Source organism: Pelmatolapia mariae, linkage group LG5 (assembly GCF_036321145.2).
Source record: "Pelmatolapia mariae isolate MD_Pm_ZW linkage group LG5, Pm_UMD_F_2, whole genome shotgun sequence".
Taxonomy (NCBI): domain Eukaryota; kingdom Metazoa; phylum Chordata; class Actinopteri; order Cichliformes; family Cichlidae; genus Pelmatolapia; species Pelmatolapia mariae.
This window is the reverse complement of record NC_086231.1, coordinates 10,927,744-10,997,799: the sequence shown is the minus strand read 5'-3', so window position 1 is coordinate 10,997,799 and position 70,056 is coordinate 10,927,744. Positions and strand designations below refer to the sequence as shown.

Sequence of the window (70,056 nt, the reverse complement as noted above, 5' to 3'; positions counted from 1 at the left end):
TGGTGTTTAAAGGCCAGGTTCAGGTCAGGGATGCCAAACATGCGGCATGCAGACCACAACCTGTTCTCAAGATGGGTCCAATCCGTCCAACTGCCTGGCTTTGCAAAGAGAGAAACCTTTAGGAAAAGGAACCTTTGAGTGTATTTTAGAATATTGGAGTTTTATATTGGAGTTAATATTTTTATTATCTGTTTTGGTTTACTTCTTTACATACCATGAAACAAAAACACATTTAGTTTTTATGTAATGGTCTTACTCATCTGGCTACCTTGCCATCAAAATGGGATGCACATAGCCCATAAACTAAGATTTGACAACCCCAATTAAGTAATTTTTCCTCCTTACATTCGCTGGGAAAGTATTAGGAATCTTGTCCCAGGTAGCCATTAATTAAAAGATAAAGTTTGTCTACAGGATAGAGAAATGCTGCTGTAGTCAGTGAAAGAAATCTGTCAGAGTATTTCATAATTAATAAATCATACATAGAAAATATTCAGTCTTTATCAGTGGGAGAACCTGTAAAACCTGTGAAACAGTTAGAAGTCCAAAATCTCTGCCCTCCTTCACATTGTCCAAAACACTCCGGTGGGCTGGATTTGAGTCTTTTTGTCAGGCCAATTCTCATCCTTGTGCCTTATGTTTAACACCCTGTGCTTTAGATAAAGTCAACAGACAGACCTGGATATCACTCAGTCCTCTATCATTACACACTATAAAGACCATAAATTTGAATTTTGTGTGTGTGTGTGTGTGTGTGTGTGTGTGTGTGTGTGTGTGTGTGTGTGTGTACAGGTAAATGTGAACATCCTCGAGGCCCAGAAGCTGGTTGGAGTGAACATCAACCCTGCAGTTTTCATCAGCGTAGGAAACCAGAAAAGACACACAGCAACGCAGAAATCCACCAACTGTCCGTTCTACAACGAGGTACAGTGGAGTGGAGATAAGAACAGAACACAGTAGACTGCAGTAGAGTCCATCACAGTTTTTTTTCTGTTCTTTCAGAACTTCCAGTTTGACTTTCAGGAGGCTCCACAGACTTTCCTTGATAAAGTCATAGAGATAAAGGTCAGCTCTATTAATTTTCCAATTGTTTCTCATGATGTTGCCATGGTGACATACTTGAGGGTATGGCCTAAGTGAACACCTGTGATGTTTCTTCCTCTCAGGTGTTCCACAGGCGGACTTTGGCCTTCCTGTTGACCCACATTGGAACCTTCAAGATTGACATATCTACCGTGTACAACCAGCCGGGTATAAGTACTTTTCACAGTGTGGTACTCTGATCTGACTACTGCAGTACTCACTGACCTCTTTTCTCTCTGCCTCTCCAGACCACCGCTTCTACCAGAAGTGGGCTCCTCTCACTGATCCTGCAGATACAAGGTCAGGGATCAAAGGTTATGTCAAGGCCAGCCTCAATGTGCTAATGAAGGGGGATACTCTGAGCATGCCCAGTCTGCCACCGTCCTCCTCGTCTGGAGCCACCGAAGACATTGAAAAGTCAGTTCTAATGCCGTATTGGAATCATTATTAGTCCTTATGTCTTATTCACCTTTATTTCAGACAAGATTAGTCCCTATCATTGTAAAAACAATCAGTAATAATCATTACCAATAACATAAAAAACAGAAGATGTAAAGAGAACCTGTCATTTCTAGTTTGATACTTTTATTATTATGCAGCAATTTGTTTTTGTCTGAAACAAGCAGTTTTAGTTCCCTTCACACTCAACCTCCCTTTATACATGGCCTTGTTGTTGCCCCTCATAAGCAAACGGTTTGAACAGCAGGTGCGTTGGGCTTCTGTATTCACAGGAAATGATTGTATTGGCTGCACTCTGCTGCTTTCTCTGGCATCATGTCGAGCCAAGACAAGGAACCGACAAGTCATCTCGCTCATCTATCTCTTGATCCATCACAATTCAGTGATAAATTGAAAAATGTGGCAATGAGGACCTCAAGTCATTCTGTGTTTGAGTAATTCTGAGCAGTGCTGCGGGAGGAGCAGTGATTTTTGTGAATTTTAGCTTGCCATGGTATAGCAGTCCTTGGGCCAACTGAGCTAAAAACTGCCTGAAACTGAGTGTTTAGAGCAGTCTAAAGCCTGTTTTTCCCTAAATGGAATTATTTCCACATTTGCTGACCTCATGTTTAAAACAAAATTATACACCCCCTAATTTGAGTATGAATTGCTGTAAAGTGACAGAAATGAAAGAAAAATACAATAGCTTCCTTGTTTAACAAAATAACACAGTCGTGAATGAAGAGATTATGACTCAACAAGGTCACCTCAGTCCTAGCAGACCCCTAAAATCAAGTGTGGGCACAAATAAATCAGCACCACTTCTTATTGTTCTGGATAATTTACCTAATGGAAGCACTTAAGTATTATTAAATTCCGTTCTTTTGAATTCTTTTGGCGACAGAGAAAGACTGGACTCAGAGTGGTCAAGCTCAAAAAATGATCTTTATTTTACATTTCCAGAAATGGAGACCTGAACACACAAACACACAAGCTCAGGTCTGAAAGCATTAGAAGCCAGCATGGTTATGTAGTTCTGCTGCATGTCACACAAACATAGTTTCGATATAAACAACTCCTTATGTGTTACTAGTTCCGCTTTTTCTGTCTGGTTTCCTGTGATTTATTAATATGTCTCTGCACTAAACTTCCCCTTTCTTTACTTCCCCTTAACTGAAGTCTCTGTTGCCAAGGCGACCTGTCACCCTCTGACCTAGTTGTTTCTTATGCCTCTATTACAAAGCACAAAAGACAATATAATCAGAAAATAAGCATTAAGAATACAAATTTATATCGTAACAGTATGAAATAAAAGAGGTTCTAGGATTGAGCCCTGGTGAACTCCCTGTAAAATAATGTGTTTCAGTATGTTGCCCAAGGATATCTGAACATACAGAAGGGAATAAACCACGTTATTTCTTTCTAAACTTCACTATTCACTGTGTTTAGATGACGTTATGAGATGGGGTCGTCTGTCTTACTAGTAATTTTGCTCTTTATTCTAAAGGTTCCAGTTTACTAACTTTTGTCATGAGTTCAACCACTAAACTTATGGGTGCATCAAATCTCAGCAAAACAAAAACGCAGATCTCGTTTTTGTGAAGTACCTATTGAATCTGAGATTGATAAAAACATACAGCACACATCATCAGTGGGTTTTGATGTTGGGTTTTTCCTGCAGGAACTTGCTGCTTCCTCGTGGTATGCCTTCTGAGCGCCCCTGGGCTCGGTTCCGTGTCCGGATCTACAGGGCCGAGGGTTTGCCCACCATGGAGGCGGGGCTAATGGCCTTTGTGTCTGTCACTGACAGGACTGTATTCATTGACCCCTATGTGAAGGTGACCTTCGCTGGCCAACAGGTACTCAGATATATAAATATACAAATGTTGTTTGTGGTCTGAGTGCTGGTTCAGAAGCATTGCTGAAACAAATTTTCCTGCATTTCAACTTGTGTAGCAAACTTTGGTTTCTGCTATTGTCACATCTGCAAGAAAAACACAAACAGGATGTTCACAGCTTTATAATATTCGTAGGTCAGTTCTAGAATTGCAGTAAATTTTTTGTTCTCATTTTCAACTCTGTTTAGTTTTGTATTTTGCTAGAGTAGCTTTAGAGATTAAAATCATCCTTACCTACATTTTACTGGGCTTGCTTAGCTCCTCCCCCTTCAACCCAACTTTTTTCTAATTAGTTCACCTCCACAAACAGAAGGTCTGGACAGCCTGCAGGTTGGGCTTTCATACTGACAGCCTAATCTTGACCACATTAGGGATGTTCCTTCTGACTGAATAAATACAGAACCAGGAGTAGAAAGAACTGTCTGATATTGAATGTTTACAGCAGTCTAAGGCCTCCTTTCAGCTTGAAGGGTTTACTTGTACATACACTGACATCACTATCTGAATTGTTGGCCATGTATCATATATCACAGAAAATAACGGAAAGCAGAATAGGCTGTTTTTAAGTTGTTTTGTTTTTGATAACAATGTTTGGAGTTGCCACATTTTATAACCTTTCTGTGTGTCTGCTTTCAGGGGGAAACATCTGTCGCCACTGCCACCAACTGTCCAGTTTGGAACGAGGAGATCTCCTTCATTGAACAGTTTCCTCCTCTGGCTCAGCGAATCAAAGTTCAGATTCTCGATGACTCTAAGATGGGCGACATCGCTTTGGCAACTCACTTTCTTGACTTGCAGCAGATCTCTGACCCCACCAGGAATGGTGTGACCCCAGATTTACACTATCCTAATAAAACAATGCATAATGTTTTTTTCTCCTTAATTCTATAAAAATTGATGAAAAACTTGAAAATCAAATCTTAATCTGCAAAGATAACCGAGTATTTATCACTTTAACACTTCCTGCTCACTTGTGGTAGGAACAAAGCTTCAAGGAAGCTGTGATCAGTGATTAAAAATTGTATTATTGGTAAACTGAAAAGTTTTAAGCAAAGCAATAAGTATTGACAAAATTTTGTTTTTGTCCCTTTTAAATACAGCCAACGCTACATGTTTGGCATACCGACATTATTTGAAAAATGTTATTTTGAAAAATGTATTATACTAAAATGTATTATACCATTAATTGAAACAGCAGAATTTCTGTCCCTCCTTTGTCTGCAGGATTTAACCCCACCTTTGGCCCAAGCTGGGTTAACCTTTATGGATCTCCTCAGAACTCCACCCTTGGAGATGTCCACCAGGTAATATACACCCAGCAAACCAGCATTAAGAAAGGCAGTATTTTGCTCTCTATCTGAAAATAGGATGGAGATGAATATTTGTCTTTTGCCTCATTCAGCAAGTTTAGTTTAGCACAAAGACTAAAAAAGATGGTAAGAGTTCTTCTGGCTTTATCTAAATATATAAAAAAAATCTCCTCTACCATCCAAAGTCCCCCCAGAACTAACAATTGTGTTGTCCTTAGACAGAATAATATTGGCTACTTTCAACTACTGACAGTTTGTATGCTAAGCTAATGTAACCTAATCAGCTGCTGGTTGCAGTTTTATGCACAACATACAGAAAAAAGGCTGAAGTTAGTTTTCTTACCTACCCCTGAGGGAAGAAAGCAGATAAATCTCATCTCTAAATTTCAATTTTTAAAAAACCTCCAGGCATCTTGTGGAGTCATCCGCAGCAATAATATGTAGCCTTTGCAGGATTAAAATAATCGTAACTAGAGGACTTCACGCTAATTTGTAACATAAAAACATCACTGCTTTCACAATGCTACTTGGAAGGAGAAGAATATTACTATATTGGGAATCTAAAAACCTGCCAAATGTGTCCCTGTGGTTTGGCAACCTCAATTCATTCAATTACAAATTATAAAATACAATCTCTGAGGGTTTAGGGACAAATCCAGTGCTAACATACGTACATTGCTTAAGACTTCAAAACTTGCCCACCTAGCAGCACTTTCACATTAACATTTGTGTGTTTTATGTGTACATGTGAACTATAGCATGCAGGTCACGGCTTCAGCAGTAGTAAACCTATGCGAATACTCGGTTTTCTTTATGGACTGGTGTCCTACCATGTGTTCTGGGTGGGTGTTTGGTATTACTTTCCAAAGGGAATGGTGGAGGGGGAAAATGACAATATGTATACTGATATATTTTTTGCTCACTTCTTCAGGCTTTGAATGAGGGTCTGGGTGAAGGACTCTTCTACCGTGGCCGAATCCTCCTCGCTCTCTCCATGGAAGTCTATTCTTCCCCCTCAGCTATCGCTACAGACACAGGCTCTGCTGCCTTGGGAAAGGTACCTGAACAGCTGAAACTTCAGTAACAGTCAAAACAATTAGCAAACACTATAGTTTATCAGCAGCATTTTCTACATGATGTTTCGGTCTAATCAGGATTTTGGATCTCAACAACAACAACATGTAATACAATGTTATTTAATTTTATTGCTGGCCTGATTTCTGCATTAATGACGTTACCAATTCATTTGTAAATCTATATTTTGCCCTTAAAGGTGAAAGGAGCCCTGAGTAAGCTGGGATCGAGGAAGAAAAGGAGCAGTAAAAAAGATAAGAAGGAAGGTGAGTCTGCTGAAACTGAGAGAAAATAAACTAAAGTAATGTCTAAGCTGCCAAAGTGCATTTTTTTCAAGAAAAATTAGATCACTGGAGATGAAGGGACCTTTTCCAGTCATTTTTAGCTCTGTGCTTTTGTGCTTTGACTTACTTTGTGTGAGACTTCTTTGAAAGCTGAGCTGAAACAGAATGTTTTATCTTTTAACACAATATGTTTTCCTTTATTTACTCTGGATAATCGAAGCCAATGACAAAAAGTATAGTTAGGATAAAAATAAATATAGGCTAACTGTTAAAGAAGTACAGAATAAAGGAATCCACTTGTTTTGCTTCCTTCTTGTAGCAGCAGCGTCTCAGGCTGCTAGTGGACCTGATGAGTCAGGGGAGGCGAGTGTTGAGGTACCAGAGGCTGCGACTGTGGATGTCGAGGAGATCCACCCTCTCCCAGAGGTGAGTACCATTTATACTGTGATAGCTGAGAATATTTAAAAAATATATATGTACATATTTTTTATTCCGTTTTCAACACTGAGATCAAATTTGATCTTTCCTCATTGTTTTGTTTCTGCTCTTCCCTTCTCTGCATATGTCTGTCTACATATGTAGAGAAATGAATGACACACTATACAAGATTTTTTTTTAATTTCTAAATTGTTGGGAATTTTCTGCTCATCACTTAATGGAAGTTATATAAAATCTTAGACTTATAATCATTATGCTGAGACAGTAAAGTTATTTAAAACGTTGTATCACTTGCCTGAGGTGAAGATAGCACAGACCTCAGAGTTTCTTCATATTTTCCTCTTCAGGGTCTCCTGGGACAGAAGGAGGAGTTTCTGCTGTTTGCATCTCTGTTTGAAGTCACAATGATGGAACCATCTGTAGGAACCAAACCAATAACCTTTGAACTCTCCATAGGTAAATGTGGTGGTCAGTTTGCAGGATATGGGAACTGCTGGTTTAGCCACTGTGGGTCAACAGTTAGATATTATCTTCACTGATAGTTTATCTGATTATTATTTTCTTAGTAAATTGTTGATATCAGAGATTGAGTCAAATCCTGTAAATTGATAGCTAGACAAACCTTCTGTGGTTGTGAGGAAGAAACCACAGGTTGCAGTGCCCGCTCTAGTTTTCGCTGCCTGGGGCTCAAATTTCACATTTTATTTGCAACGGTGAACCCTTGAACTCCAGGTACTGATGTGTTTTTCACAGGGAATTATGGGAAAGCAGTACAGGTTAGGAAGTCAAAGAAGAAGCAGAGCAAGGAGGATCTGAGAAGGAGCAGGGAAGAGCTGAGGAGCAGCAGAGAGGATCTGAGCGAGGAGACTCGGAATCTGCTGGATTCAGAGGACGAGCTGGACCGAGAGGAGGTTCAAAGTCCTGAACCTGAGAACAGATCTGTGTCTGCTGCCATGAGGCCCCAACCCACCGAGTACAGCAGGTAACCTCTGCCCCCTTTAGATTACTAGGACACGGTTCATCACAATTTTCTAACCTTAACTTAAGGTAACTTAAGAACATCAAAGATGATTTCTGTTTGGAAAAAGTCTTCCCATCGTTTGTCCATCCCTGGTCAGAAGCTCTGCATTAGACAACTTTCTGCAGAAATAAATTCATCACATTGTGATGACACTTCTGATAAATATTGTAGAGTTCATTCTTCACATACTATAACCCATGGAGCACATTAACTGAATTAACCAATGAACAGTGTTGATAGAAGATGCATGCGACCTATGTAATTCTCTGTCATCTCACGTCTTCAAATGATAACCCCGTGTCTTTTCCAATACTTAGATTGCCTGTATAAGGAGATTTTTTATATGTGACCCTAACATGACTTTCATTATGTCTTTTGGCCTCTAAGGTCTTTCCAGTGTCTCCAACTTCATCCCCCATTAGTGAAATCGAAGCCTTGTTTGTTTGTCTGGAGTCAGTTTGAAGACCACAGCTTTCGTCTCTATCAGGCTAACTGGCTGAGCAAGATGGCAGACAGGCTGGTGAGACTCGATGGATTTCCAATTTCAAAAATGAAATTATGTATGTTAAGTTATGCATACAGTGCCATCCGCGCTCTCTCTACTTTTAGGAGATTGGTCTTGATGAGGTGGAAAAACTTTTGAGGAGGCCGAGGAGTAAAGCGAAGCAGCGACTGGACGAGGTGCTGCTGGAGCTCGTGGTCTCCTGCAAGTCAGTGTCCTCCTTCTGAAAGCTGTATTAGAAATGATTCAGTTTAGTTTGTTCTGATCTGATTTTATTTGTCTTTTGGTCTTTTCACTTTTCTAATGTTCTCCCTTCTTTCTCTCTGCAGACAGTTCAGTGCTTTCTCTGAAAAGAGATCTCAGTCGCGTCCCAACAACCTCGATAAATGCAGAAGGAACTTCATCAAGAAGAATTTGGTGAGTCTGTTCTCATGTCCTTCCTTTACCCATCACCATCTACCTGCCTGTTTCTCTCTGGCTGATTGAATGTCTTACTTTGTCCAGATCCTGCTGGCCAGGCAAGCAGTCAGGGCCAGGCGAAGGATTACAAGACGGACTGCCAAACAGCGGCTAATGGAGAGCAAGAGACTCCTCAAGAAGCTCCGCCTACTGGCTGTAGAGGTCAGAGTTCAAAGAGTGTCACTGATAGTCACCAAAAAGATGTTAAAAATCGCTTTATGTACAATATGTTGCAAGTCTGACATCTACTGCCCACGCTGTGCTCTCTTCAGCCCCAGAGTACCATCCCAGATGCTTTCATATGGCTACTGAGTGGAAATAAGCGACTAGCTTACGTCAGGATCCCGGCCTACTCCATCCTGTTCTCATTGGTGGAGGAGCAGAGAGGGCGGGACTGTGGCAAAGTCAGCACTCTTTACATGAAGGTAACCATTTAGTCTCTAGTCATCAGTGAAACCCATGATAATTGGCTTTAGTTAAATCCAGCACTGGTAATACCACTAGGGGCAGTTTGTTTTGAAATAAATTCATAAATCAATGAAACCACACAAATCTGTCAAAACTTATAATATTAACAATATAGGTGTGCTAAAAAATAAAATAGCAATGATAATATGATAGTAATAATTATGACAAGTCAAAGAACTTTTGTAGAGGTCCATTTTCACAACGGATGAATAAAGTTTGTTTTTACAAACAGGTAAAGCACAACAGTGATCTGATAACAACACAGATAATTCACCTCCTCTCACGGTCACGCTCTAAAGTCACTGATGTTTCCCATTTCATCCCATTTATCTGTCTGTCCTTTTAGTCTCCGGGAGGTCCAGCAAGTGAGATCTTTGTGAAACTTGAGGTCTACCTGTGGCTTGGTCTTACCAAGTACAGCAAAGAGGTCATCAGTTGCCTGCCTGAGGACTTTGTGCCAGTTTATGCGGAGGACATAGGAGAGGGGGAGGAGCAGAGGGGGCTTGTTGATACGGGTGGAAGGAGGAAGCTTCCTCTTGGACTGTCCTGCCAAGGTGAGTCAGCTGAAACGTCTGTGTGTTGGTGGAAGCTTAGCATCCAGGTGAAAAAAAATAATCTTATTAGAGAACTAGAGTTTGCAAACATTTAAAGTTCCCTACAATAAATGGATAAATTTGTACTTCTACATAAAAGCCTTGTAGTTTCTTTTATTTTGACTTGTTGATCGTACAGTTTCAGCTGTTTGGTTCATGTTGGTTTTGTTCTTTCTCTACAGACCGCAGGTACTACCAGCTACGATGTCACCTGTACCAGGGGCGTGGCTTGATGGCTGCAGATGATGATGGCCTGTCAGACCCCTTTGCCAGGGTGGTCTTCACCACTCACTGCCAGGTCACAAGGGTAGGTACAACAGGTTTAATAGTTTAAGTGCAATGTTTCAAACGTTACACATTTGAAACATTGAATCAGCAAAATAAAGTAATCATTGATTCTAAAATGAGCTAAAGTGAGAGTTAAGGGTGACAAAAAAAGATAATCATTATTGGGTCTCCCTTTACGTTTACCTGCCACTAAAGTCATCTGTTTCTTTTTTACCATACTATCATGGGATCTTTTATTAGAGCTCGTAAACTTTGCACCTGCCGTTTGTCATCCTGAAGCCCACAGAAATGGTGACACACTGTTTTTGTTATGTACAGATGTTGCCAGACACACTCTCTCCTGCCTGGTGTGAGTGCTTGGTGTTCGACAGAGTCCTCCTTGAGGGAACGAGAGAGGATCTCCAACAGGATCCACCCCTCATCATCATCAACATCTACGACTATGATGCTGTGGTAATGTTATTTTTTTCATTATTATATATTATATATATGGCTGTAGCTCAGGTGGCAGAGCAGGTCAGCCACTAATCAGAAGGTCGGTGGTTCGATCCCAGGCTGCTCATCTGCTGTCTGACACAAATCTTCCCTCTCACTTAAAGCCACTTTTATACTGCTTGTCTCATAAACAGAAGAGTGATAGCTTTTGTCCAAGAGTAGACAAAACTGTTTGACATTAGGCACTTATAGTAGTTTAGCTCACAGGGATTAAGTTCTAAAAACCTTGGCTGTCTGTAACTGGAACTTCCAACACTGTGTCAGTATTTAAAATAAGGACAGACATAACAGATATCCTTTAGCAATCTAGCAGGTGAGAGCTAAACGTGTTTCTGCAGTTGTAATCAGAACTGAACAGCTTTCATAAGTGTTTTTTTTAATGAATGGAATCAACAAATCTTCCCTATTTAGACTCTAAGTGGCTCATTGTCATTTTTGCACAGTGAATACCATTTGATTTATCCAGAGGAAGAAGGTGGAAGAGGACCTGTTAGGGTGGAGGTATACAGTGCAGAAGAAACGTGAAAGACAGTAGAAGCAAGACAGAATATATGTGGAAAGGTGAAGATGGAATGAGTAAAGGTAGTGAAGATGAATGGCTTTAAAAGGAGTCAATGATCCAAAACAATGAACAGAGCGCAAGCACAGTGGGGTGGGTCGAGTAAGTGTCAGGGGTGATTTGTCACACAAGGACAGCAGCAAGAGTGAAAGGAAAGGTTTACAAGATGGTAGTGAGAACTGTGCTATCATGTTGGAAATGATAGCACCGGCTGGTAGAGAGAGGAAGACGCTACGGATAGGGTGAGATGGAGGAAGATGTTCGGCTATGTCGACCTCTTATGGGAGCAGGGTTTTTTTTAATGAAATGTTTTAGTATTTGCCACATCGTCGATTTATTATTAAGTGATGTCATAATAGCTAATGTGTGTGTGTGTGTGTGTGTGTGTGTGTGTGTGTGCGTGTGTGCGCGCAGGGTGGTCCGAAGCCTTTGGGTCGAGCTTTTGCTGAGCCTGAGTTTAAAACCGTGGAGCAGTTGTATGAAAAGCCCCGCCTCCGTTTCTTTGATGTTAACATGGGGAGGGTCTCCGCTGGAGAGCTGCTGGCTGCCTTTGAACTCATCGAGTTGGACTACTCTGGGTTTGGAGAGGTAACGACTGTCAGCCAGTTACAATCTTAAAAAAAGTAAAGTTCATATTTAAAGCGAGGAATCTGGAGTAACAGTCTTTTTTGTTTCTAATCTGATAGAAGATCTGATGACAAATCTCAATGAATTTGGTTAATAAAATTAAACAGGAAAAAAGAAAACATGGTCGCAGCAACTAAGTTTAGTTTTCTTTTAAATCAGAAACGTCCTTTTACATAGAGACACAGGTGGTGTGTCTGAACTGATCAAACATAGTGAATACCAAAATAATTTCCACCTGCAGCCCACTCTCCCCAGCCACGTGGACCCGCAGGAACTGAACTACGATGAAGAGCACAATTTTTACCTGATCCCTGAAGGAGTGCGACCTGTGCTGAAGACTTTCAGGATTGAGGTCAGGCACACATGGACACACATAGTTTGTTGATGTGACGCAGATGGATAATGTGGACTTTTGGCTTATAGGGCGAGATCTGTGTCTTTGTTTGTGTGCGTTCAGGTGCTGTTCTGGGGTCTGCGGGACCTGAAGCGAGTGCACCTCTTTGAGGTGGAGCACCCTCAGGTGAAGATCGAGTGTGCAGGACGACAACTGGAGTCTGAGGAGATTGAAAGCTACAAGACTAACCCAAACTTCAAAGAGGTGGTCCACTACATGGATGTGGTGAGTTACTAGTTAAGGATGCTAAAGAGAATAATTCTGGTATAAAGAAAAGCAGAATTGTACGAATTCAGAACAGGTGCAAAAATGTAAAATTTCATTTCTTGTGCTGTTTCCTCTTCCTGCTTGTGGTCTGATTAGGAGCTGCCGGAGGAGTCGTACCTGCATCCTCCTCTCACAGTGTTTGTGGTAGAGCATCGAGCGTTTGGCCACCTTGCTCTGGTCGGGTCCCATGTGGTTCAGAACCTCATGGACTACGGCCCGCGTGAGGTTGCTGGGGAGCCAGAGGAGGAAGAGGAGCCCAAGCCAAAGGGTAAGACCTGCAAAATTAGTCTAATGTTGCTCTCTGAAGCTGTTTCCTGAGAATGCAAGCGAGTAACTCGTACTATCATTTGTTTCCACAAGGTTTCAATAGACAGTTTCCTCAGCATCCTCCAAAAGTTTTTGTGTGTCTTTTCAGCGAAGAAGAGTTCAATGAAGATGGACCCTCTGATGTCAGTGAGGAGTATGGGACTCAGCAACCTTTCAGTCAAACAGTCCAAGATTCCCATAAACCCCTTAAAGCTGGTTAATGTATGTGTGTTAATCTCCCACTCACTTTGCGCTGGGTGTTAAAAACTAGGAACTAAAAAGGTTCAGACATATTTCAAATCAAATTTCAACCATCCACATTTTAAAAGTATGTTTAATGTCTTTAGGCACCCCTGAAAAAAATTAGAAATAAGGAGGAGGAGCTAGAGGAGGAGGTGCCTGAGAAGGAGGAGTTAGACTGGTGGTCGAAATACTACGCCTCACTGGAGGAGCTCGAGAAGCAGGTGAGACACTAATTTACCTGTGTACCTGTTCATTTTCCTCATGGACAAAAAGGTTTAATGTTGATATAAATTTCAAACAGAGCCATGGATACATGTGAGGCTTCAATAATATAATAACTTAAGAATCAATAAAATTCTGCTTAATTAAGACTTTCAACAAGAGACCATATGTTTAAATAATTTCTTTACACTGAACATGTGTAAATATATGTGCTTAAGCTTATAAGAAATAAATAATCTCACTAATTAGGACATTTTTCAGTCGTCCTAATGTTCTGATCCCATCTGCAGGCTGCTGAGATTCTGGAGATGGAGGAACAAGCCGAAACCGGTACAGTTAAACTGCTAAATTTAGTTCAACATTTTACATTTTCCACCCACTAATAATATTAAATAGTCTGTATTATTTTATATTATTAAATATCGACAACACATCATTATTTTTACTTTCTAAATATAAAATGTTGATAGATATATAACAGAAAAAGCACGTGTGTGTGCCCATGTGTGTGTGTTTAATAAAATGTTCTTCTTTGCACAGAGGGAGTAAATCTAACCATGGCGAACATTGAAGAGGAAGAGGAGGAAGCCGTGCTTGTGGAGGCTGAGCCTCCCAAACGCAAAAAGATTGCAACACTAAAGGTGTGACTTCACAATGAATCGATCCCCGACCTGAAGCAGCTGATCCATAATCATAATCTTATGGCCACATTACTAAAAGGAGTCTTTAGGATTCTGTCAGAAAAACAATTACAAACTGTTTTGGTCCCACACTAATATGTTAACCGTAAAGTTGTGAACTTGGAAACCTCCGTTCACTTGGATCCATCCATCCATCCATCCATCCATTCATTCTCTTCCACTTATCCAGTTCAGGGTTGCAGCGGGCTGGAGCCTATCCGAGCTGTCTTAGGGCAAGGCAACCTGTCCAGGATGTCGCCAGTCTGTCACAGGGCTAACACATATTCAGTCAATTTCATAAAATCAAAAACTCATCATAAACATCTTTTTTGCTTTAACTGTTAGTAAGGTGTCTAAACTCAAGCCCACATATTATATTTTGGCTATATTGGCTTTTAGAAAAACACATCTGTGCATTTAAACGCTCACAACAAATACAAAATCCAGAGAACTCACTGTAAGCTTCTAGAAAAATAAAAACAGAGGAACATTTGCAAAGCTTTTAGGGTTCCCCAGTTGCCAACCTTTTCAATCAATCAATCAATCAATCAATCAATTAATCAATCAATCAATCAATCCTTTATTTGTCACATGCAAAGTTTGCTCCTGAAGTGAAATTTGGGTAGAAATGTTAAATCAGTTGAAAGTACTAGAAGTTGTGAGTCAATCCACATAGACGTCATTGTTAAAATACTGTTAGCATAAAAAATTACGTGTTTACAGGCAGTTTAAAAGGATTAGGATTCAACTTTATTGTCATTACACAAGTATAAATAGAGGGTAACAAAATACAGTCAAACAAAAAAACAAAAAAGTACAGTATCTTGGTATAATCTGGCCCTTTAAAATAACTGCAAATACAACAAAAGGATTGCATTATATTAATATTTAAAGCAATGCATTATTACAGAAAAGGCCCCTTTGAGTGATTCATGCGCAGCTGTAGCTGGTATCATTCTGCAAGGCTTCACCTCTTCTTCACTGACCACTAAACTCTGGTCTGGATCAAATTTGTGGTGGTGGTGATTGCCTTACAGAGAATTTTTAATGAATTTACCTTACAAGTGATGTGACTTGTTGTGTGATTCAGTCCATCCAAGCAGACTGACCTCAAGTTTTGGTGAGATAAATTTTGCTTTTCTTAGTCTAGCACTAGTTGGAAGATACCCGTCTGTTGTACCTGCAGATTTTATGGGTGCAGCTTACCAGAATCATCTGATAACTTGGTACACCAGCTTTTTAAATTTGGCCACTTCTGCCGTCCCTACCAAAACAAGATGTGGATGGCTATTTTTCTCAGGAGCACTGTAGCTTCAGTTGTTTTGGGTGCGACTATTTTCTGAGTCGAGTTTTTTCCGCAGCCTTGATGCCGATGAGTGACAACAGAGCAGATTTGGAGCTGGGGTAGACTTTCAGACATTTTTCTCTCTGTGTTGTGTGTTTGTGTGTGTTCAGCTGTATGGAGGCGATCTGGAGTCAGAATTCAGTCAATTTCAGGACTGGCTGCGGGTTTTCCCTGTGTATAAAGGTCGAGCAAGCGGTGAGGATGATGAGGAGGATGAAGAGGCGAGGCTGATGGGAAAATACAAGGTAATGTATACAGAGCCGTCTGTGTATTATTCTGGTAAATAGTGTTTATTATGTACTTCTCTCTCTCCCTAGGGTTCCTTCCTGGTTTATCCGATTGAACCAGAAGACACTGAAGACACCAGCTGTCAGATCATCAAAGGAATCCCCAGAAACTCACCAGTTAAAGTCTTAGTCCGAGTCTACATTGTCAAGGTCCTTCTTGCTTACACAAACAGCTTTGTGCATTAGATAACCAAATTCACATTCTTGCCTGCAGCTGCATTGCACTGGGTTGATATCTGTTTGGACCCAATTGATTTTTATTTCCTGCTGTCTGTTTGGTGCCTGCAGGCCACCAGCCTGGCTCCCACAGACCCAAATGGTAAAGCAGACCCTTACCTCGTGATCCAAGTGGGAGAGCAGAATATGGACACCAAAGATCGATATATCCCCAAACAGCTCAATCCAATATTTGGAGAGTTAGTACCATAGTTATTATGGTTTTATTTGTTATTTTTTGCTTTTTTTGTGGAACTGCTTGTTTTATTACTGTTAGTGTTAGTATTGGTTATTCTTTTTACTATAATGTGTAACATTGTCTAATTGAACTTGTCTGAAGTTCTTGAATCTTAAAAAAGCCTGAAACTGACATCCCATAATCCTTTGCACCAAAGCCTCCTCAGACCAGTTGTGTTGGGAAATTTAAGTTAAAGAATAAAATTGTACAATTTCGAGTTGTTTTTATTTAACTCTAGTTGTTTGATGCGTGTCAGTCTAGCTGTATTTGATTCTTTGTTTACCTGCCTATATGTCTCACTGTCTGTCTGTCTGTCTGTCTGACTGACTCTGTATCTCAGGGTATTTGAACTCACAGTGTCTTTCCCGGTGGAGACAGAGCTGGTTATCACAGTCATGGACCACGATCTTGTGGGGGCCGATGACCGTATCGGAGAGACACGGATTGACTTGGAGAACCGGTTCTACAGCAGCCACAGAGCCTCCTGCGGTCTCGCTCTTTACTACGACACGTTAGTACCGCAAGTCATTCAAGGCTCTGGACAATGACACTTAACATTTAATTCTACAACTTGGATACATAAAAAAAAGATTTTGCTTCTTACTGTATATAAACTATATCTTATTGTATCTTACTCATTGTCATTTAAACATAATAACTTCAGTACTCAAATGGCCTCCACAGTCCAAATGAGCACCTTTGGCATAAGATGGAACAGACGATTTACATCATGGATGAGCAGCTGACATATCTGCAGTAACTGAGTGACACTGTCATATCAATATGGGCCAAACTCCCTTAGGAACAATTCCAGTACCTTGTTGAAACTTTGCTATAAACTTTTCAAAGGGTTTAATGAATCAAAAAATATATCTTTTTATTGCAATGTTTTATTTGCTCAGGGTTTAACGTGTTAATATAATTCTGACAGTAGGGTCAAAACTGGTACTAGCAATGTCTACTTGATGAAGTGGCTGGTGAGTGTATATGCTTTGTCTTTGAGTATTCATAAATGTTTCTCTGCCTGTTTCTCACTCCAGTGATGGTTACAATATGTGGCGGGATGCAAAGAAGCCGTCGACTATCTTAAATGAGCTCTGCAGGAAGTACGGCATCCCGTCTCCTGAGTACAGGCCATCTGAAGTCAAAGTCCTCAACAAGATCTTCAAAGTACCACCAGACGCGATACCTGAAGGTAAGACAGAAAGAAAAGGAGAGACAGGTAGGTAGCGATTCAGCTAGATCTAAATAGACTTTAGTACTAAGTGAAGCAGTGCTTACTCTGAAACCAAAGTAAACAGTGCATAATTGTACATCTGTAAATGAATCATAATATCACATACAGTACAACATCATATTGTTCCATCTAGCAGCTCTGAAACTGCACCATAATCATTTTTCATACTTTATTTCTGCTGCTCGTCTCATACAGCAGCCTCCAGCTCTCATAATACTAATAACAGTAATGGTAATAACAGCTCTAACAACACTGCTGCTGCTGTTATTGTTATTAGACCTGCTGAAGAAGAACCAGCGGTCTCCAGAGGAGGAGGCAGAGATACAGGAGCATGCAGCCCTGAGTGTGCTGCACCGCTGGGGTGAAATGAACGAATTCATTGCTGGAGTTGTTCCTCTGGTACCTGAGCACGTGGAAATCCGGTCTCTGATGAACCAGGACAATCCTGGACTGCCACAGGTAACCATACCACAGCATTAAGGACAACACACTGCTACAGGTGCAAATAAATATATTCAACTCTGCGTGCGTGTGTGTGTGTGTGTGTGTTGCAGGGCTATCTTCATATGTGGGTGGACATGTTTCCCACTGACATCCCAGCTCCGCCCCCCATTGACATAAAGCCCCGCCTACCTGAACAATACGAGCTGCGTGTGATCATCTGGAACACTGATGATGTGTTTCTGGATGACGTGAACCCGTTCACAGGCGACCCGTCCTCTGACATCTATGTGAAAGGGTTAGAGACACACACACACACACACACACACACACACACACACACACACACACACACACACACACACACACACACACACACACACACACACACACACACTCTCTCTCTAACTTGGTCTGCTCAGTCATCTTGATGGGCTTACCTCTGTGTTCCTGCTTAGCCTTTAGGGATCATTGTTGTGTTGTATTCTCTGTGCAGCTGGATAAAAGGACTGGAAGGAGACAAGCAGGAGACTGATGTTCACTTCAACTCTCTGACTGGAGAAGGAAACTTTAACTGGAGATTTGTTTTCCGCTTTGACTACCTTCCTACTGAGGTACACACACATTTTGATGATGTCTGGACCTTTTGATGTCAATTAACCTTTGCTCTTATGTCTCCAGGGCTACAACCAGATAACTAATAAGTCTATAAAAATGTTAAAAATATCATCCTTGAATCTTTACAGAAAGTAGAAACGCAGAAAACTCCTTTTTCAGAATTAGCAAACATAAGTAAATGCGTTCTTTCTCAGAAGATGAATCATCTTGACTCTTATGTTTTTTCCTTGGGTGCTGCCCAGAAAAGGCATTTTAGTTTAAAAAAATTATTAAAGTACAACTTCAGTTATTTATAAAGCATGAAATCACAAAAATTGCTAGGATATTTGTTTTGTACGGTAAAGATCCTAGAAGATGACATAACCAAACCTCAGTGATCCAAGTATCCAAATGTATGAGGAAGGACCTGGCAAGAGTGGGGAGGAAAAACTCCCTTCTAACAAGAAGAAATCCCAGGGGATGGAGAGAAGGCTGTCATCTGCTACGATGAGTTGGAGTGAGGGTAAAAAAAAGAGATCAAAGAAGAGAAAAAACTACTAGACGGAGATGCTGATCTTCTTGTGGCTCTAGTGGATGCTAGCATGTCTCATAGTGAGCCTCAGTACTTAGTAGTATACTGTGCACCTTATGTACTTAGCTGTCTACCATGTAAATTTCAGGGGATAGTGCCTCAGCCTGAGCACAGCATGTTGGCTATTTACAAAACTGTTTGCTGTGATTGCTTTTGTAAACATTTGAGCTTCTGACCAGAAATACTACTGAGTTTCTCTATAGTTAAGACAGCAATTAAACAAACAAATAACCAACAGTGTCACAATACATGAAATATGTGTTTCTATCTGTTAGTTATTTCACATAGTTATGTAGAGGTACTAGAAAATGACTGGAGACGTATCATGTTTGTTAAAAATGCATCTTCTCCTTCTGTAGAAAGAGGTGGTGTACAAGAAGAAAGAGTCCATCTTCTCTCTGGAGGAGTCAGAGTTTCGTCAGCCGGCTGTTCTGGCTCTGCAGGTCTGGGACTACGATCGCATCGCTGCCAATGACTTCCTGGGTGAGGCACACAGGCTTATCAACACTGTCAATTAGGAAATGCTTAATAGCCCTTAAAAGAATTATTAGACCACCACCCAATGTATGGTTTATACCACAGCTGCCCTAAAGTAACAATCTTGGCAATTAACAAATGAATGTTTTTATGTTTCTGTAATAGTTATTTCAGCTTTATTCAACTCACGGCTGAGCTGTTATTTTTCCATCCACTGTTTAGAATGTGTCACAAGATTAAAGAGTCATTACCCCAGACTTTTCCACCCAGTCATTCCTCTTTTATGCTTCATCTGTTAGGTGCAATAGAGTTGCGCCTCAGCGACATGGTGCGACCGGCAAAGTCATCCGGTAAGTGTACGATTTCGATGGCAAAGGATCGGGCCAGCCCTCGATTCTCGATCTTTCGTGCCAAGAAGATGAAGGGCTGGTGGCCCCTGACTCGTCCAAAGACTGCAGAGGACTTTGAGAGGGAGGAGAAGGAGAAGGAGGAAGCCAAAAAGAAGGGACGCAAAAAGAAAAAGAAGAACAAAGACAAGAGGAGCAAGTTGAGAGAGGAGGACATCCAGTACACTGACAGCATGGGCAACACTTTCCTGTTAATGGTACAAAAATACATCTGAATCACTTGTTAGTGTAGAATGAAGTTCAAGAAGCAGTGACTACATATTTAGTTAAATTACAGAACATCTGTGTCTGTTGGCACAAGAAGAGAAATTTAAACAGGGTTTTTAATTCTGCAGCAACAAAAGCTTTTTTTCCACTTTTGGCCTTCTGGTGTTTGAGTTTGTAAGGGCAAATGGAGAAAATGAATTTTATTTAACACAAACTTGTCTCTACGAAGGGAAAAGTGGAGGCGGAGCTTCAGCTGGTGACATTGGAGCAGGCGGAGGCCAACCCTGTGGGTCGGGCACGCAAGGAGCCAGAGCCTCTGGACAAACCAAAGTACTGCATGCACTACCACATACACACTACAACTCTTTTCTTTTCTTTTTTCCAAGTTAATATATTTATACACTTGAATACTCTCTTATAACTGTCTTTTTGTTTCATCTATAAATTTCCCTGATTAATGTAACTAAAACCATTTTCTTTTTTTTTTTTTGACTGATCTCTTTAGTGGTTGCTACAGCGGCTCATTTGCCTCCATCCCCAGCATCTTCCTCTTTCCAGCTAATCCTCTGCATGTCTTCTTTTACTACTCCAAGAACCTTCTCTGTAGTCTTCCTCTTTTCCTCCTGCTTGGCAGCTCCATATTGAGTATGCTTTATCAAGTATATCCACTCTCCCTCCTTTGCACATGTCCAAACCATCTCAGTCTTGTCTCTCTAACTTTGTCTCCAAACTGCTCAGCCTGACCTCTTTCTTTGATGTACTAATTTTGTAATCCTGTCGTTTCTGGTCACTAGCAGGGAAAGTTTATTTTGTGGTAAAACACTGATGTTTTGAATTTGGTGTGACCCGGCCTGTAGCCTTCCACAGCCCAGGTGTGAACACATAAACTGTCTTCTGTTGTCTCTCCAGTCGTCCCACCACCAGCTTCGCCTGGTTCGTCAACCCGATGAAGACCTTCGTCTTCCTCATCTGGAAGAAATACAAGAAGTATATCATTGCTCTGGTTATCATCACCATCCTCACGCTTTTCATCGTCCTCATAGTCTACACAATGCCACAGCAAATCAGCTCTCTCATCATCAAGGGGTAAAGAAATGGATGGCTGGTTGTTGACCTGACCTGGCCCAGCGTCCTTTTTATTCCTCGCTTTTGTGTACCTAATCTGTATAACAGGTGATTTAATGTATTTATCCTGACTGCACTACATAATCAAAGAGATGTTTTACGTTTGGATGAATCCATCCTCAGAGGAAATTAAATCTCTTTCCTCAGTTTGAAACCACACTGATCTTATTTCCATGTATTTTATGAACTGTAAAACTTGCGGCAACCTGATGTAACAAATAAGTATGTATGTTAAAATAAAACACTTTTCTATTCATTGTAATACGTCTAATATTGTGTATTATGCATAGTTAGGTTTATATTGGTGTTTTTATTTGAAGGCAAGTCAAATAAGTACATAACCTTACTTGTGAAGTCACAGACTGCAGACAGATGCAATGATCCTACTCCATGAAATAGAGCCCATTCTTGCTGTGGGGCATATTTGAAGCCAATAAAGCTGCAAAAGTTCTTATTTTCCAGGGATTATATACTAATTAAAATAAATTATGAATACTAAGTTATTTTTGCAAATAGATCTGCCTGGACACTGGGTCCTTAAATCTAAATATAGTGAAAGTTACTCCCATTTTCAAAGTACTGTCACTGAATTCTCGATCAGAGTATTTTCTCCATTGTCATTTTAGCTTTGATCATGAATGCAGATGGACCTGACTAAGAAACCGATAGAAGCCGTATGTAGCAACCTGTCATTCATATGGTGGTACCGCCCTTAAAGATACCCTGCATTATTGTCATGCTGGACACTGATAGGAACCCTCTTCTACAAAATGAACATGCATTCAATGAGACAACAAACTGATCAAGAAAGGATTTAATAGCAGCATGCATCCATGACACCAAGGATCTTTTTACATTTACTTCTATGTAACTCCTGCTTGCTGTCAGAATAAACAACAGGTTTAAGGTCAGACCTGAAAGTTCCACCAAATGATCAAACCAAACCTGCAGAGCAAATTGATTAAAGTTAATCAACTTTAATTTGCTTTTAATTCTATTCAATTTGGCAGTTTTTTCTGACTTCTTTTATGCACAAATTTTCAAAAAAAAAACAAAAACGGTGTGCTAATTGTAGTGGGATCAGTGCCACAGCAGCACTGAGAGCTATACGATTTCTCAGTAACTGAAAGACAAAGCAATTTGCACCAAAAAAATCTGAATTGAATATCAGCTACAACAGATTCCTTACATAACGGATGGTTCTATTTCTGTGCTGCATTAAACAATCTGTTTATGTCAAAGACAATGGCCCAGAACAGGAGTATAATTGCTGCTACATCAGCATCCAGCATCTACTATACAACTAATATATGCAATGTAGTCCTATACACACAGAACATATAGCACACTATGTAATAGTGGTCTCATGCATTAGGCCTTCTACATAATGTAATAGAAGAAAGAGATTTAAAGCTGCAATAATGCTGAAGGAAATCACCAACAGGAAAGTTAATTTTGTGAATGTTAGTGTATTTGGGTTGAGCTGTAAACTTTTGACTTTGATAAATTTTTAAGTGTATCTGCCACTTCCTGTTTTTGCTCCTGGCAGATCACCCAAATAAGGTAAAAAACAAACAAACATAAAAGCTGAATCTGCAGTTCAGGAATTTAATGCTTGGTTATCCAGATATTTTTCCAAAATATTTGATTCTATAGACAGCTAAGACAACATGGTAAGGATTTGTCAGTACTTGCCCAGTGCTGATTTCTGATCTCTGCTTAAGCAATTTCTCTATGTTCTGTCATTGTGCCTATTAACAGCTATCACAGCAGAAAATTCCAGTTTTTTATTCTGTAGAAAGGTGAGAAACCACATGATTAGGAAGTGAGATGCCACGTCTCTCCTCACTGTGGTTATGCAGAATTAAAACCACAGTTTCTTCCCTTCGTAAATAAGTTGTGAAATTAGATTAACTCATTCAAAATTAATTGGCTGGGATTTGAACTGCAGGGACAGAAATAAGACTGCCTCTGTGTAGAAGTTCTTGCACTGAAATTATAGAGCACACATTATTTCTATCATAATGACGAATTTAGTCTGGTGTAGGAGAACTTTGCTACATCTTCATTTAAAAAGACGTACTGTTTTCGAGCTTGACTATCATATTTTCTTGGAAAAGGGCTCAATATCACACCTAACTTTAACAGTGGGACATTTTATTATCCCATATCTAAAACAGGCATCAAAGAACTTTGGCTGTTTCCTCGTTTGTTAGGGGTATTTAAGTAATACGCTGCACTCAGCTGTCAGACTTCATTCTTATCTTCTGTCAGAACAACAGGAAGTTGGAAGTAGCTTGTTTATAGCGGTTTGCTCTGATTGTTTCCCCTAAAACTATGATAATGATGGTTGATGCCAAGACAAACTTTGGCTTTTTGCCTCAGACACTACAAAGGAAATTATGTCAGAAGACGAATAAGAAGCTCAGTCAATACGAATAATTGGTGCATTGCTGTCGGCTGGTTTTCTTCATATTAGTAATTCTCCAGGGTGATGCCACACAGTCGAGTGATCACTTTGGTGCTAAATAAAACATCTTAGTTATTCGATAAAGTACCAAAAGAGTACCAAAGAGGATATTCAAGTTTCCTAGACAAAATCTAGTGACTCTGATAATCCTGACTTTATCTGTAGCGCCATCACGACATGTTCAGTCCTCTGAAAAACTAAGTACACCCTGACTGCTTCCATATGAATTAAAAGGATAAGTAGCAAGCAAGTGCTGCTAATTAAAATGCACTTGATTAATTGATCATTAGGAATTTTGCCAACCTCTGTAAAAGCAGACGTTTGCTGGTCTGAAGCATTCAGCTCCGTCTCAACACAAAACCACAAACTTTCCAGAAGTGGACGTCCCAGCAAACCCACCCAAGTTCAGACCATGTAACACATGTAACACATCTCAGACTCTACAGGCTATTAAATCTTAAAGTTCACGGCAGTACAGTTAGAGAAAGTATAAGTTGTTTGAAAGGCTTACTAGCAAAAAGCTTCCTCTCTGTAAAAAGAACATGGTGGCATCTGAAAAAACCACATGAGCTCTTGAACATTATCCTTGGACAGACAGGACCAAACAAGACATGTTTGACGACAATAAACCCCTGCACACCAACAAATCTACAACAGAATGACTGAATAAATAAATAAATAAGTGAAGGCGTTGTAATAGTCAAGTCAAAGTCCATTCCGGCAGGACCTTTAGAGAAGTGTGAATTGCAAAGGTCAGTGAACTGAGGCGACCGTGTAAAGAAGAGTGGACCAAAGTTCCTGCACAACAAGAAAGACCGATAAAGTCATACAGAAAACTTCAAGTTATTGCTGCTAAATTATGGGTCGTACTTAGTTTTTCACAGAACTGGAGCGAGTCCAATGGCCCTTAACTTTTAACATGCCTGTATATACACTATGGATCCACTGGTGCAACAGATCCAGTATCAGCAGATACCAATATCTGTCTGATAACATTATATCAGCGAATAAGATGGCATTTACTTACGTCATTAGACAATAGCTGAACCGTGGTATCGCATCGGTTTTTCACTGGCTAAATGCTTTTTTTTTAAATTATTTTTATAAAGATTTTTTGGGTTGGTTTGCTAAAGAAGAAAATAAAAATAAAACTATCAACCCAAAATTAAAAATATATATATATGCATGAAGTCTTTGGATAGATATTAGCCGCTAAACACCAGACAGCATTTATTGTTGAGTTTGTTTACATGCTGGTCCTAATTAAGCCTGCCGGCTGAAACCAATTAAATTTATTTGTTTTGTTCACTGAAAACGAGTCGAAAAAAGCACAAACGGGGATTTTCAGATTGTGGAGTCTTTGAGTAGCTAATCCTGTTTTCATGGTTCCTTTTCTTTTGGAACTAACTTTAAAAAAATGGCCGTTTATGGAAATGTAACTCCGGTTCAGTGAATTAAGCGAACAACTGCAGGACGCAGGTGTAACGAGCTGAGGTTTATTTGGAGGAGCATGCGTTTCACACTCCTCACGGTCAGCAGTGCGCGCGGCCGAGACAGAGGGCTCCACCGCTGTACACCGTGAACGCGCCTCTCCATGCGGTTTTAATAAAGGAGCAAAAGCAGGAAAAGAAATATCTGTGACGAGAAGACATGAAGCTGCGGCTAAAGCCGAGAGCAGAAGCCGCTTTTATTGTCTCATCTGAGCCCGGAACCGGTGCCCGGCGGGTCCGGTTCTCCTCTCCTCTCCTCCGCTCTTTGTCAGCGGGTTCACACACTGACCACACACGGGCGGGTTTGCTGGTTTTCTCTCAATGAAGACGCTCTATCGGAGACCGACTCGATCTTAGGACGTCAGTGAACCGGCGGCGTTTTAATCTTTTGGTTGTTTCGTGCAGAGAGGCTGGTGGGCTTTCATCTGCTGCTGGGTTTAACCACCTTTGTTTGGAGAAAAGAAGCTGATGCTGCGGTTCACTCACACTGACGGAGGAGGAATCACCCAGCAGGTCTTTAATTACCCATTTCTGTTTTTTTAATCAGCCAGTTGATGCTCGTTTTCTCTTACCGGGACTGTGGGAGTCTGGACGTACCACTGATGGGATCGTTTCAGCTTTTCACGCTGTATTTTTAAAGCTGTATTTTTAATTTTTGTGTGTTGTTGGTGACTCTACGTTGCGCTTGGTGTCCTCGGTCTTTTGTGTGGAACTGGTCTGTCAGTTCCGGACTGTCCTGGTTCTCTCCCGGTCCTTACCGGCCTAAGGAGCACAATGCCGGAGTGTGTGTCGGTATCAGAGTTCGTCCAGGAGGTTCAGGAGGACTGGAACTCTCCCACTACCTCCTCTTTCACCTCCAAGATGATCAGCTGCAGGAACACAGTCTACCTGCTGGAGGAGGTCAGTACTGACAGAGGAGGGGTAGCAGGTAGTGGTAGCAGTCTGAAGATGCTTATCGTGCAGATTCAACAGGACGGGTGTAGGCTACCTGATGAATGAGATTATCCGTACACGTAAATTGATTATTTGGCTTCTAGCCTACATTCATGGCCGGACTTAAGTGCTCAGGGTCCCCCGGGAAAATGAGCAGCTGTGGCCCCCAATCAATCCCTCATACCAACCCCTCTTTGTGTGAAATGTACAGTTTTTCCTTTTAACCCTGTCTCTTACAAATTACAACATTTTTATATTATTTGCATGCGATTAACAAATCATAAAGGCCTTTGCACATTAATTGTTTATACACACTTACTGTAGATGATAAACGCCTGCAAGCATGAAACAGTTTATTCCTTTTAAAATTCTTCTTGGTACAAAAAAAAAAAAATGTAACCGATTTAAATTTGTCTCCTTGTGAAGCACAGCACAGCCTTTCTGCTGTGTTTAGATGGTTCCCTGGTAGTCCTGCTTTGACTAATGCATTTTAAAACCTCAAACTTGAAAAGAGAGCAAGTATCAACTTGTGTGTCAAAGTGTAACAGCCTTTATGTCGACGATCATCGCTGTGAAGAGAGTTGGGTCAAAGAACTACGATACAAAGTGTGCGACCAGGAGTGTGCAGGTCAATTTCTTCGTGATTCATGGGGTTATGCACTATGAATTTATTGCCATTGACGGGTTTCCATTAACTAATGATGACCCCTGGTGCTTAGCGTTGTTGGCTTTTCAGCTTGCTATTCACAATTTCATTGTAAATGTCTGTGCTACTTATCCCAAGCTTTTGACACAAACAGACTCACCACGACTCTTGTTACACAGACTAATCCACATTATAACACACAGTTCTGATGGTTGGACATGGACTGCTTTACCTCGATATGTCTTTTAACATTTGTTTAGTCACAGGTCTGACAACATTACGGTTTGCAAAATATTATCCGTTGAGCGGCTCCAGAACTCTCGCTGCTGTGCAGATGTTTCATTATTTTCACTAAATGTCAGGGCCATTTATGAAAGAAGTTGCAGAAAATTTTACCTCTATATAATGCTATTGCAAGAAGCTTTTGACTGTCATGACCACCAGCTCAACACTTGGTTCTATAGGAGTACAATGCAGGCCTCATACAGTTTGTTAAAATTGTAATATTTCTGTCATATTTTTTAATACACATGACACAAAACATTGATCTGGGATACAGTATATGAGCTAAGCATGAATGTCATCCATCCATTTTCTACTTCTTATCTGGGTCTGGGTTGTGTGTTGCCCACACCTCCTTCACTACAGCCACTGCCTCCAGCTGTTTTCAAGGATCATACTGAAGCATTCCCAAGCCAAATGAGATGCACAAATCTCCAGGAAGGCATCCTAGTCAGATTGCCCAAACCCCTTCAGCTGTTTTATCTTAACAGCAGTGATTGAGCTTGTCATCATTATATTGAGATCAAACCCACTGTAGACAAATGCTGTGTAAACTGGGCAGCGTTTTGACAGGTGGCAATCTTATTCTTATTTTATTTTATTCTAATTTTTGCTTCATAACTTTTGCACTGTCCACTTCCTGCTGTGACAAAACAAATTTCCCACGTGTGGGACTAATAAAGGTTATCTTATCTTATCTTATCATTTTTACTAGTTCAGATACATTCTTAGTTACTGCGTACAGAAAAAGTAATGCATTCGTGTATTACTGTACTTTGAGGAAAGTATCAGATTCCTAATAAAAAAGCAATCCACTCAACTGTTTGCTAAATTCGCGCATTGTTTTTAGTGACTATACTAGAGCTACATATTCCATGTTTTACTTGGTGTTTCACAGCAATAAGGTTGCCTATTAATGAAAAACATGAATCTTCTTATTTACTGTCCAATCGCCCTTTGAGCTAACATGCTTATTGGTGAAGAAATGTGATCATTTCTGTTAGACAAATGCTTCAGTCACTGAAGTAAGTCCAGCTTTTGTACTTCATTCACAATCAAAGTGTTGCTGTCACTTTGAGTTTTTGGAGGAAGACACAGAATCATGTTATGCAAAATTTGTCAAAACACAAGGGGTGCAAATGGTTCTTCAGATCAGCAGATTGGTAGCATGGCTAATTAGCACAAAGCTGTTCCTTAACTACTACTACTCTTATATTGTAGAACATCCTTGAATTAAAACAAAAAACAGACTGTATCTCACTACGAAGTTTGACTAAAATACCATTCTGCAGTAACAGCAGTTTCTTTTCCATTTGTCTGCCACGACTTTCATATCACCCTTATAGTTTGCAGTGTGCTTGCAGGATTTCAGAAGGAAACGCGGCACAAAATCATGAAATGTTTACATCCGAGTTTTGTCTAAACCCCCCCTTTGCATGCATATTTGCAAACATTTTGGACCCTTCATCCGTAGACTCAATGGACTGAAGCTCCTTAAATATTTACATATACAGAAGTAATTTCTTGATGTTAAAGTGATTATAAAATGTTCTAACTTTAGACCTAATCTACTAAAGGTCTTAACCCTGGAGAACCCATGGGGTCAGAGCCGACCCCATTGGTTTTCTAGGGAAACCATGGAGTCAAATTTGACCCCATGGTTTCTCCAGGGTTAAACAGTTTGTAAATTTGCTCTGCTGCTGTGTGAGGTCTGAGAGTTTGAATGGGGATGCCCTCAAGCCAGCAGGCAGCGCAATTCCCTCAACAGTGGAGCTACTGACCCTGAGCCTGGCCTCAAACACGCTGCCTTTCTGCTCCAAACATGTACCCCCAACAGTGTCGGCATATGTTACCATGGCAACAGATTAATCATTGTTCGTATTCACAGCTATCGTTATTTGATGATAACGAGAAGGGGCCAGAGGGATAATTATTTAAAGGATGTTCTAGCTTGCACACTGGTGCTGCATTCAAAGGAGGCTGAAAAACTGTAAATTACAGATTTAATTTTATAATTTGTAATTATTTATCTATTTTTCTTAGAATAAACACCCATATGGTGGCATACCACCTGTTTATAGTGACATTTATTTTATGTGTGCAAAGTTTTAAAGCCATGAATAATAAGCAACATATAGACAGTCCAAGCTTGTCCAAAGATAAATTCCCAACATAGTCATAGATAAATGTTATTTCACTGTTTGACAATAAAGTAGAGCATATTAATAATGCTATGAATACCCAAAAATCTGCTGCAGATAGGGTCATTTGTTTAATCCCTGTCATATTTGTTTGCATAATTATCACTTTTCTTCAATTTTAATGGCCTTTATGTCAACATCTAGGTCATAAGTACATCTTTGAAAGTTGAATGGGAAAAAAATCAAGCAAACCCTGAAGCTGTTTAAATGTAATTAAATGATAAAATTTGAAATTTGTGGTGGTTTATTGACATAACACAGTATTTTCAACCCTAACATTTCCAACTGCAATAATAACAAACATCAATCATCATTTCCACACTCAAGTTATAGTGTCCAAAAAAAGTACTTAATAATCAATAGAATCAGAATCAGAAAGGGTTTTATTGCCAAATGTTCAGCAGGTTTACAACATTAGGAAATTGCTGCGGTACTTAGTGCAAACATACTGTCAGAAGCAGCAGCAGCAATAAGAACCAGCAATAAGAAGCAGCAGCGCATGAAAACTGGCAGCCTCCATCTTTCTCTTCCAAGTGACATTAGAGTCCTACGCATGGTCGCCTTCCCTTTGCAGTAATGTGGATTTAATATATGGTCTGACACATTCAGAAATAATCATGTAGAAATCATTGTATAAACTATTAACCTATTAATAACTGCTGAAGGTAAAAATTCAAAATCTTCTCAGAATGGGGAGAAGAGCTTCACTGTGGAGAATTTTAGTGATCAGACGATGGTTCTCACACAGGAATGTTGCTGTCATCAAGCGATGTCATCAGGCTTGTCCTCTGTGTATATGTTGAGTCAGCAGGTGAATTACTACCACCTCCCCTACATGCACATGTACACACACATGCACACACTGCAGGTCCACACACTCTTTATTAATGTGTGTATTTTTTTTTTTTTCAGGCTCTGGACAGCGACAGGTTGGTGCTACAGAAGATGAAGAAAGCTGCAAAAGCCAAATACACATCAGGTCAAGGTACACACCCCAAAATATATACACACACACATGCACATCCCCGTATTGTTCCCTTTACTAACAGCATTTCTGTGTCAGAACACGTGTCTCATTTGGAGCAGTACATTAACGCGATGGAGAAGCTGTCGGTCAACTGTCACTCAAACGGAGAGACGGAGGTTGGCTCCGCCTTTTGCCGCCTGGCAGACTTTTCCAAAGAGCTCCTCTCTCCCATGAAAAACCTGGTGAGTGATAGCAACAAAACACCTCCAGCTGATGAGTTTCTACTTAAAAATCTGTAACTTCAGTTTGAAAAAACCCTTAAAATGAGTCTTTGCTCTAGTTTGAAAATATCTGCCTCCTTCCTTTACAGAAAGCCCTATGTAGAGGAGCGCATAATGACTTCATTTGCAAAATGACTGACTGACCAGCATCAGCTACATGATTAAATACAGACTTTTTGGTTATATGTTATGGCGAGTGTATTTTATTATCCATCCATTTTTTTCAGAATAAAATAAAAGAATATTTTCCTATTAAAAATCTTTGGACAGATGAAACCAAGGCTATTTTTTAACTGATAGGAATTAAATCCATATATTTTTTTTTTGTAAGTTTGTCCAGTTATTCTGGGGTTTGAAAATGAGATACTCATATTTTGATTGCTTTATTTAAATCCACTGTGTTGGTGTACAGAAGCAACATTACTGTCAATGTCCGATTAAGGACCTAACTTAAGACCAAACTGTAGTTCTAATTACTATACATCTGGACAGCAGTAGACCGTAGTGAGCTCGTGACACAACCCTTGTGTCATATGGTTTTGTGCTCTCTGTCAAAGTCATAATCACCTAAACTGTCTTAATGTTTTTCATGTTAAGCAGTTCATAGTTTTACCCATGATGGCTTTGAGCAGTATGTGTTTTTCCCTTTATATAACTTATGTTTCTGTGTGTTCAGCTAAAGAGCATGCTCCACAACATCAACTTCTTCTTGGACTCTCTGGTTAAAGGAGACCTGAGGGAGGTGAAGGGGGTGAGGACATTCATTTTTGCTTGGTGCATTCATACCACCTAAATAACTTGTATGACCTATAACAGTCACAAGCCTCTGGCCAGTGTTTCTGTCAACATTTCACCAGAGTTCAGTCAAAAAAATGAATCTTTGTAGTCTTTTTTACGGTTTAGCCTCAGAACGCTGCTGCTTGTGTTCAGTAAGGTTAATAATTCTAATTCCAGTTTCCTTCTGTGTCTCCTAGGATCTGAAAAAGCCTTTTGAAAGAGCGTGGAGGGATTATGAGAGCAGATTGTGAGTGACACTGAATTAACTTATGTTTATTTGCTAGTATCTAAGACTGGAAACTTTAATACGTTTGTATTAGGGGCAGGGAGATTTTTAAATTAAAGTCTTCAAACTGTGTGTGCAGTAAACAGGTGGAGAAGGAGAAGAGGGAGTTAGCTCGGCAGTATGGGATGGTGAGGAGTGAGGTGAGCGGAGGAGAGATCGCGGAGGAGCTGGAGAAGGAGAGACGCTCCTTCCAACTGAGCATGTGTGAGGTCAGTGACTCTTCCCCTTCATTTCCATTCTTATTTATTTATTTTTTTAAATGTGCAGCTTTCCTTCAATCGCTTCTTGTCTTTTTTCCTCAGTATCTAATTAGGGTCAATGAGATAAAGACGAAGCGAGGAGTCGACCTTCTGCAGAACCTCATCAAACACTACCATAGCCACAACAAGTAGGAGCTCACACAAACACAGCTTTGGCAAAGCTACATACAGTAAACTGGAATGGTTCGATTTACTACATCTTTATGTTTGTGTTCAGTTTCCTGCAGGAGTGTGTTTCCACCACTCAGAGGCTGAAGCAGTACATGGATGAGCTCAACGGAGTCCTGACCACGGTACAGGAAGTGCTAACAGCAGCAACACTAGCAGCAGCCTCCAAGTGGGGCTGGCAGACTGTTAATGATTTGCACAGAGATTAAAATTAAGTCATTTACTTTTTAAAAATTATTATTATGAAGAATACAACATACAGAATAGAGAGGGACATTACATGAAGTAAGAAATTAAGTGATTTACTCTCTTTTTGACTCTCCTTTTGGAGCCAGCCTTGAGGAACTATACTTTGCTGCTTGGTTGTGCCCTGTCTCTGCAGTCACATGATCAAAGCTCATCCATTCATACAGTAACTGATCAGCTCCAGCTCTCTACATGTGTAATAGTCCATGAGAAGTAAACTCGTGATGATTCACTCCAAAATTAAAAATGGAAATTTGCTGAGTGAGATTTGGACGGTGTAAGCGCGGCAGTAGCATGTGATCCTGGATTAGCTGAGCTCTGCAGGTGAGCTGTTTGTGTGTGCAGGTGAAGCAACGTCAGGATGAGGAGAAGAGACAGCTGTGCACACTCAGAGATCAGCTGAGGCCGGTCGTCCACACGGAGCAGGTCAGAGACACAGACACATATGTGGGCTATATCACTGTTTGGACATGTAAAATAATGAATGTGTGTCTGCACATGTAGGACTCTTTACCTAAGCAGGTGTACAATATGCATCAGCTGCTGGGAGACAAACAGTACGGGACGGAGAGAACGGGATTCCTCTACAAGAAGAGTGACGGGTAAACACACAACATAAAATAACCTGAATGCCTTTTTAAAAATTTACAAAGCAGTGCAATTAAGTTAAATGCTTCAATTACTCTTAATGTGCATACTGCATTGAAATATAAAGGTATTCATTTTTCCCCAGGTAGTACAAGTAGTACATCAGACTGATTTTTTTTCAATTGCAGTTTTTTAAAAATTCATTTAAATTTTAAATACAAACGGTACCAAAGTGTTGATAAAATAGGGAAACTCATATAAACAATGTTAAATAGTTAAAAATATCTTCACCTTGACCAACATTTGTTTCTCGACATTAATAACACATTTAGAAAAATTTATCTGACTTGTGCTCTTAATGGAGTGTCCTTAAGCTTTTTGGAGCTACTGACTGTTTGAATTTGAATAGTTCTTGGACCACTTAACCAACATCGGCCTGCAGCCGTTGGTTTAATGTTGTTATATAATCATGGTCATTGCATCATCTCCTTTTAAAGGCTTGTGTCTCATAGCTTAAGGCACTCTTTTATTCTCACTTTTCTTTCTAATATTGTGGCGTCTTTACCCTACAAAATGAAGTGCCTTGAGGCAGCTGTTGTGAACTGGCGATATAGGTATTGAACTGACAAGGAGTGACATTGCACATGTGCTGGATTCGTACTTATATTTGTGTGTGTGGATTATGGAATGGTAAGAAACCGGCCTTTGTAATTTGTTCCCTCCAGACTGGTAAACATTTTCCAAAGTATTTATGTTGGATGGGGGAAGATGTTGCATTTATTGTGAAAATCAGGGAACAGAACTCTCTGTGTGCACCCACAGACTGTATATAAAACATGGCTGTAGATTTCAGGTCTGAAAGGAGGTTTAAAGGGAGAGTACCTCAAACTTATGCTTTTCTAAGGCCTCAGTTACACATGCGACTGGTTGGCGACCCACTGGAGACCAAAGTTTGCTCGGGAAAATGTGTATTCCCTGACAGTTACTAATTTGCTGTAGACAAGTATGTGTTTCAAGCAAACGAAGGGCTACTCTGGCAATCTGCTAATCACCAAAACTATAGGGTGGTCTTCCTTATTGATAAGTTGCTACAGAGCGAGGGCACTAAGTCGCTCAGTGATAGTCAGTGCTATTAGGATCACTAAAAGGACTAAAACTGTGTTTGTGTTACAGGTTGAGGAAAATGTGGCAGAAGAGGAAATGTTCAGTTCACAACTGTTACCTGACCATCGCTCATGCTACTGTGAGTGCGTGTGTATAAATGTATAAAGAGATAAAAACAGCAGAAAAAATCTGTGTGGCTTAGTTCTCTTTGCTGTCTATGTTTTTTTTAAATTAACTGAATCTTATCAGCAGCGTTCTTTCTGCTTTTCAGCCGAACAAACCTCCCACCAGACTCAACCTGCTCACCTGTCAGGTCAAACCCAGCGTGGAGGATAAGAAATGCTTTGACCTTATTTCTCGTAAGTGTCACTAAATGCTATTCTACATGTACACTGAAGTCGTACATAATTTAACACAAGATAAAAACTGTATGTATCCAAATATAAATTAAAGTTAAATGCATGTAATCAGTATTATGTACTGTATAAATATGTCCCTGTAAATATAAGAAACACTTTTTCCTGCAGATAATCGGACCTACCACTTCCTGGCAGAAGATGAAGCTGAGTGTGTGGCGTGAGTAAAACTTTCTTCGGGCAGGTTGTTAACGGGCCACTCTGCTAAGTTTACACGTACAGTATGAGTTATGTTTTTGCAGGTCTTGGGCAGTATGATTGCACATGTGACACTAGACACTAAACATTACAAGTCTGAAAATGTTTAGTTAGACAGAAGAGTAGTGTCCTTTGCTGCTCCACCTTTGAGCTTTAAACTATATTAGCTGCTAATTTCGGGGGAGATCTGCGTCTTTAATTAAACAAAGTATATACAAAACGCACTGTTTAGACCAAGAGTCAAATCATTGATCTCGCTGTTGCAAAACAATCGTTCAGCCTTTTTTGGCTGGAAACGGCATTAAGTTTAGTGAGCAATGGACTGCTTATGGTCCTGAATGAAGCACAAACTTTGCACCTAAAGAAGTGAGATGCATGTCTCTTGAAACGCTGTCTTAGAGAGGTTGGACTGAGATGTCAGCGGCCGTGTGTGTGTGTTTTTAGTATAGTAATGGTGGTAAATTGTCGGACTACTCTTTTCTTGTGGTGCTCACATCATCTTGGCTCTAAAAATGAGAACACATTATTAAGAAGTGTTGTTTGTTTTCAGCTGGATGTCGGTGCTCACTAACAGCAAGCAGGAGGCTCTGAGTATGGCTCTGGACGGGGGAAGAAAAGGGGGAGGAGGGAGTGAGAGCAGCGTGGAGGATCTGACCCGAGCCATCACCGATGACATCAAACGGATGCCGGGAAACAACAGCTGCTGTGACTGCGGCGCACCAGGTAATCAAACCATCAAAGTACACTAGATGTTATGGCGAAGAGATTACTGGATTAATTGTGTCATATTTAATCAAGTAAATAATTGACAGATTGTTTTGTGGTAAATAAGACAGCTGAAAGAATAGATTAGTTTAATTCCAAGCTTGTATTTATTATTTATCAGCTAAATGTTATATAATTTCTTATTAGCAGTCTGCATTTCTACAATCAGGTGGTTTGTGCCAAGGTACGCTTTTAATGTGAAAAAATCTGCAGGAAGTATTCGGGTGAGCTCTCTCGCTAAATGAAAATAAAACTGAAGTTGTCATTTTCGGCAACTTTGTCAATAATCACATCGATAGCTCTCTTGGGTTCCCTTTCCTCCTCCTGTAAAACACATGTAAAAAAAAAAAAAAAAACCTCGGCGTCTACCTTGATGGTTCTTTTAAATTGAATAAGCAGGTGAGTGCAGTAGTCCAGTCCTGCTTCTTTCAGTTTAGACAGCTAGCCAAGGTAAAGCCATACCTCCCGTTTCCTTACTTGCAGATTGGACTACTGCAATTCATTGTATTTTGTTCTCGAGCAGGCCTCCATTCATCGTCTTCAGATGGTCCAAAATGCAGCTGCTCGCCTGCTAACTGGTACCAACTGGAGAGAGCATATAACCCCAGTTTTAGCTTCTCTACACTGGCTTCCTGTCTCCTACAGGATCCAATATAAACTTTTACTTTTTGTTTTTAAGTCGCTTAACACCCGAGCCCCTTCTTACCTGTCTGAGCTCCTTTCTGTTTATGCTCCATGAAAAACCATGAGGTCTAGCTCAAAATTAATGCTGTCCATCCCACGGACTTATCTCAAATCTCATGGCGATAGAGCCTTCTGTGTGGCAGGTCCCAGACTTTGGAATAGTCTCCCCCTAAATATTAGATCTGCACAATCACTTGAACAATTTAAATCACTATTAAAGACACATTTTTATTCCCTGGCTTTTAACACACTATGACCCAAGCATTTTGGTCTTATTTTAATAGTCTTAGTTATTGTTTTAATTCTTTTATTGTCCCATCATTGTTTTATATTGTTATTATTGTTTTACATTGTTTCTTTTTAATGGCATTTTTATATTGTTAAGCACTTTGTGCAGCATCGTCTGTTGGGAAATGTGCTATATAAATAAATTTGACCTTGACCTTTGACCTTGACCTCTCTTACTGTAGATCCTGGGTGGCTGTCTACAAACCTAGGTATCCTGACCTGTATTGAGTGTTCAGGCATCCACAGGGAAATGGGGGTCCACGTCTCAAGGATCCAGTCTCTGAGCCTGGACAGTCTGGGAACCTCAGACCTGCTGGTAGGTCAGACCTGACATTTCTAGAGATAAACTCTCAGGTAGTTTCTACGTGTAGTTTTTTTTTCCTGCTGTGCATTTCCATTGCTCTGCAGCTGGATCTTTACTATTTCAGTGCAGTGTGGTTTATTCTGACATATGTAGTGTTTCATGTTTGACATTTAGTTAAATATTTTCTAACTTGGTTATTTAATGTTAATTCAGAGAAGAGATTTATATCCATGCAAGAAATAATAAGTTCCAATTCTCAGTCAGCAGTGACCTCTGACAAACTCAAAAAGATTGTAACGTTACATCTTGATGCATTCTCAATCATCCAGGTAAGTAAATCCCCAAAAGTTGATTCTGTTCATCTGGATGTAGAGTTTTCAGTTGGAGAAACGTTTTGTCACTCATCCAAGTTAGTTCTTCATGACTGAAACTAGCCATGAGTACCATTCACAGAGAGTTGGGGAATTGCAAGATGGTGAAAGATGTACCCTTAGGCCCCCTCCTTGATTCAGAGATTGTCTTTCACTTTTCACGTAAATGGCCTCCTTGGAACTGACCTTCCAGCCCATTGTTCCTTCAGTGGTGCTAATTTCAGTCATTATGCAAATGTACTGTTTATAAGATTGGGGAAACCTGCAGTCAGCTGAGACTGAAGAAGTCACTTGGATGAGTGATGAAACGTTTCTCCCACTGAAAACGCTACGTCCAGATGAACAGAATCAACTTTTGGGGATTGTAATGTTACAATGTTATTTTTATCATTTAACTCAATCCAGGTGGGATTTGGTAATGGACTGGCTTCTTATCTACTGAAGTGCATAATATTAATCATCTGGGGTTTTTTTTTTTTTTAATAGTGAGTGTGCCCTTGAGTGTCAGCTCTCTCTCTCTCTCTGTATCTCCCAGTTGGCCAGGAATGTCGGTAATTCTGGTTTTAACGAAATACTGGAAGCCAACCTGCTGAGTCCGTCACTGAAGCCCTCTCAACACAGCCACATGTAAGAGACGAACACAGGTGCAAACACTCAAAGGAAATATTTCACACTCTAACAAATCTGATGTTGTATATTTTTGACGTGCAGGCCGGAGCGTAAAGACTTCATCCTGTCAAAGTATCAAGATGTTAACTTTGTGAGGCGGAGTCATAGCTCTACTTCGGTGCTGCGACTTCGTCTGCAGGAGGCGACCAAGAGCTGCGATATCTACACTCTGATCCAGCTGTACGCTCAGAGGGCAGAGCTGAGCCAGCCACTGCACACACACATACAGGTAGCTAAACACACTTTATACAGGCACACTGATGTGCATGTTGGATTGCACGTACACACATACAGATATAAAAAACCCAGGTATAATCAGCTACACGCGCACGGCTACATTAAGCTGCAAGGTATTAATAATCTGGGAACAACATAATCTCAAGAGATTGTTTTCTTGCCATCAGGAGAAAGGGGAGACAGCGCTCCATTTAGCTGTCCTACTGGCTGACAGGACATCACTGCACATCCTGGACTTCCTGGCTCAGAACTGGTCAGTCTGCTATGGAAACCTTTGTTACACCTCAGTGTGTGTGTGTGTGTGTGTGTGTGTGTGCGCGTACCTGTGTGTTTACCTGCATGTTTTTCTTTTTCTTTTTTGTCAGCTCCAATGTTGATATACAGACATCAGCGGGAAACACGGCGTTGCACTACAGCTGTCTACACAACAAGACCGACTGTGTGAAGCTGTTGCTGAGAGCCAGAGCCAACACACACATCAGTAATACACACACACACACTTGTATAATGTATCTGTCAGAGCTCTCATTTATCAGTTTAGCATCAACTGTGTGTAGAGGTTATTTAATGTCATTCTGATAAAGCATATGAGAAAAATGTCAGACTCTTCACATCCAAAATAATCCGAGTTCACCAGGATTACTGTCCCAAAGATAAAACACTATTTATTTCAAACAACCACATCATCCAGAGGTTCACAGTAAGGATCGCAAAGACAAACTAAAGATCAGTGTCTGTAGAGCTGTAAGTCTTCAGGCTCACTCTCCATGTAGAGTCACCTGCCTTCTGCACCCATGCCCATCAACTCCAGCCAATAGATGAGGCCCAATTTAAAAAAACAACAACACAGGAGGACTGTCAGACAATAAGTAAAACACACAGTTTTAGTGTCCTCATATTTTGAATATAATATAAGTGAGGATAAGTGAGGATCCTCATATAAGTGAGGATTTTTTTGAGCTTTTTACATGTAGAATATTTTTGGTGACTTGGATAAACTGATGATATTTAGTAATTATTTCATTATTAATTAATATCTTAACCGTTTATTTCAGAGAACGAGTTAGGAGAAACCGCTCTGGATGTGAGCCGCAGGTTGAAGCACACCCATTGTGAGGCACTGGTGAGGTCATCGCTCTGATTACAGATTCGCATCAGACTGTCTGATAAATCAGTAACCACCTGTTATACTGTGTTATCACCATATTTGACCAAGATGCCAGAGGACTAAATTACTAGTTTTTTAATTTTTAAAAAATGTATTTAGCAAGATAAATGATGGTCTGTTACTATAATTAACTGCACAGCAATGCATCTTATATCTTTAAAAAGGTGTCAAACATGGTGAAAGCCCCAGTTTAGTGAGTCATATAAGTGGAGGTGAAGGCTAGCAGACTATCTTGTCTATAGTGAGCTTAAGTCACCTACCTGTTAATTTTATTCTGTGTTTTAACTTGATATTGTACTACTGTTGTAGCACTTAATATTCTTATTTATTTTACTCTGTTGTAGTGGTTTGTGACTGTTTGCCTGTGAAACTGTACTTACTTGCTTACCTGTTAACCAAAAGGCCTTGATAAAGTTTCACATTGAACACCTGTGTAGTTTTTATAAAAGAGTAAAACAGCTGAAACTAATTATTTTAGCAGGTTGTAAACAAGTGAATTTCTGTTGTAAAATCTGGCATTTTAAAGGCAGTCTATAGAGAGGCACCTAGTTTTTGGAGCTATCCTCAACTGACCATCTTTTACTCTCAGCATAGATTGTTAAGCAGCATGCAGTCAAATACTGCTCAAACCTGATTGGTCAGTAGCTCTTAAAGCCTTGTCCCTTGTCTTTGAAGGTGATCCTCATTTACAAATATTTTACTGTGTGTGTGCAGTTGCAGAAAGCCCAGTCCAACCAGTTTGACCATCACGTCCATGTGGAGTACGAGTGGAGGCTTCGTCATGACGACCTGTACGACAGTGATGATGACTTTGATGACAAGGTAACCATGGCAACCGACAGGCTGCTGAGTTGAGATTTTTACAAAAAGATGTCCTCAGAGTAATTTAAATGATGTCACTGCCTTTTCTTCATGTTCTGCATTCATATATAAGTATAAGGGGGATCTGTTACTTGTATTTATAATTTACTCTACTCTGCTATCGGAGTTTTGCACAGTTCACAATTTGAAATAATCCTTATTTTATTGGGTTATGGTGCAGCCCATTGGTTTGTACTCTGTTTGAAATAAACATGTTTGGCTCCCTTCCTCGTTAGAGTAAAAGTCTTTGTGTATAAAATCTGCAGTTTAGTCATGATGCTTATAATGAGTTTTAAGCTATCGATCTTTATAAATTGTTCACTGCTTTCTCTCTGCTAACGTCTTCATGTGCTTCACCCTCTGTTTCAGAATGGTCCGTTGAAAAAGGAGCGCTCCACTTCCTCCTCATCCTCCTCTTTCACCCCCTCCTTCTCCTTCTCCTCCCGTCCCTTCAGCTTCAGTCAGTCCAACTCCTCCTGTGTCACGTTGTCCTCCTCTGGAACACCCGGAGGACCAGCTGGAGGCCTTCTCAGTGTGGGGAGGAGACTCGCCATGGCTATGGAGCTTCACAGCCATCCCGCTGGCTCCGTCCCCAGCCCACCACCTCCTCCTCCATCCTCTCCTGCGCCCCCGCTGCCTCCCAGGGTCAAAGGTCAGCTTATATAAACATTTTTTAAATGTTTTATCTGGTTCAAGGTCTTTCTCTGGCTTTACCTGCTGCCTGAATGAAAAACCTCAATGTTCTCTTTTGGCTTTCAGCTCCCAATGTTCCTCCTCCTCCTCCACCTCCGTCTGGAGGAGATGGTATGGGGGAGGAAGAGGAGGGAGAGGGTGAGGTATTCTTTCCCCTGACAGGAAATAGAAGGATTACCCCTCCCTCTCCCATCGCCGTCCGACACAAGCGGAGCTGCTCTGAGTCCAGTAAGCACGGTAATATCTGAGAGGCACACTGTAATTAATCAGTCAGAAGGATACTGTGTTATTAACTCTCTCTCTCTCTGTGTGTGTGTGTGTGTGTGTGTGTGTGTGTGTGTGTGTGTGTGTGTGTGTGTGGGTGTAGATTATGGGTTTCCAGCCAGTCCCAGGATATACAGTGGTCCAGACTCCTCCTTCAGGAAGTGTGTGTGAGTATCCACAGCACTACATCGAGCATATCCAGGAAGAATCTGGCTCATAACCAGTGTTGTGATCATCATTGGTGCAATAGCAGCTAAAATGATGATGATCACAACACCGGTTGTGTCTCTTTATTATTATGTAAAAGTGTGTTGTTGTTGTTGTTGTTTTTTTTTGTTTGTTTTTTTTGTATGAATACAAACTCCAGGAGCACTACAGGAGTTTGTATGTACAGTCCAGTGTTCTAAAATGGTCCACTGAATTTTGTTGCGTTTTTGTATCCTAGCTTTAAATGAAAAAAGCTAAAATTTAACCTTTGCTGATGAAGCTTATAATTGGATGTGCGATGAATGGATGTCTCACAGACCGAGGTGCCATTCAGCTCATGCTGTTGTTCAGAATTCAAACCCGTAGAACAAAGTTTTAAGCAAAATAGAAACAAATGAATTTTAGGAGAGATCCTAAAAATTGAATTTGTTCAAAATCTATCAGAGTAAATTTATTGGGACAGACAGCAGATATGAATATTGTTGGTTTATTATTTCATACATGATTGTAAAAGAATTAAAGAGGACATAAAAGGTTAAAGTTGGAACTTTATTCTTATAGTTATGAAATTAACAAAGTGAAGCAGTTTTTACTTAGATGAATTGAGATTGTACTGACCTCTGGTGGATAGGAGGTGAAATACAGGTCAGTGTGATGAGCTTCAAAACACCACAGACAATAACACGGACTCCTTCTGCTCTTCCCTGCCTGTCTCTGTTTTTCCAGTCCAGCTTCTCCTCTCAGCTCACTGACTGAACGATCTGACAGAGGTACTTCCTGTCCCAAAACGTCTTCTGAGACCTGAGTCTGTTTTACGTATCAAGAGTCTGTTAAATCCATTATGCCTACCTGTGATAAATGTTTACAGACAGCGTGCACCTACAGTCTTTAACCAGAGAGCAGAAGAAGCAGACAAAATCTGAGGATACATTTTGGTTTCTATGAGTTTACACTGACTTCTATGATGGTTGTTTTTTTTATTAAAACAAAATTTATCTGCAGTTTTAGTGAAAATTCCAAAATCTTATCTGAGGATTTGCTGCTTTTTCTTATTTACAGCACGTGTGTTAGCTTTTGATTGTTCCAAAAAAAAAGGTTATTTTATCTGACAAAGAAGTGAATTGAATTTAGAGATTAATATTCACATTATTTAATATATGCAAACATGTATTACTTTACATGCACAAAAACGCATTATTATTTTTTTTAAATCATTTAATTTAGTCATTTCAGGTAATTTCAAACTTAATTATGACTGATTAATAATGCATTTTGATTATTTTTTCTCTATTATGAAATTGTAAAATATATATTTTTTCTTATATTTAATGTAATTATTGTCCCTGTATGAATGAGAATGTACTTAAAACCTGAATCTTTCTGTCTGAGGTTTTCGGAGGGCAGACAGTGAAAGTGCCTCCTCCCATTTCCAGATCCTCAACAGTAAGGCACCAATAAATGGCTCTCCATCCAATCAGCGCTCTCAGAGCTTTGAAAGTGAAAGCAGAGGCTCCGCCCCTCAACCACTTCCTCGTAGATCACTGGTGAGATCTTTGAAAATATTTAACTTCCCATCAACCTTGCAGTGTTTTAATGTTAGGAAGGGGAAAAAAAATCACAATCCAGTTGCTTCCGCAACACGTTTGCCATCATCTTTCAATACTGTGATTACAGCCATTGCCCAACTCTCTGTGAATAGTACTCATGGTCTTTGATCAGTGGTCATGACAATTTGCATAGTAATGATCAAGAAATCCTTAATAGTAAAGGGGTATAATTCAAATAATTTGTGTGCAGGTACAGTAGTTATGCAAGCAAAAGGTACAAAGAATGAGCATGAAATGAAAGAAGTGAATCGATATCATATTTGGACAATAGAGGAACAAATTCCAATTGACAGTACAATGAAATTATAACTGCTAAACTGTGATACATGAGCAATAATGTTACACCTGATTTGGTATGTATCAATTAGCCTCGAGGAGCATCCAGTCGTCGGGTTCAGGCGCTGTATGACTGCCAGGCCGACCACCATGACGAGCTGAGCTTTTCTGAGGGCCAGGTGCTGGTGGTCCTGGGACAGGAGGACAATGATTGGTGGGTAGGTATCAGTATCACCAACCCGACCTCTCATTAGAGCCTCGGCCGGCGGGTTGGAGAAAGTCTCACAGTGTGACCTCATCTGTCCTCTGAACTTAAGTCTGTACTTCAGCTGAAACATATGCCCAGAGGCCTGTTCTGGTAAGGAGAATTTAAAGCTTATAGGATAAACTTTGGGTTTAGCTGGATTTTCACTGTTAACAAAGGTGGTTCAGTTCTTGCTAGGATACTCTAACCTGTGCCAGAGCAGCTTATATTAGTCATCAGCATGTATGAAATCAAACTGCTATTAACTAATTCTCTGGAAAAAATGGCATCACCATTTGTGAAAGTGCTCTTGAACCTCAGTAACTTTTATAGATCATCTTTCTATGATGAGCATTAAAAAGAAATATAGATTTTTTTAAGTATACGTTTTAATGTTGATATTACCTTTGCTTAAAAAGTTACCAGGGCTCAAAATCAAATCTTTACCCCTCCTTTAGAATAAAAAAAAAAAAAGTACATAATACGAAGGTAAAATTTTGCAGTGATCCACCCAAGTGGCTCTCACTCTTCAAACCTCTGTTTGACTAAATGTCCAGTGAACATTAAGGTAAACATATCTCTCTCTGTGTGTAGCATGGTTACATAGAGGAAGAACCAGACCAGAGAGGGTTGTTTCCTTCCTCATTCGTCCAGCCGCTGTCTGACTGATGTGAAACCAGGCCAGAACTGGGCTGACCTCAGACCAGCACAAATCCAGATCACCGCAGAGCTCTGGAGAACCAAACCACATCAGAACACCTGATCTGCAGATGGACCAGGTCAGATGTTCAGAGGCTTCAAATGTTCATGGTCCTGACACTGTTGTCACAGCAACCGGTGTTCCTCATGCCTTCAGTTACCATGGAAACATTATGGATGACCTTCAGTAAAGACAACACATTATTTTTATGTGGCTCCAGTTAGGTCAGGAAAAAACCAATGAGACAGCCTCGGACAGACCAAACAGCCAGCACTCGAGGCTGCTGTAGCCCGTACTTTATTTATTTATTTATTTATTTACTCAAAAAGCAAAAAAATATTTAAGCACAAAGGGCAAATCACAAGAAACAGCAATCCCCTGGTTTTTTATTTTGAAGGTAAACTGGGCCTCATTTTCTTTTGACTTTATTATAATTTATTTATGTTTACTGAATTTGTGGCTAGCCAAAACACACAAGCTACTGCTGCCACATTTTAGGTTTCGATAGACCCAGACTCAGGCCATATTATTGATCAGATTTGTTGGTTACAGCTGCTTACCCGAATAGCACAAAATACTCTGAGATGCCAAGGACCAAAGCTCTAAAGTGAGATATGAAAGGTGGACTTCATAGGAGACTCACATTTCCTTCCAGTTGCCTTCGATGTCCCAAGATATCACATCGCCTCAGTGAACACAGCAGTGTGTTGCTGCCACGTTTGCAAAATGAATTTACTCAGTGCTCAAGTCTCAAAACTTCTCATTATAATGAGTTACTTCTGTCGTGATTAAATAATTCTGTTTTAACAAGAACCTTTGTATTAACATTATAACCAGGGATGGAAAATTTTATTATTTTTTTATTTGGCTATTAGAGAAAAATAAGACCTAAAATTCAATCTCAGTAAAAGTACTGAGTTATTTTAGACATATTTAAACTTTTAAGCAACAATTTAAAAAAAAAAAGAAGCTTATGTAATATACATATATACTCAAGTAATGGCATCAAGCACAAAAGTAAAGCACAAAAATAGACAAACTTGGTACTTTAAGACAGTAGAATTTAATCATTGTGCATAACCTGCATGTGTTGGATATGACTTTTAAGCTTTAAGAGAAAACACAAATCTTCTTAATGTATGTTCAATGATAATAATAATAATAATTGGATAAGAGTTTTTAATGTTACATGTTTTATTTTCCCATTAATTGTTTGTGTAATTCTTTTATTTAGTCCGTAATAGTGAGCTAAGCACTGGAACTTCATATAGCACATTTTGTATGATTTGAGTAAAACTTTATTTAGTAAAATATAGAATAAGTTCTACTGAGGCACCATGTTATGTGGTACATTTAATGAGGCAAAAAAACAAAACAAAAAGGGAATTGTGTACTGGACATCCTAGCATAATGTAACTAACACCCATTCAGACTGAATTTAGAACAGCTTTTTGCTTTTTAAGGCATTATTTGTACTTTAGTGACCTGTGGCCACTCAACTTTACTACTTCCATTCCTGGTTACAACAACATATCAGCTTATAATAACCCCTGGCAAAAAGTTTGGAATTATTAAAAATAGTAAAAAGAGTCTTCTGTCTAGCAAATGAACAAATTGTTTAATTGCTCTGGCTTTATGAAACATGCCTCAACCAAATGTAATACTTTTTTGATAAAGCAGATCATCAAAGTACCTCCCCTCAGGCTTATGCAATGGCCTGAGCACATGTACTGGAAGGGAAACTAGTTTTGACAAGGAGGCATTTTGCTCAACTCATTTTGCTATGTTATTAAAAAGAAACATCTAAAAAAAAAAAAGTGTGTGTGTGTGTGTGTGTGTGTGTGTGTGGGGGGGGGGGGTACACAAAACTTTAAAGATAAACGAGCAACCGTATCCATAATTATGGATGAATGACCTCTCCTTAGTTCCAAAGAAACACTAAGAGTACTTCCACAAGTCCGACCTACACAGGCCCATGTGCTCCTCCAAATGTCAAACTAGTTACTGCAGTTGTTGAGCTGCTGTTAACTGAATAATTAACTTGAGCTGCAGTAAGTCAAGCATGATTCAAATTAAACACTGTTGAAAAATGTCAGTAGAATTCAGCTGACCTTCGTGAATAGACCCCCAAAGCTCGCCCATAACATTAACACTGGGTTTCATCCATGAAAAGAAACATTCTCCATCAAGCTGATTCCAGCTTTCTTGTGTAACAGCTGACAGATGAGCTTTGCAGGTTGGAGAACATTTTTTCTTCCCTAAAATAATTTTGCCAGGGGTTGTAATAAGACCTTTCCTTATAGCATCTCTGTATAAACTTTTTTTTTTCTCTAAAACATTTTCATGAAAGAAAACAGTTCTTGTTAAAACATCTTCATTTAAAAAAAAAGAAAGAAAAGAATTTGGCATAGTGGCAGAAATTCATTGAATCAGCTTTTATAGACAAACTCCTCCACAGACAACCAATTCAGCTCTTACCTCCAGAGTACGTACAATTTTTCAAATAGAAAAACAAAAACCCATGAATTCTGTTTGGTTTTTTAAAAATGTTTTATTTCATTCAAAGTGACAGCGGTGGATTCAGGATTTTTATCTGTTGTTTCAATGCTTCTGTCAGTTTGGCCTCTATAAATGGACTGATAATCAGCATGTTTGTTAAATGAAACTTACATGACGAGCCGAATTAAAGCTATGGTACCACAGGCCGTACACGTTTGGTCACTTGTTGTCACTTTGTACTAAATCTACAGCTCATATACAGATGTTTATAATGGAATTACGAGCAGCTGACTAAGTGGATTTATCTGCACCTAGCAATGGAAATAAAACTCTACATTTGAAGACTGCAGAGAGTCATTGAGCACAACTTTGGATTTAAAGTCACAACAAACTCCTCTGTTAAAGGTGAGGAAGTAAACTTGTTTACAACAATCCAGCTCAGGACTCAGAAGGGCTGCTGCTCTGTTGTTTTATGGCACATTAAAGCATTCCTCATCTGTGTGTAAACTGGATAATTTTCCAGGTAATTTGGCAGGAAGTTTCCTTCCCTTCCTGGACAAGGCAACAAAGTGTTAGATCTCAGCAGTGAATGGAAAAAGTTTAGAGCAAGCAGCAGATGTTTCATATTAACATTAAGGCTTCTGGCGATGCAGCAGCTGGATTTACAAGACACTGACTTGTTCCAGACAGATAAGGGTAAACTCAAAGTACCCTCAAAACTTCACTCAAGCTAACACCAATGACAGAGCAACATCCTCCAAATGAAAATTCAGCATTTGATTTTTTTGAGAAGTCCTCAGCCTGCTTCCAAGTGATTCTCAAAGGGTTGTTTTTTTTTTAATTCCTCCATTATTGGTATCTGACTTTTGTTTTCCTTTCAGGCAATAAAATAAATAAATTTTAAAAAAAAATCCTACCAACTTTGTACAATTATACTTGGTAAAGAGGAGTGTTGGACAACACATTGTATGAACATTTTTCTTTGGAGCAGATTGAGCTTTTCACTGAACATCAGTCTCAGGGTGGTTTCACACTGGCTTATTTTTGTGTGTGTGTGTGTGTGTATGTGTGTGTGTATGTATATATATATATATATATATATATATATATATATATATATATATATATATATATATATATATATATATATATATATATATATATATATGCATGTTTTTGTTGCATTAAAACAGCCTGTTAACACGCCAACCTCATTACTACAGTAGGCTGTTTGTTTCTTATAACAGCCATTTTTTTTAAAGTACACATACGCATAGGATTACAAAGCAAACAGTTGTGTTCATCAACTTGTGGTTTAAAAAGTACATCCAGTAGGGGGCAGATCAGAGACAAATTACAGACTCTTCATGACAACCTTAAAAGGGCCACTAAAAAAATAAAAACAAGATAAAAATGTCCCCCAGTTTTCACGGGTCTTAAGCCCAGAATGTAATACTATATTTACCTCCTGCCCACGTCGATGATGGCACATGTGACCCAACTGTGTGAAGCCCAAAAGCTATGATTCCTCAGACTTTATATAAAAGACATAATAGTTTCTGTGACATCACCCACTGGTTTCTGGACAGTGCATCACACTGCATCCATTAGTCACCATTTTGTCTTGGTTAAGAATCTGTACTTATAGACTGTATGTTTGCATTACACCCATATCTGTTAATTAGTGCAAAGTAACAGACTAATAAGGTAAACCTCTCCGATGATCTGTATCACACATGAAAATATAAGCAGATCTATCTGCCTTTGTCGACATACTTCAAAGCTGCCATGCTCCTTTTCCCCAATCTTTACAAAATCCACAAAACCCACATGTTCTCAAGGAGAAACTACTCATACTACTGTGATGACTGCTACTAATATAGAATTTCTTACTTAATGTCAAGAAGGAAACCCAAAGTAGAAATGCTTTTCTCTAAAGGCCACTTGAGGCTAGCTTCGAAATGAAATAAAATCACATGTAGGCAGCTGTAACTGCCAAATTTGAATAACATGGCCTGATGTGCCATTAGTTGTACTATCAGGCAACAAAAAACATCTGTGGTCCAATTTTGGAGAGCAAAAGTTTGCATGCTTTTGGTCTTTGTTTCTCAGTCTGTTGCTTAACACTAACCTAAAGTCTAGTTAGTAACCAGGCTTGCAAACATCAGCTGGTAACATAGCCCTCCTCCCTCTTTCCTGCCCCCCCCCCCCAAAAAAAAGCTTCAAAGTAGGTCTAAACAAGCAGTCCATGGTTTCAGACTCAAAAAAACAAAACAAAAAAAGTGAAAATGTTCCCAAACTGCTCATGGTGGTTAAAAAGTCATTAATACTGAGATGACTTTGAGACAATCTGTACCTCGTATTTGTACATTCACAATACTGGGCTGATAGCCATCTACACGCTGTGAAACTGTTATTTTTGGTTGTTTTACATCAAGTAAAACTGAGCTACATCTTCTACTCATCTACCCACAGCACACACTGGTGATGTTGCAGAGCGACTTTGTCCTTTTCAGGTTTTGTTTAATAAATCTTTAAAGTTGTGTGTGGTCTTCTTTTTCAGCCTAATTTGTTGAGCTTTGTTTACGACTTAAAAGACATCTTCCCATGAAGTTCAACAGTCTACAGCTTCAATAACCGAAGCATATCTGAAGAACATTGGTAGTTTATACTGACACTGAATTTACATGCTTTTTGCTGAGTTTATTTAATAATAATCATCACGAGGTGCACCTAGCTCAAGTTACAAGTTATGTTAGCCTAAGCAAAATTAATCTCCTGGAACTTTACTTAGAAAGCATAAAGGTCGTCACGCTCACCTTTCATTCTGTGTACACATTACACACAAGTTTCCATATTGGAGTGTATCTGACATGTACACTAACAGTGATGTTACCTGTGACGTGCCAATATCAGCCCTTATATTTCCAATCTCCCTATTTCTGTTCCCTAACTAAGTTTAGGTTTATGAGTATAAGATGAACTAAAATGTTCTGGCTCAAGTATCACCACATTTTGAGTATTTTTGTATTGACGTGGAACAGAAGGACTGGTTCTCCTGACTTTACTACTCCCATGAAGGTTGGATACAACAGGGGCTTATGTGCGTTGATTAGAAAACTAAACCAAACTAATATCTCCCTATTTTGGATTAAATCAGCTGCAAACCTTGAGACTGCAGCAGACTGCTGAATCACACAGGCTGAGAACCAAGACAGGACAGGAAGTTCCAAGTATCATTGGGTTACATTCTGAAAATGCAGAAGTAACAAGGCTTAAAATGTTTGTCATGATCTTCTAGGTCAGGACGGTTTGTGTTAAAATTAGGATCAAATAAAATGGATGGATTATAAATGATATACAATGCAAGAAATCTTATGTGGCCAAGTGAACACTTCCCTCACTTGACCACCATTTCTTCTTAAGGAAAAAGTGCTTTTATTTAAAAAAAAAAAAAAAGAAGAAGAAGAAGAAGAAGAAAGGTTATCCCTGTGTAGCTATAAAATCCAATAAAAACAAAGATAGGATAAAATAAAGTTTGTGGTTGTTTCCATCTCACAGCAAAGGTCTTTGTGGTCTATCCCAGCAGTTGCACACGTCAGGAAAGTTGGTTTTAGGTCTAGAAAAACAGACTGATTTCTTTGAGTTGAGCTTTAACTTCTTTCAGCCAGCAAATGTTGGAAGAGGCAGGGGATCTCTAAATTAGATAAGCCTCAGAGATGTGTCCACAGGTAATTCAGCTGTCTGAAAAAGCTTAACAACATTCATTAATCCAGCATTCCTGGATGTCTGACTCAAGGCAGTTGTGGTGACTGACAGAAAAAGTGCAGGAGTCTAATTTCTACCCAAAACAACAAATGTATGGTCTAAAAACTGGCTCAGATTTGGTTTTTGAGTGCCAGAGGACAGCCAGGTGTTTTGACGATCAGCCAGGTAGAGGTCAGTTGAGTTTATGTGCCAGTCTGTCGTTGGTGCCTAGTTCTGTCTGCACGGATGTTGTTGTGTTGAGGTGTAGAGTGATCTTGCCTTCGTTGGCAAGGTGTTGGATGATCTGATTCTCAAAATCAGCACTGTGGACGCCGGTCTTCTTGAAGGCTCCGGCAAACTGATTCTTCTCCCAGTAATGATGCCAGTTTCCTTGCTTGTCTGCACCATAACCAAACACTGACACCTGGACAGAGAGAAGGAAGCCATTTCATCAACCATGCATGACACACTGCTGAAAGGTCATACTGATACTAAATACATCCCGCTTTTATACGCTTCATTTGATGTGTGACTTCTAACCTCACATATTAATATTTGTGTGAATGCTGTGAGGCCCGGGTTCGAATCCCGCTTATGGCAACATTTTATTCAGTTAACAGTTCAACTTTTTTAACTCTTTTCAACACAAATTTCAGCTTCTTCACCCCATTTCAGCAGAATTTTCAGCTTCTTCACCTTTTTTCAGCACAATTCAGCTTCTTCTGCACAGTACACATTTTTTCTCTCATCACATCTTTGTTTGGGACCAGAACTGGTTTGGCTCAGTGGGATGAGCAGCCACCGTGAGACCCGGTGGCGAAGGTTCGAATCCTACCTGTGGCGGTTGCCGCACATCTTCTCCCGCTTGCATGCACTCTGCTTTCTTGACACTCTTCAGTGTACCCTTTCAAATACAACTGTCTTCAGCAGGCACTTCAGCTTCTACACCTCTTTTCAGCAGATAAATCTGCTTCTTCAGCTGTTTTTTTTAGCAGATTCCACTACACAGCATTCAAACTGCATTTTCGCAGGAAATGCAACTTTTTCTAGTCTTGGTTGTATTGCCATGACTTACTCGTCTGGACATGCTACAATATTGTTTGGACTAGTCTGTTGTTGGTTAGTAACAACATATTTTGTGAATATACAAAAAAAAGAAAGAACAAATGTGGTCTTTCTCTCTACACCCAGTCTTTACTTTCCTCTTACCTGGTCACAGACATGCAGAGCAAAGATGATGGCCAGCATGCCGGTGGACGGGTAGCGACCATGATGCTCGTTCCAATGTTCATGAACATACTTAAAGAACACTGGGTTCACCACAACAACCTACACACACGCACACACACACACACACACACACACACACACACACACACACACACAGTTTGTTTAAAATGGACGTGTTTTACACAAGAGTAGGTTTGCATTGCCCACAGTTCCAAAATAAGCCCCATGTACTTATAAAAAGGCTCTTGTTGCAACCCCTGAGTTTATCTTCTGACTTCTCCACTATCAAGATAGATATGACAGAAAATAAGGAAATGCATAACAGGTCATGTTTGAACATCAAATGTAGTGGGGCATCTGTGTCCAAATCAGACCAGAAGTGTGTATTTCATGTGTGGTTTCTGGTATAGACACTTCCTTCACTCTCACTCGTCTTAAAAAATAAAAATACCACAAAGATTTATTTGCTCATCTTTGTTCCCTTATTCTTTAGGAAATGCAATTTTAAAAATCTTGTAAATACTGGTAGATAAAACTAAGAACTAAAAATAGGAGCAGCAGCAAAAACAAAACAAAAAAAATGAGTTAGAAAAAAAAAGGGTGAAGCTGAAAGTAAAAATAGCAACAGAAAGCGCTGTAGAGAAAACAGAGATCACAGTCGAGATTATAGTTTACCTTATCTTTATCAGCCTGCACTCTCGCTTTAACCCTCATGTAGGTCCTGAAAAAAGACACACACACACACTTACATACAGGTCATATATGTTTACAGTGTGTCATGTTTCTTTTTATCTTTTTGCATTCATGTATATTAGTGTATAAACATATGTAACTCTTACTTTTGTGTGTAATATATATATCTATCATTTTCCTGGGAGATTGTGTAGGCAGAGGCTTTGCGGTGTGATAGCAGCATCAGGAAGAAAGTTCTTAAATAATCTACCTCCCCATGTTCTCCTTGCCAAACAGCCCCCTAGTTCTTGTTCTCTTGAAATGCGTTGTAGTCTATCACTCTTTTAACTCTCTCTCCCCATCATCCTCATCAACCCTCTGCTTACTCTGCTCCACCACCACAACCATCTAGACCAGCGGTCTCCAACCCCCGGGCCGGTACCGGACTGTGAGTTGTTTGGTACCGGGCCGCGAGAGTTGAGGCTCAGGTTTGAAATTGATGGTTTTTCAGGGGTTTTATTGTTAACTCGGTTTCCCTGGGTATTTTTCCCATGTTGTAGTCGTGTGTCTTATTTTGAAAGAAATATTTACGCGTTACCATAGCAACCAGAGAGCATTAAGGGGCAGAGAGGAGGATGTTACTCTCAGTGTTGTTGGCGCATTCAGGAGGACGCTGCTAATAAAGTTACACAATTACACAGTGAATTTGCGTTTATTATTATATTTACCAAATACCACAGTTTTTTCTTGGTCGTATCATTTTATTTGTTGTATTTATCAGCGACACCTTAAAGGCCGGTCCGTGAAAATATTGTCTGACATTAAATCCGTGGCGCAAAAAAAGTTGGGGACCGCTGGTCTAGACTCCAGGAGTTTAATTTTAGATTTTTTTAAAGATAAACTTTTCCCTATTACATCAAATAATCTCTCCTGTCTGATATGTTTTTTGATGTCTTTTTGATGGATGCATGAGACAATGAGCATACTTGTTTTTTAAATATCGTACATTTTGACTGTTCCGGTGGACAGCGCGCTGGTCAGCCACTCCAGGTCTCTCAGTTTGAATGGCAGCAGGATGAGGCTGGTACCATTACTGATGTCCACTGCACTCTCTGGGTACAGGAAGTGATGCGTCGTCCGACGACCGACATCTTCCTCAAACCCTTTAGTCACCGCCTTGTTCATCCTGAAGAAAAAAAACATGAGGGTGAGGGCTGTGTGCATGGGATTGTGTGTGTGTGCGCGTGTGATTGTGTGTGTGTGTGTGTGTGTGTGTGTACACGTACCGGAACACGAAGCCATGAGAATCAATGAGTGCGCCGTGTCCAGAATGCCGTAAGTTGCCAGAGTTGCCAACCACTGCACAACTACGGCAACGTGAGGGCACGGGCTCCAAGTCTATAGAGGGTGAGGATATGACCTGGAACATCTTTGAGATCACTTCCTCCAAGGACTGATCGTTACCGGCCCGTTGAAGACTCTGTGGAAGAGCAGACAAACTAATTTTTTTTCTGTTTAACACATTTATACACAAGTAAAACATTTGCATAATGAGTCACGTTAAAAATTCTTAAACTTCATGACAGTAAAATAATTTTTATTGAAATAATTTCTTAATTTTAAGAAAAGAAGCAGGTGAAAGAGTACTGAACCACCCCCCACATACACACACACACACGTGTCTGGTTTGCTATCCTCGTGGGGACATCCCATTGACATAATGCTTTCCCTAGCCCCTTACCCTAACCCTAACCATTAAAAATGAATGCCTAACCCTAACCCTTACCCTAAACCTAACCATAACCTAATTGTAACCCTGACAGTAAAACCACATTTTGAGTGTGAAAATTGCTTTCAACCCCGAGGGGACCTGGATTTTGGTCCCCACGGTGCAGAAAGTCCCCACCAGGATAGTAAAAGTCAGATTTTGGTCCCCACCAGGATAGTACGAACCCGTACACACACACACACACACACACACACACACACACACACACACACACACACACACACACACACACACACACACAAAGAGTGTACTGCCTTCTGTGGCCCAGACTAATTATGTTAGCAGCATTACTGGCCTCCTCTTTTTAATCTACTAATGGTTTCTGCAGCAGGAGTTCATCTCTCTAAATGCAGGAAAAAAACTCGGACATTTGTCTTCTCATGCAAACTGCAGCCAGTCTCCACAAGGACAAATTCAGGCTTCTGAAAATACAAAACTTCATAACTGGTCTTGACTATTTACTGCAACATCATCCAGTATGTTACAAAATATCTGTTGGTCTTTCAATTTAAAACAATGCCCAGAGATTAAGCTGATTTGCTGTTGAGTCATTTCCCCTTTGAAGGCTGCAACGACTTCCTCTTCTTTTTTCATAAACTAAAGCAAAGGAAATTAAGAAGGGGAAAACTGTAAATGACTTACGGTAATTATTTACTTACTTGCAATAAAAGCCATTTACTGTAAAAAACAAAAACCAGCCTTGTTTATTTATTTATGTAGTTTAAAAAAAGCTTACAAACTTTACAAAAGTTGAATTAACAAATGATGCATTATTTTGAAGACAGTACTGTGGCTTAAGTAGACATTACTAATACTGCTGTACTATTTTAATAACAAAACATTGATAATTCAGGCCAAGTTTATAATTTGGACATTACATTACCATTTGCAAAAAACTCTTGTTTTATTCACTATTCACAGAAAGTGTTTTGGATTTAGAGTTTAAGTAAACAAAGCAGTCACTGCCACTGGAGTTAGTGACCCTGCTGGCCATTAAAAAGCCACAGTTCTGCTTTTCATATTTCCTGGTTAAAAGGGACAATCATTCAAAAGAAAGGAAACTTAAAGGGAAATGAGCTTAAACAGCTTATTTCAGACCGACCTTCAGACGTTTGGGGCTACACTAAGGTGGAGTATTAGATAAATAAGGATCATTTTTTAAAAGTGAATCATGCAAAACTATCTAGTCCAAGAATAAAAATGTAGAGTTGGAAATAATGACAATAGGTCCCCTTTAATCAAATCTGAACTATCACTACATTTTGTCCTTACCAGCCACCATTGAAGTGCATCAGAGTCAAAATTATTGCCGGTCTCTTTGATGATGGGCTGCTGTTTAGCGTCGTAGCGCTGGCTGAACCATTTCGACCCATTGTTGTCTGAAATACAGGCATCAGAGCAGCCACACAGCCTGAAAGAGTACAAATCACAGGTGTCATACCAGGGTATTAGTGGATATGCAGGGTTACAAGTGTTACATGTCATACTTAGCGTTTTTCATAAGCTGCTCCTGAATCACCATCTCTTCCTCCTCCTCGTCATTTTCTTCCTCAACCATCTCTTCCTCGGTGGGACCAAAGGGAATTTGTTCAGGTTTCAGGTAAGGAGGTGCCTGACCTGAAATTGGGCCTGTGAATTCAGCTGCTGGAAACAGAAAAAAGTTCAGGCCGTGTGGATCAATACTTAAAAAACAACAAAAAAAACCCCATTCATTTCTCACACCCGCTCTTCACCTGTCATCCTGCCACTGGGCGCGCTGTGGCCTCTGGGCGGAGCTGCAGGCTGCAACAGGAAATACCTCCTCTGAATGCTCTGGCTGGCAATCATGAGGAAGAGGATGGCAGCGATCACCAAGGCAACACAAGCCTTCCTCCTAACAATCATCGCTGCACTATGGGTGTTCAGCAGGAAGGGCGTGTTCTTGAGCTGTCAATTGACCAGCTATGCCAGCATAGTGGGAATGTATCACCTGCTGTCATCTGGACATTTTCCTTTGTTCTGTCACGACGCCACTCAGCTTTTCCTCCATCAAGGCTGAGACCGGTGTTGCTTTCTGATTGGTAGATACAAGATCTATTGTTGGAGACACAGTGAATATTGCATCATTAATAATAAACTAAATATGTGAAACATGTATTTTTTTTGCATTCTTTGCATTGCAACTCAGCAGTGTTTAAATACCTTAAAAACCACTGCAGAACTCATTAAAGATTACATAAAAATCTGATACTGACAAATCAGCCACTGGCAATCACACTCTCTGGGGCCCAGTATCAATCTATATTCAGATCATTTGAAAAACCTTAAGCAAACAAATCACAGTGCATTTCTGTTTATTCATAAAAAGCCAAATATAGATAAAAAAAATCATAAAACCAGGGGAATATCTGGAAACTGATCATCTGTGACATATTATAAAATTATTCTTAGTTCATTCAAACCTTGGAAAAAAAGAAAGCATTCAGCTGCTCTCCCTCACTCTGATAACAGAGCTATGCTAATTCTTGTTTTGCTCTACTGCCATGGTGAACTCGGCGTAAGCAGCACTTAAACAAATTTTCCACCTGCCTCACCTTGGAATTTACTAAGGGGAAAGCTGCTGCCAAGAGGGAGTACCCTCTAGCGTTACAGCCCAAAAGAGCTGAGTACATCACCGATAGGAGAAGTTCCTCTCTGAACGACAAACAGGAGCAACACAACCAGTGAGCTAGTCGGTAGCTCATTGGTAGCTTACTCCACCCACCCCCCAGCCAGACCCCCCAAAATGTAGTTTTGATGTCATCACTGATGCTGATAAAGGGGAAGGCTGAGTTTCAGCCACAGGCGCAACGGCACTCTCTAAAAAAAAAAAAGAAAAGAAAAAAAACCAAAACAGATTTTTACTGAATGGAGTCATCCTCTTACTCCCCTCTCCTCCTGCAGGAATGTATCCGTGCACACAGAACTCAGTCTATGAATACCAATCAGATCTGGATTCAGTACAGCTTCTCCTGTTTCAGCTCTCAATGTAAATCTCCCTCTCTCTGTGTGTGTGTGTCTCTATGCATGAACACACTCAGTTTGACCTGTCAGCTAACCTGTGTCAGTGTGTGATTCTTCACTACTTTTTATGTGTATCGGCTATCACACCGTTTTCTACACAGTATCCGTTTGATCTGGTTTAACACACATGTGCACTTTACAATCTTTGCTTCCCTTTTTCTCATTTGATTTGTGCGATATGTAAATTTTTTCCAACCGACATTCCTCAGTCCAATAAATGATGATAGGCGGTATACTGTCTCAGGTACTTTTTGATGGGTGGAGCAATGTAATCATGCACGGACTGATTTGCTTGTTTAGAATCTATACGTTTTTTGGAGGGAATGTTTTACTTTCTTTACTTGTTTGTTTTAGAACAGGCTTTGTAAAAAATGTTTGGAATCATGTATGATTTTTGTCCCACTTCTCACGTGTACACCACTTTGTATTGGTCTTTCACGTGGAATTCCAATAAAATTGATTCATGTTTGTGGCTGTAATGTGACAAAATGTGGATAAGTTCAAGGGGGCCGAATACTTTTGCAAGCCACTGTATATGTGGTATATTTATGCGTATATCCATACTCTCATTCCCTTTTATTGTATCTGTAATATGCAACTTCTGTCGGTGCTGTGCTACTGGAAACTGTATTTCCTGGAGGAACCCACCTGAGGAATTAATAAAGTTTCATCTAATCTAAATCGCACAAAAGACTTAACATTAAAATCTAAGACTTTTTTTATATCACTGGAAGAAATTGCTTAGGAGTTTCTTCCCGTGTAGGATGAGAGGAAGCAGCTACTGTCAGTGGCTGTCTTATTCACAAGGGGTCACCACAGTGTGTAGTACCACTTGTTTGATTTGGTAAGTTTTTATGCTGGATGCCTTTCCTCATGTTACCCCAAATGGATTTAGATTAAGGTGTACTAAACAAAGTGGTAAGTGAAACTGAAAAAAAAAAACTAGTTACACCTGTTACAACCTTTTCAGAACAAGACCAAACAAGTCAGCCTCATTACGACTGATTATCAACATTGATACTTTTCTCTTAAAGTCATCCACTCCAGATGAGAAGAGTGGCACTCAAAGGACAAAGATTCTGACACAAAGGCAACTTCCTGGATAAACATAACTGCACAGAGCTTAGGGCCCCCTGCATTTGTTGAAGAAAAAGAAGATGATGATGAAGATGAAGGAGACAAAACTGGAATCAAAGAAAGTGATTTTCCCCCACAAAGTATTTTCAAACTCTTGCAACATATTCCTCTGTAATATATGGATCTCTGAGCTTCTGTACTGATGTATCATTAAAATGGTTGTAAAAAGCAACACAGTTGAACACTTGTGTCCTCAACCCAGTGGCTGCAGCACAAAGCCCCAGGTTACAAAAATCAAGAGGTGATGAATGGTGCGGTTTGCCAGGCAGTGCACAGCGAGTATAATGGGGCCGTAACTGTATGCCAAGTTGGAATGTCCAAACTTGCTCCAGTACAAAGAGCTTTTAACACAGAGGCAGCTCAGAGCGGATATTATGATTAGCCCTGTAATTCCACACAGGAGGCAGCACACGGACCAACGTGTCTGCTAAAAATCCACCCTGAGAATCAGGAAATGCTTCAAACATCCTTGGGAACAAAAGGGGGGGAAGTTAATTCAAGCCTAGTGGTCACAGCAGTAAAAAGTCTGGTATATATTATTATATTTTTCCAATATGCACTGCCCATATATTGGCTTCTCTTTGATGCCTCCTGTTAAATCTGTTGAATTTAAAATATTTCCTCACACATACAAAGTCTTGAATAATCAGTCCCCATCTTACCCTAATGCTTTAAAGCAAAGTGCAGCAGCCAGTCTGAGACTCTGTGTTTTGTAGAAACTGCACAATAAATTTTTAAGTAAAAAAAGAAAAGAAAGAAGAAGTGTGATGTAGCAAATTTGATACAAAATACAACTCGTACATGCAAATATTTTATATTCTTTTATTATTTTTGAATATATTATTTCCCCCCATTTGATCAGGAGGTTTACTAAACACTCCATTTTCAATTTCATGTTATTAGCTTAACCTGCAAGTACCTTATTTTTCCAACAGAGCACTTGCCTCTCAGATTAGGAACCACAAGTAAGTCTGTCGAGTCTGTAAAAGAAGAATGTGAGGCAGAGCCTTCAGCCATCACCTCCGTCCACTGTGAACCAGCTAGTTGAAAAGATCAGATATCTCTCAAAAATGTCCTCCTGTTTTCTCTCCTGATGAGTCCATGTGTCCGTGCAAGCCAAAAACCACATCTGTTACAACTGCCAGTTATATGTGGAGATGCGGGACGAAATTAAAGCAATGCAGATTTAATTAATTATTGTGCTCATAACAATATTAACTTGTGTGTATAGCTGGGGAAGAGACCTAAAAGTGACCTAGACTGGCAAGCGATCACTGATTGCTTTGACCACGGTCGATCTCCAAAATCATCATCTACTTCCACAGACCTATGGAGAGGTGGCACATTGTTGTTATTGTTGGACAACATCTCCCACACCAGGAGGAGACTCTGACAGCACTGAGCAGCTCCTTCAGTGGCAGGCTGCAGCACCCACAATGTGGGCAGAGGTCTTTCCTTCCAACTGCTGTCAGACTCCACAACAAAGACTGGAAATGACCACACACGCGCAGACAGAAACACACATAACCAATAAACCATGGTAGCCTTCGCTAGTCTCGCTTATGTGCAGTGTAATCTTTCTGACAATTATGACATATTATTTTACTCTATTTCAGTCTTTCTCAAACTGTGTTACTTGGGCTCTCTCTGGTGGTACACGGGAAATCTCTATGCAAAGATGACACGAGAGTTCCCGAGGCTCTTCTGGGAGCTGGAATCAACCAGAAAACGTTTCCTGGAGCGTGAGTCCTCTATAAAGAGCAGCCTTTCCTTATCGCCAGCTACACAGCGCTGGCAGGCTCGTTTCCCTGGGCCTTAAAACTGCAAAGGCGGCACGGCGCTGTCACGCTGATGGTACCACCTCATAAAATATATGGCTCTTGAAGTACCACCCTTATGAGCGACATTAAAGTACAGTAGTATACGCCTAATTAACACCACATAGAGTCTAGACAAGACAATTTTATTTCTTATATGAACTGTCATAAACAGGATGCGGTAATTGATAATAATAACAACCGTACTGCATTAAAACATTCACAGCAGGTGAAATATCTGGTCCCACCTGATGACCTTTTTGATGCTTCTCTTCTCAGTAGCTACAGACCGATTTCAAAATTACCGTTCATTGCTAAGATTTTAGAAAAGGTGGTGGCTAAGCAGCTTATAGCTGTCCTAGATGAATACAGCATTCTGGATAAATTCCAATCTGGCTTTCGTAGAGCTCACTCTACTGAAACTGCATTTCTTAGAGTCTCCAACGACATTTTGATGAGATGTGATGCAGGAGAATGCTCCTTTCTGTTGTTGTTGGACCTGACCTCCGCCTTTGATACTGTGGACCATTATATTCTGCTAGATAGGCTGAGACACTGGGTGGGTATATCAGGGGCTGCTTTGGACTGGTTTGAATCCTATTTGCATGAACGATCCTTTTCTGTGGCTACCTCTAAGTACAGTTCCTCTTCTACTTTTCTTGCCTATGGTGTGCCACAAGGTTCAGTTTTGGGGCCTTTATTGTTCTTACTGTATTTACTTCCTCTTCAACACTTATTGAGCACTTTTAAGGACATTTCGTATCACTGCTATGCAGATGATATTCAGTTATATATCTCCTTTAAGCCCCATGATGTTTCCAAGCTACAGATTTTGCATAAGTGCATAGACTCCATTAGATGTTGGATGGCTGGAAACTTTCTTCAACTAAATGAGGAGAAGACTGAAGTTCTTGTTTGTGCTCCTAAAAATTTTGTACCTAGTGTTATGGAAAACTTGGGTCCACTTGCTACATTTGCAAAACCGTCTATTGGGAGCCTTGGTGTTAGTATTGACTCAGCTCTGACTTTGGATGCCCATGTAAAATCTCTGGTTCGCTCCTGTTTTTATCACTTGAGAAACATTGCTAAGCTGAGTCCCATTGTATCGCGCTCCGAATTAGAAATTGTCATTCATGCATTTGTTTCATCTCGTCTGGACTATTGTAATTCTTTGTTTACTTGTTTATGTAAAGCCTCTTTGGAGCATCTGCAAGTTGTTCAGAACGCTGCTGCAAAGCTTCTGACCAAGTCCTCCAAGTACTCCCATGTCACACCCCTGCTGATTCAGCTGCACTGGCTCCCCGTTAAATTCAGAATCCAGTTTAAGGTTTTGACCTTGACTTTCAGGGCTCTGCATGGACAAGCACCAACATATATAAGTGAACTTTTACATCCATACATTCCCAGCAGGTCTCTGAGGTCATGTGACCAGGGCTTGCTGGCTGTCCAGCACACGAGGCTGAAAACAAAAGGCGACAAAGCTTTTGTAACTGTGGCCCCCAGATTGTGGAACTCTCTCCCTTTGAGCCTGAGATCTGTGGACTCAGTGGTCGCTTTTAAAAAACAGCTAAAAACTCATCTTTTTAAACTTGCTTTTGGTTGATTTTTATTTTTAGGTTTTAGCTTCTGTGAAGCACTTTGTGATTTTTATCTTGAAAGGTGCTATATAAATAAAGTTTTACTTACTTACTTACTTACTTACTTACTTACCTATGAACCCTGCTTCTGGGTCAAAACTACTCTACGTTTATCAAGGCTGTTGTGTTTTTAACATGTTTTAATGCTTTGTACTTTGTTCTATTTAATCTGAACAAGCCCCTAAAAAAAGGCAGTGATCACTGTCGGCCTCTCTCGGTTTTTATTACCACTGTTTATTTTAGAGCTCAGTTTTTAAGACCTTATGATGTAACTACAGCCCAGCCCATGCAGCAGTATATTAATTACTAACCTTGTATTGTGGATGGATTGTCTCAGTATTTCTCCTGACTGAAGTTTGGTCTGTTTACATCAACCCGACATGCGATTGGATTTGTCCCTAAACATCGGGAACCCTCGCGACTTAGCGTTCATCCTCCAGCTTCACTGTGCTAATGTGTTTATGTTATGCTAACCATAGCTGTGTAGCTAGCCACCACATAGTACATCATTATATACCAGCTAGCCCAACTTCAACTCCTACAAATGTCACTGCTGTTTAGTTTCCTAATGTCTGTCTCCCGAATCCAAACTGGAAGCTGGTTCCATAGAAGAGGGGCCTGAAAAATGACTCCAAAGTTCCTCACAGTGTTAATGGAGGCCAAGGTAATGCCATCCAGAGTAAGAATCTGGTTAGATACCATATTTCTAAGATTTTCAGGACCAAGTACAATAACCTCTTGTCTTTAAGACATTCCTGCAGTGTAACTAATTGGTGTGTGTTATCTGGCTTCATGGATCGATAGACTTGGGTGTCATCTGCTTAGCAGTATAAATCTATGCATTGTCTTCTGGTGATACTGCCTATACTGAAAACCTATACTGATGATACTGCATGTATAATGTGAACAGAATTGGTCCTAACACTGAACCCTGTTGAAGTCCATAATTAACCTTCCCAGTGCGGGTATATGTGTGTGTGCGTGTCTCACCCTGCCATAAATGGTATCAGCAATGGTCAGTTTTACAGAAGGAAGTTCAGACTATGGAGATCTTTGCCAACCCTAAAGTCATAAAAGTTAAGAAAAGCTCTGTGTGCAAGTTATGGTCATGCAAATGTGTCTGCCCGCCTTTCCATTTGGACAGCAAGCAGAGAGGGGTTTTCAATGCAGACAGGCTCATGTGCAGTCCTCCAAATTCAACTGCACATCGCTGGAAGCAGATGACGTATGCAGCTGCTGAATGACTATCGGTTGACAATGGGACAAAATAGAGAAAAGAGCAACAGCGGAGTTCGTCCAGGAATGGGAGAAGAAAACAAACTTTAACCTCCTAAGACCCGAACTCTTTCATGGCATGCATTTTTAATTTCTCTTTATATTTGGGCTGATTGGGACCTGATGAATGTAAAAACAAAGAATTACGTGATATTTTTTTTTACCTGATTTGTGTTTAAGAAAAATAGGATCCAGTCTGTCTGTCGCAGGGCTAACGCACAGAGACAGGCAACCATTCGCACTCACATTCACTCCCGCATTCACACCTATGGGCAATTTAGATTGATAAATTAACCTAACCGCACAAACTACATGTCTTTGGACTGTGGGATGGACAGTCATTCATTTCCTCTTCTGCTGGCTTCATGCCTGAAGTCTTTCATACATTCGTAAACCTGTTCAGAAATCCTGTTTCTCTTATTAACGAAAGAGGAAACATCCATTTAAGGCAGGGGTGCTGAACCCCAGGCCTCGAGGGCCGGTGTCCTGCAGGTTTTTGATGTGTCCTTGATCCAACACAGCTGACTTGAATGGCTAAGAGCTCCTCAAAATGTCTTGAAGTTCTCCAGAGGCCTGGTAATGAACTAATCATTAGATTCATGTGTGTTGACCCAGGGTGATATCTAAAACCTGCAGGACGCCGGCCCTCGAGGCCTGGAGTTCGACCCCCCTGATTTAAGGCAATGTAAATATCCCAGAGAGTTGAGAGTTGAAAAGACAGTGGATGTGTAAAAACGTCCAGGCAACTGAGGACGTTCGCTTTAACTGGGTTATAGTGGAGTCTAAAGCTCCATGTTGATAAAGAAAATTAGTCAGCTGACAAAGCAACAGCTGCTTGCTTTCTCAAATTTCTGTAAAAGGAACAAGGCCTTGTCGAGACCCATGGAAAAGTAAGTACAGTCTACTTGATGTGATCAGACCAGGTCCTCTGATGTAATAAACTCTTTGGCTCACAAAGGTTTCATTACACTTGCAGTAATGAGCTCAGCTGTTACAGACTCTGGGAAAGTTTCACTTTGTATATAATAAAGAACAGCTCTAATGACTGTGACACCATCAATATTACATTTTAGTTAGAGGGGGAAAAGCAAAACTAAAAAAAAAACACTTGTTTGTAGTTGCAAATTTAAGTTAAAATCTTGCACTCTTGAGTCCTGCACACAGCAGCTGTTGCCTTCCCCACTGTCTTTCATATCACTAACAATTCCCCCTCTCTTTTATATTCTTGTTAAAACTGCAGAGCCTCATGTGCTTCCTCTGATGTAAAAAACAAGGTGAAAATACTAAGAAGAAAAGTAAGTCAAATTAAGAATTGCCTGTCTTATTTTCTCATTTACCTGTTTTGTTTGTTTGGTATTATTGATAATTTCTGCTTTTCTTTATAGACTGTTTTTATTTTTTGGATGATTTCATGTATTGTCAGTTTCTTCCTGTGATATAGCTAACTAAACTGCTTCACTTCAATACAAAACTGTTGACCAATAGTCTACTGACCCTGACAGATAAGATATTCAACAGTCCAAAGTTTTGTTTAACCCTCCTGTGTTCCTGTATTTACACGGAAATTTACATGTTTCAGGAGAGACATCTGCCACGTCCAAATCTGGATCCACATACCGGTTTACTGCAGCAATAATAATATGCTTATCATGAATTTACATTGATAAGGTTAGAATGACTTTTAATGCCATTATTGATTCATTTTAAAGGCCTAATTCTTTCTTGTTGAACTCATTGACTCCTGATCAATGTGTGAACTCCCATCTAAAATGAATATTGAGCACCTTGTTGATGCATACTGTTCTTTCACAAAGGAACAAAGTCAACACTAAGCACAATCCTTTGTTAGATACCAGGACTGTAGGAGTATTTAAGTTGCCTTAAGTATAACAGAGACAGTACTTTATTTCTGACATTTTCAGAAGTATTGCTGAACTGAAATAGGAAGGAAAGTGTGTCAAGCTCTTAAAAGTTTATGAAGGTAAAAGCCACATGTGCGTTTTTGAGCCTTTAAGAGGACAGTGACTGATATAAAATTAATTCCTTGGGTCCAAGTCTGAACCCTTAAACATCTCTTTGAAGAAGGAAGGATCAGCCACGATGTCCTAAAATTGCACTTTGTACAATCCTAGTGAATTACACACTACGCCAACAGTCAGAAACGCATTCCCTAGTCTTTCATAAAACACGCCAACTCCAAATTTAAAACCTTGTATTTATCTTCAAACGGTCCCTACTGAGGAAAAAAAACATTCTGACTTTCAGAAATGTAACTTACAGCGGTCCTCACAAAGATAGACGATCGAGTATACACACAGCACATTTTAACAGCAATACAGCACAGGAAGAAGAGAGGCTAAAAAAAAGCTTGCTCTCATATCCGGTACAGAAAGCCTTGACTCACAGGCATGATTTTTTCTGGGTGGGATCCTTATTACATATTTTTACTGAACCTAAACATGTCATTGTCCTGTTTCTCTACATAATGGCTGTCCTTGTAGTCTCACAGTCCATTTTATAAAAAGACAACATCTATTCAGCATTATTGCCACACAAAAATCCTCTGACTCTGAATGTTTGGTGGGGAAATGAAAATGGATTCAGGCAAATGAGCAGACAGTGAGTCTGTAAAAAACGATCTCTGTAGTTCAGATTCAGTCAGGCCTCTATAATTACTTTAGCCCCAACCCAGTCTAAAAAAAACACAACAACAAAAAAAAAAAAAAACACTAAATGACCACACAACCTGCTCCACTGACTATCATTATATTACATTACACTCAAGTGTACCATTTCAGTTGTCACATAAACATAAATATCACAGACAGTCCCAAACATAATTACACGGGGAGTTTTACTGGTCTGGCACACCTATGATCAAAGTGGGCTGTAGCGGGTCCTTGATATAAAATGAACCACAATTCTGTCACTTCTTTGAAGTTTTGAACAAAAAGCACTGAATTTTTTTGTTCTATCATTTGACTATAAACAAGACAAAGCAGGAGAGCAATAATAACTGGGACTGTAAAATTGAATACAAGACAGTCAGTATCATAGACATGGCTATCTGTCCGTGCCCTTCTTCTGTAAATCAACAGCTAGTTTACAAGAAACACATAATCGGTTATGGTCCTCTCTCAGGTAACATGTTATGCCTGTTTGGAACACGGTGACCTTGAAAGTAATATATTCTGAGCCCTGTCAGTTCAAAATAATTCATGGAAGTCTTGATGTGTTTGTCCATTCACCCTCTGATTGCTTTTTTTCCCTTCTTTTAAATTCTCTCACCAGGTGGCAAGTGGTCTCTCTCCCGTCATCACTGGCCTTTCCCTTCAGTTACGCTTTATAGTGTTGTTTAATTATTATTTAATTTAGAACTTACTGCAAGACCTTTTTTCTGCTTACTGACATTAACTTAGAAGATAAGCCTGAATGACGGTTGGTTCCAGGCCTTTTCCCTCTTTTGTTTGATTTGGCCATGGCCCCCATCTCCCTTATTTGTGTTTAAGTGTCTTGGGTTTCTTTGATCCATGAATTTAGAGACCACAACAAAAGGTACACAATGAAGCCACAAATACTAATTGCCAAAGACCTGTAGGGCAACCGAAAATAGGGATGCATCAGGTATCATACAGACTCCAGTAGCACAATTGGCATCTCTGACACTCTGCTGATCTAATTTAATTAAATGGAATTTAGGGTTATTATATGTACATTCACCTTGCATAGGCGGAGCCCGCTGCATTCCAAGAATTAGAGCCAACACAAAAACAACAAATAGTCAGCAGTCCAGGGGCATTTTACAGTACCACGCCAAGGTCTGTTTATTTGTTTGCCATAGTTCATGACCTGATTGTGATGAGGCAAACAAACACTGGTCTAGTGAGCTGATGAGGAGGCACATTGCCCTAAAACTGACTGGAAAACTTCTATTGATCCTACAGTTTCATGATGAGATGTCAACAACAACTAAGTGATTAACTGCTATTACAGCGATACTGCAATACATAATATTGGCAGCCAGGGGAAGATGACAAAAAATTATATTTAGCACAGTTGCTCTGTTGTGTGTGTTTTGCTGTAATGCTAAATGTCCTGAGGATTAATAATTAGATTTTTGTTGATAGGGTGTCAGGGATAAAACTGCTGATTGTTTCCAGGATGTCACCAGGAAACAGGCAATGCTGTAATGGAGAAGCGCTACAAACAGACAATCGCAGGCTACCAGCAGACCAGAGATATTACAGAGATTACAGAGATAATAACAACCTGGAGTCGAAACAGGCCACACTGTCAACAGCACAAATATTACAGCAGCTGCTCTATATAAACACTTGATGATCTTTTACCAGTAACAGTAACACCGAACTCTACAGTAAGGCAACAATACACCAAGAAAACCTCAACACATAATATAATATTGTTAAAGCACTAGCAGACAACAGGCCAACTCCACTCCAAGAACACATTAAATGCACACAGAGCAGCCGAGCACCACCAACTGTAATCTATAAAGACTCTCAGTAAGATAACTACAGACTAGCGATACACTGAAGTTAGATGTGGGAGGAAAATAACACAGTAGAGTGCAGCTACGTGTAAATACACCAAACTGAGCGCAGCATAACAGAGAAGTACTATTAAATATACATTTTATGTATGTATGCCTGACATTTCTCCTTAACTTCCTATTCAAAGAAGTTATTTTTTTCGATAGTGTGGTGCACAACAAGCTATAACTAGACTTTTTTTGCTTTTACATCCTTTGCTCCGTGCTTACCAGTATTTATCATCAGGGTTGTAAATAAGGGCGCTGATTTACTTGAAGAAACTATCATGCAAATACATTATTTTTGCTTGACTAAGCATTATGAAGGCTAGGTAACTTGTACAGTTTTTGATGACGCTTCTGTGTGGAACCAATTGAAGGCTTTACTGGATGTCCCACACTATTACTGTTAGTATATTCTTTGAGGGGGCGGCATTACATGAACCTTCTGGTAAGATCTTCATTTCCTCATGAATAGATGGGTGGGCGGATAGACTTCTGACAAGCTAATGAATATTACAGGAGTAATATGAGCGATAAGTAAAGTCTATGAGGCAAGCTACAACACACAGGATCACAAGACTATAGACATACTGTAAACATCCATTAGGTAAAATATATTAAAAGTACAATAAAAACAATCAGTCCTTTTAAACAGATAAACTACAGCAATATTTCAGGAATACATGAAGCAGGCCATTATATCTAAAGGTACATCAAATACTGCAGAAAGGCATAGAAGTTGACAAATGAGAATATTCTGAAGTCGCCACTAACACCACCATGAAAGTCGCTATTATTATGTAGGACAAGCAAAAATAAACTAAAATATGATAGAGATGCAGATATAAAGACCAGAGTAAAGTTCTAAAATAATTTTAAGGAAGCACTTTGTAGTAAGTTGTGGTTCTTTAAAATTGGATATACAAAGAACTGCAACTGCATGTCCCCCAGCAGCAGACGGGCAGCTACAAAAATAGAAAAGTACAGACCTCAAGTCTGAAGGTATTTGTCCCCAACCGACCCCCAACGTTATCTGCCTCCTTCTAAAGTATCTCACGCCTTTTTCTTTCCTTTAAAAATCACAACACAAACAAGCAATCCACGTCAAGAGAAAAACAGCACAATCCGGAGTAAACCTGGCTTCAAAATGCGTTAAGTTTTGGTGGAAACTTTAAGAAGTTTCTAGCCCGAGTTACGAACACGCCGTTACTCAGAATGATCGGTACACGGCTTTAGACACATAACGAGCCAGTAAACAGCCGGTAAAACCGCACAAAGCTCCGAGAAGAACAAACCGAAAAGCACTTACACGAAGGAGCAGCTGCTGCAATAGACACCAGTTAGATTTTCTTCCTTTCTGTTAGAGGAGCAGCAGAGCTGAGGGCATGATGATGCAGAACAGAGACCCCACCCACCGGGAGGGGAGGGGCCTGACGAAAGGGGAGATTTTTTTCCCCCCCAAAAAAAATTTTTTTCTTTCTAACGGTGCGGTTTTTTGGGTGTGTGTTTGTGTTACAGGCATGTTGCAGTGTTGAGTCTTTAAAATTTTACAAAATGGCAGCAAAGATATTACAGATTTATCTGGTTAGGCCTTCTCGGCTTTGTTGAGAAAAAGCAAGGAGATAAAATCCAACAATAGGTTCAAGTTTAGGTTCTTAGATCAGGTTTAATTTATGTTAATTAAACATAAGTTATGAGCTTATTAGGTTAATTTAGGTTCTTTTTAGGTAACCTGTAGCTAGTTTTCAAGAATTAATACAAGTCAAAGTAATTTATCTCTGAACTGAAATAAACTTGTGTGTATATCCCAATAAAGAGAAGGAAGAAAAAAAAGAAGCTTCAGTAATTTTATCTGTAGTTCAGTCAGCTGAAGTCTTAATTGGGCTGTAATTAGCCCATATTTTAATGTCATACGTTTCATTCCAGTGGGTTTTGGCACTCACATTTATGAGTTTCTGTTCATTTTGTTTTTAAGCTGCAGATCAGACCAGGCCATAAATTTAGCCAGCTAATATATTATCACTCTGTAAACAATTACCAATAATAGTGGGACAGAGTGTTCAGCAATGTTCACGGAAGGGCTGTACTTTAAATGCTTTTAAATGTAGATGTAATTTACAATGGCATTTGGGAACTATAGGAGCCTGTGATATACTACTACAATATTTCTCAGACTGCCCTGTAATTGTTCTAGAAATGAAGTCTGTTTAAATATGTTACCAGATGACTTCAGTTTCTCCTTAACTCCCCCCCCCCCCCAAAAAAAAAACCAAAAACAAAAAAAAACTCCACTCAACTATCCCTTGGTGTGTTAGACTGAATACTGTTTTATGTTTTGTTTTCATATGGCTATAATGAATAGTGCCTTTGAGTTCTCGCCACCATTGTCATGAAAATGAAACCAGCTTTATTTATATGGATTAGGGTGAGGGGAGGCCCTAAAGTTGATGAATTTACTCACAACACACTCATATTAATGGTACTTAAGAACCCGATTATCTGCACACACACGTTGGTAGTTTCGTGTTAAATTCAGTCTTAAGTTTTTTATTTTTAATTTGCAGAGTTGTATCTATAAAAAACAGTTTTACTGGATATTTTCTAACAGACCTTAATCTTCAGTACTGATCATTTAACCTCCAAAGTTTCAGCCCTAGTATTGCTCATGTTATGATGAGACATGGTTCGAATCCAAAACTCAGAGACTGAATAAGTAAACAAGAAAAGAAACTTTTTTTTATTTACACAGAAAACTAAAGCCTACGATGTACAAAGGTCGAGTGATGAAAGCAAACTAGAATCCGAGAATGTCCAAATGTGACCACCACATTAAAACGAGATTAGACACTCTGACAAACACTGGAAGGAGACTGAGAAGCAAATGAGATACTCTGCTGAAATTAATGAAAGTGATAACAAAGCAAGTAATGTAAATAGATCACACAAAAACAAATGACTACCAAAATAAAACAGGAACAATCACAGATGAAATTTTGATAACAAGATACAAAGAGAGACTCAAACTAAAAATCAAATATAAACAATAACTCTAGACACTAACACTTACTTTGATTAAACCAATCTGACATTAATCAAAGGTAGGCGTATTCAAAAAAAGAAAAAGAAAAAAAAAAAGAACATACACACATACACACCCCAAAATAGAAACCTAGATTACATGGACAGAAAT

The 70,056-nt window shown here is 39.8% G+C and overlaps 3 protein-coding genes across 5 annotated transcripts in view; 2 read left to right on the top strand and 1 right to left on the bottom strand.

Annotated features, from left to right (window-relative positions):
• Positions 1-20,860, top strand: part of fer1l4 (fer-1 like family member 4) — a 31,943-nt gene extending 11,083 nt beyond the window's left edge. Inside the window, exons 9-48 of the mRNA XM_063472900.1 lie at positions 793-924; positions 1,003-1,065; positions 1,167-1,251; positions 1,332-1,500; positions 3,203-3,380; positions 4,056-4,242; positions 4,644-4,723; positions 5,661-5,786; positions 6,003-6,069; positions 6,410-6,513; positions 6,873-6,981; positions 7,279-7,507; positions 7,934-8,066; positions 8,156-8,256; positions 8,378-8,465; positions 8,553-8,669; positions 8,780-8,932; positions 9,322-9,529; positions 9,751-9,875; positions 10,175-10,309; positions 11,325-11,498; positions 11,779-11,889; positions 11,995-12,156; positions 12,295-12,466; positions 12,614-12,726; positions 12,852-12,968; positions 13,260-13,299; positions 13,510-13,610; positions 15,105-15,239; positions 15,312-15,431; positions 15,570-15,697; positions 16,076-16,246; positions 16,776-16,930; positions 17,250-17,431; positions 17,527-17,711; positions 17,910-18,027; positions 18,962-19,085; positions 19,379-19,683; positions 19,923-20,023; positions 20,603-20,860. Coding sequence (XP_063328970.1) covers positions 793-924; positions 1,003-1,065; positions 1,167-1,251; positions 1,332-1,500; positions 3,203-3,380; positions 4,056-4,242; positions 4,644-4,723; positions 5,661-5,786; positions 6,003-6,069; positions 6,410-6,513; positions 6,873-6,981; positions 7,279-7,507; positions 7,934-8,066; positions 8,156-8,256; positions 8,378-8,465; positions 8,553-8,669; positions 8,780-8,932; positions 9,322-9,529; positions 9,751-9,875; positions 10,175-10,309; positions 11,325-11,498; positions 11,779-11,889; positions 11,995-12,156; positions 12,295-12,466; positions 12,614-12,726; positions 12,852-12,968; positions 13,260-13,299; positions 13,510-13,610; positions 15,105-15,239; positions 15,312-15,431; positions 15,570-15,697; positions 16,076-16,246; positions 16,776-16,930; positions 17,250-17,431; positions 17,527-17,711; positions 17,910-18,027; positions 18,962-19,085; positions 19,379-19,683; positions 19,923-20,023; positions 20,603-20,783 — 5,484 coding nt within the window. The 3' untranslated portion in view covers positions 20,784-20,860. The remainder of the gene's footprint in view (positions 1-792; positions 925-1,002; positions 1,066-1,166; positions 1,252-1,331; positions 1,501-3,202; positions 3,381-4,055; positions 4,243-4,643; positions 4,724-5,660; positions 5,787-6,002; positions 6,070-6,409; positions 6,514-6,872; positions 6,982-7,278; positions 7,508-7,933; positions 8,067-8,155; positions 8,257-8,377; positions 8,466-8,552; positions 8,670-8,779; positions 8,933-9,321; positions 9,530-9,750; positions 9,876-10,174; positions 10,310-11,324; positions 11,499-11,778; positions 11,890-11,994; positions 12,157-12,294; positions 12,467-12,613; positions 12,727-12,851; positions 12,969-13,259; positions 13,300-13,509; positions 13,611-15,104; positions 15,240-15,311; positions 15,432-15,569; positions 15,698-16,075; positions 16,247-16,775; positions 16,931-17,249; positions 17,432-17,526; positions 17,712-17,909; positions 18,028-18,961; positions 19,086-19,378; positions 19,684-19,922; positions 20,024-20,602) is intronic.
• Positions 20,861-25,019: 4,159 nt separating this feature from the next.
• On the top strand, positions 25,020-44,301 carry unm_sa1614 (un-named sa1614). 2 transcript variants are annotated; one of them, XM_063472899.1, is made up of 28 exons: positions 25,020-25,678; positions 29,753-29,825; positions 29,904-30,049; positions 30,765-30,839; positions 31,063-31,112; positions 31,231-31,360; positions 31,454-31,539; positions 31,629-31,704; positions 32,171-32,251; positions 32,330-32,427; positions 33,587-33,656; positions 33,789-33,876; positions 34,045-34,093; positions 34,682-34,854; positions 36,051-36,184; positions 37,079-37,170; positions 37,255-37,441; positions 37,620-37,702; positions 37,815-37,930; positions 38,505-38,572; positions 39,332-39,439; positions 39,848-40,130; positions 40,238-40,408; positions 40,539-40,602; positions 41,369-41,412; positions 42,032-42,186; positions 42,618-42,743; positions 43,364-44,301. In XM_063472899.1, the coding sequence occupies exons 1-28, from the start codon at positions 25,553-25,555 to the stop codon at positions 43,436-43,438; spliced, it is 3,027 nt and encodes a 1,008-aa protein (XP_063328969.1). In that variant the 5' UTR covers positions 25,020-25,552; the 3' UTR covers positions 43,439-44,301. The 2 variants fall into 2 exon arrangements, with proteins under 2 accessions (XP_063328969.1, XP_063328968.1); XM_063472898.1 differs by having other exon boundaries at positions 37,617-37,702.
• A 2,832-nt stretch (positions 44,302-47,133) lies between these two features.
• On the bottom strand, positions 47,134-68,268 carry st3gal8 (ST3 beta-galactoside alpha-2,3-sialyltransferase 8). 2 transcript variants are annotated; one of them, XM_063473637.1, is made up of 9 exons: positions 68,176-68,268; positions 55,140-55,479; positions 54,894-55,050; positions 54,679-54,817; positions 52,904-53,097; positions 52,624-52,803; positions 51,621-51,666; positions 50,925-51,044; positions 47,134-50,139 (listed from the first exon to the last, which is right to left on the bottom strand). In XM_063473637.1, the coding sequence occupies exons 2-9, from the start codon at positions 55,288-55,290 to the stop codon at positions 49,909-49,911; spliced, it is 1,218 nt and encodes a 405-aa protein (XP_063329707.1). In that variant the 5' UTR covers positions 55,291-55,479; positions 68,176-68,268; the 3' UTR covers positions 47,134-49,908. The 2 variants fall into 2 exon arrangements, with proteins under 2 accessions (XP_063329707.1, XP_063329708.1); XM_063473638.1 differs by having other exon boundaries at positions 54,894-55,047.
• Positions 68,269-70,056: the final 1,788 nt, after the last annotated feature.

What these genes read in the sequence shown, in the direction of transcription:
- unm_sa1614 (XM_063472898.1), top strand. Translation starts at nt 25,553, where the DNA reads ATGCCGGAGTGTGTGTCGGTATCAGAGTTCGTCCAGGAGGTTCAGGAG. An exon ending in TCCAACTGAGCATGTGTGAG is followed by an intron (nt 31,361 to 31,453) that starts GTCAGTGACTCT and finishes TTTTTTCCTCAG; the next exon opens with TATCTAATTAGGGTCAATGA. An exon ending in CACTACCATAGCCACAACAA is followed by an intron (nt 31,540 to 31,628) that starts GTAGGAGCTCAC and finishes GTTTGTGTTCAG; the next exon opens with TTTCCTGCAGGAGTGTGTTT.
- st3gal8 (XM_063473637.1), bottom strand. Translation starts at nt 55,290, where the DNA reads ATGATTGTTAGGAGGAAGGCTTGTGTTGCCTTGGTGATCGCTGCCATC. An exon ending in CAGCTTATGAAAAACGCTAA is followed by an intron (nt 54,818 to 54,893) that starts GTATGACATGTA and finishes GTACTCTTTCAG; the next exon opens with GCTGTGTGGCTGCTCTGATG. An exon ending in TCTCATGGCTTCGTGTTCCG is followed by an intron (nt 52,804 to 52,903) that starts GTACGTGTACAC and finishes TTTTTTCTTCAG; the next exon opens with GATGAACAAGGCGGTGACTA.